At 44.8% G+C, this 71,761-nt stretch overlaps 3 protein-coding genes, 2 long non-coding RNA genes and 1 other non-coding gene across 7 annotated transcripts in view; 3 read left to right on the top strand and 3 right to left on the bottom strand.

The window, feature by feature from the left end:
• Positions 1 to 21,386: 21,386 nt before the first annotated feature.
• LOC132994050 (matrix metalloproteinase-16-like) lies at positions 21,387 to 54,834 on the bottom strand. Of its 2 annotated transcripts, XM_061064140.1 has the most exons (11): positions 54,397 to 54,834; positions 41,360 to 41,508; positions 40,305 to 40,319; positions 39,725 to 39,847; positions 38,536 to 38,840; positions 33,837 to 33,998; positions 33,226 to 33,443; positions 28,916 to 29,054; positions 27,344 to 27,494; positions 25,070 to 25,185; positions 21,387 to 23,384 (listed from the first exon to the last, which is right to left on the bottom strand). In XM_061064140.1, exons 1-11 carry the CDS (start codon positions 54,523 to 54,525, stop codon positions 23,050 to 23,052), a joined length of 1,842 nt encoding a protein of 613 aa, XP_060920123.1. In that variant the 5' UTR covers positions 54,526 to 54,834; the 3' UTR covers positions 21,387 to 23,049. The 2 variants fall into 2 exon arrangements, with proteins under 2 accessions (XP_060920123.1, XP_060920124.1); XM_061064141.1 differs by lacking the exon at positions 40,305 to 40,319.
• LOC132994053 (uncharacterized) lies at positions 40,326 to 40,926 on the top strand. The gene is made up of 3 exons (XR_009676613.1): positions 40,326 to 40,514; positions 40,561 to 40,617; positions 40,822 to 40,926. It is a non-coding gene; the product is annotated as an uncharacterized LOC132994053 (long non-coding RNA).
• Positions 43,860 to 44,894, top strand: LOC132994052 (uncharacterized). Its single transcript, XR_009676612.1, has 4 exons — positions 43,860 to 43,997; positions 44,135 to 44,404; positions 44,590 to 44,686; positions 44,807 to 44,894. It is a non-coding gene; the product is annotated as an uncharacterized LOC132994052 (long non-coding RNA).
• A 12,029-nt stretch (positions 54,835 to 66,863) lies between the features above and the next one.
• Positions 66,864 to 68,819, bottom strand: pomp (proteasome maturation protein). The gene is made up of 6 exons (XM_061064573.1): positions 68,680 to 68,819; positions 68,149 to 68,246; positions 67,965 to 68,025; positions 67,270 to 67,371; positions 67,091 to 67,184; positions 66,864 to 66,999 (listed from the first exon to the last, which is right to left on the bottom strand). Exons 1-6 carry the CDS (start codon positions 68,680 to 68,682, stop codon positions 66,932 to 66,934), a joined length of 426 nt encoding a protein of 141 aa, XP_060920556.1. The 5' UTR covers positions 68,683 to 68,819; the 3' UTR covers positions 66,864 to 66,931.
• Positions 68,820 to 68,971: 152 nt separating this feature from the next.
• Positions 68,972 to 69,043, top strand: trnac-gca (transfer RNA cysteine (anticodon GCA)). The gene has a single exon. It is a non-coding gene; the product is annotated as a tRNA-Cys (tRNA).
• A 2,000-nt stretch (positions 69,044 to 71,043) lies between these two features.
• Positions 71,044 to 71,761, bottom strand: part of LOC132994309 (putative uncharacterized protein DDB_G0287113) — a 1,881-nt gene continuing 1,163 nt past the window's right edge. The window contains exon 2 of the mRNA XM_061064583.1: positions 71,044 to 71,596. Within this exon, the coding sequence (XP_060920566.1) occupies positions 71,086 to 71,596 (511 nt within the window). The 3' untranslated portion in view covers positions 71,044 to 71,085. The remainder of the gene's footprint in view (positions 71,597 to 71,761) is intronic.

Here is a 71,761-nt window from a genome sequence, read left to right as displayed (position 1 = left end):
GTGAGGGTAGGATGGAATATGAGATTGACAGACAGATTGGCTCGGCGTCAGCAGTAATGCAGGTGTTGTGCCGGACCGTTGTGGCGAAGAGGGAGCTGAGCCTGAAGGCAAAGCTCTCGATTTACCGGTCTATCTTTGTTCCAACCCTCACCTATGGTCATGAGCTATGAAAGAATGAGATCGCGGATACAAGCGGCCGAAATGAGCTTCCTCTGGAGGGGGTCTGGGCTCAGCCTTAGAGATAGGGTGAGGAGCTAGGAGTAGAGCCGCTGCTCCATCGCATCGAAAAGAGCCAGTTGAGGTGGTGTGGGCATCTGTTAAAGATGCCTCGTGGACGCCTCCCTTTAGAGGTTTTCCAGGCACGACCAACTGGGAGGAGACCCCAGGGCAGACCCAGAATGTGCGGGAGGGATTATATATCCCGTCTAGCCTGGGAAAGCCTCGGAATCCCCCAGGAGGAGCTGGAAAGTGTTGCTGAGGAGAGGGAAGTCTGGGCTGACTTACTGTGCCTGCTACCACTGCGACCCGACCTCGGATAAGCGGAAGAAAATGGATGGATGGATGGATGGATGTTGAGGAGCTGTCATGACATCCATCTTTCAGACTGTGGTGCAAATAATGATTCAAAAAGATTTGTAAAGATAGAGTCAAAACTAAAGAATGTGAAAACATCTGTCATGAAATAAAAGATCTGTGTCGTTCTAAAGCAGACAAAATAAAGCTTCAGAGTATAAACATTAAGGTTTTACATTCACAGAGGAAATGTGCAAAACATCTTCCCAGAAACCAGACATCACCGGACCCCGAGGACCCCAAGAAGGTCTGTTTCATCCAGACTGTGAACATGACGAGGACTGATGCTTTAAGCAGTCTGCTCGGCCTCCGCTTCATGTTCACGTCTGCAGGATGATTCAAAGCTGCTGCATGAGTCCACAGCCTGATTTACATCCAGCCTGAAGAGGACTCCAGGCCTCACTGGATGGGACTCAGACCCCCGGCTGTCTCTGCTGCAGGAGGAGATGGATGTGTCTGCAGCTCTCCTCCTGACACAGACATGAAGCAGACAAACACAACCTGTGTGGATGTAGCCATTAAACCTCCTGCAGAAGTATGAGACTGTAAATATAACATCCCATCGTCTCCACCCTGTCCTCGTCCACAGCCTGTTTCTAATTTAAATGTGTGTGACTGTGCCTGCAGGGAAAAAATAGCAGGACATAAATATCGGCCTGCAGCTCCTCGTGCAGATGTCAGGCCTGCAGAGAGCCGAGAGGAGACAGGAGTCAGTGAAGAAGAAAGAAGGGAAGTTCCCTCTCATCTGATTCAGGAGGCGGAGGGCGGGTGAGTCATCCTGCAGAGCCACACAGCTGAATGACTTTTTCTCCCCCCTCGCTCTCTGAGGTCAGTCGAGGTAGAGCCTTTCAGGTGAAAACCTGCACAGATTACCCCACAGAGAAACCCCACAGTTTAGTTCAGTTTCCCAGGGCAGGCAGTCGCTTCAGGACGGAGGAGAGACTGGAGGAGGTGACGGCATCAATCTTACCGGAGCATCAACTCCTCCGTCTACGGACACACACACACACACACACACACACACACACACACACACACACACACACACACACTGAACTGTGACTCTACATGAGGCCGTGAGGTCACCTCAGTCTGCAGAGATCATTATAATAATCTAAATAAAACTATGAGTTTAATTACACAGCACAGACTTCATCTCAAAAAGAAGATAACAGAAACCTAGACTGGACAAGAAAACCAGTCTATAAAAACTTGTAACAAAGTCGTCTGTTGATGCTCTCTCCTCCAGTAACAGTCATCATGTTTCATCTGTGTAAACCAGACAAACCTGTCCTGTGGATTTAAAAAGCAGCACAGCTCTTGGCTCTTGTTCTTCACTTTGTCCTTTTTTAATCAAGCCACGTTGCCATGGCGGCACGGGGCACCTCCGGGTTGGAGAAGCTGACTCGTGGAGGAGTACAGCCTTGCTGTGGGTGCTGTTGTGGGGTATGACAGTGTGAAGTCTGCCTTAAGAATGAACAGCACTGTTGTTATTTTTCTGGACAGCACAGATAAAGTAAATCAGCTGGTGGAGAGTGGAGTGGTGGTTAAGGGAACACCTGACATCACCTGAGTAGGTGTCTTTCTAATGTGCCCCCGTTTTAAAAAAACAACATGTTGGTGAAGGAGCTGGCCAGACACGGGCAGTTGGTGTCACCGATTAAAATGATCCCTCTGGGTTGTAAATCACCGAACCTTAAACACGTTGTATCTTTTAGGAGACAAGTGTTCATGATCCTCAAAAAGAACGAGGAGCTGAATTTAGTATTCAGTTTTCGTATTGATGATTTTGTTTATGTTGTTCATGTGTCTTCTGACACTTTAAAATGTTTTGGGTGTGGAGCAGAGGGACACCTGGTCTGCTCGTGCCCGAACAGAGCGGGTGACCGCGGGGCTGCCGCGCCTGCAGCGGAGCCGCCTGTCAGTGAGGATGGACGGCCCGCAGCGCACACTGACACACAGAACACACAGAATCACGCACCAAACACGCAGAACAACATACAGACTGAAACACAAGACAGTGAGAACAAGAATGAAAGTGTTGACAGTGAGTCTGATGACGTTGACTGTAATATCACTGTCAGAGACTCAGAGACCTGAGTGGAGAGCTCACCTGGCTCTGTCAGAGACTCAGAGACCTGAGTGGAGAGCTCACCTGGCTCTGTCAGAGACTCAGAGACCTGAGTGGAGAGCGCTCTATAAAGCACCTCTAACAAAGAGGGGTGGTGATTTGCAGTGGAGGATTCTTCATGGCAGCATTGCTGTGAATAGTTTTGCTAATGCAAAGATTTTTTATGTTCGTATGTTGAGTGCTCGTCTGAAATTAGATTTCAGATTCTTCAGTTTGTCGAACAATTTGAAAGAGTTTGAAGACACTTGGTGCATCAAACGTGTTTTATGTTCTGTTGAGAATGATGATTTGATTTTGTTTTTTTGAAAATGCTTTGAGCAATTAAAAGAAGTTTGAATCTCTCCCTCTCTCTCTCCCTCTCCCTCTCTCTCTCTCTCCTTACTATAAGGATTAACGGAATCACACGCTGGCTGTTTGGTGATTTAAAGAGCCGATGTGTCTCATATTGGACTCAGAGGCTCGTTCAGCTGAAACAGCCTCGCTCTGATCTCGGAGGAGGATTTCTTTTCATTCTGTCCGTCAGAGGAAACAAAGTTCACATCGCTCTGCAGCTCTCGTAGCGCTCAAACAGCTGCTGCTGTCGGGGAAACCCCAGAGAGAGGAGCTCATGGAAACACTCATTCTTTCCTCTGATTTCTCCTCTGCTGTTCTCATGGTTGGATCTCTCTCTCTCTCTTTCTCTCTCTCTCTCTGGTTGGATGTCTGTCATGAGTATTTAAATAAACTATGTGTGTTTGTTACATTTTATACCAATCTTGTGCTGTCACACGTGCTTCTGTAATTTGATGTTGCGTCTCCAGCTGTGCTGACACACAACGCACGCCTCACAGACTCATCTAGTCATCTAGTAGTCACAGATTCTTTAATGAAAGAGTTTTAGTAATCTGCACTTGTCTCCAGTGATGTGACATGTTCTTCTAACATGGTTGTTAAAGTGTGTTTTAGTCGTGGTTATAAACCAGGTTGTTCGGATGTGGGAGGGTTTCTGGCTCTCGTCTGTTTCGCTCTCTCGGCTCCCTCCTACAGTAAACTGGACTGAGATGGGTTCTTTGAGGACACACGGGGACTTTCCTTCTTCTCTCTCCTCACATGTAGAATCTGTTGACAGAGACGTCCTGAGGTCAGTGATGGATGATCTTGTTGTCTTCAGAGGGCTCAGTGATCGGCTGCTGCTGATAACGCTGGAAACGCTTTCAGTAAGATCTCATTGCCCCTGAAATCCCCAGAGACACCACCATGCTGCTGCTGAAAGGGAACCGAGCTGACCCGAAAAGACAGACGACAGGACGGCAGAGTTTCCTGTTATCAGAGGAACAGAGTAATGACTTACTCCTCCTCATCACCTGAGATGTGTCATTAAAGTATAAAGTGAACCCGCCTCTCTGAGGAGAGACCCTGAGCCTCTCTCTCGGCTTTACTCGATTCCTCTTGTGGTTGGACATCTCGCCTCGGCTACTCGCTCGGTGTCCTGATTGTATCTTCAGTGTCACTCGGCGGCTGAGGGTCGTTAAAAGTTAGCTTTGTGTTAGCATGTTTACACTTAACTGTCTCATTCTTCTCCTTATTATTTAGATGTGTTTAAGGAGCTTGTTTTGACTCTTTCTGGATTCTTAGTTTTTCCCTCTCCGATCTCTAGTTGGTGATTTTTGGGATTCCTTTCATGACACTATTATCACAGTTTATTTGGTCTGTAGGCGGCATGAGGCAGAATTTGTCCTAACGATCAAGAAAGACTTAAGACAACACTTTTATAGACTGGCAGTGTCTTCAAAGGTCAGATTCATAGAAACAGGAAGAAACCCTAACCCACTGAAAACCAGGTGGAAGAGGTTCTCTAAAGTTAACTTCAATGTTGTTGATATCACCTGGATTCAGACGGACGATACCTCCTGCACCACACAGAACGGGAATAAATTAAATCATGGACTTCCAAAAACAGATCTCTGGTTTGTCCTTAGCTGAATCCAAGTGACCGATCCTCTCTCCAAAGATGCTCGTCAGTAATCTATGAAATATAAGTCTCAAGTCTCTTTGTTCTCCTCAGTGAGCCATCCAGACTCTGCTTTAGTGTTTGAACAGAGAGGTACGGTGAGGAAGAGGAGCGGGTTCTGAGCCTTTAAAGGAGACGGATCAGGACTGTGTGATCAGCTGGAGGTCTTTAATCAGAGCTTTGCTCAGAGTGGATCTGTTGGTGTTATGCTCCTGATGCTGGAGGAGGAATCAACATCTGGTGACAGAGTGAAGATGAAGGACAGACAATCCTCAAACAGCAGGTTTTAAATCAAAGAGTGTGCTGAGGAGTCTCATTCTCCTTAATATTAGAACACAGTTATAGACTGACTGACCTCGTGGGCCCTCGGTCCTGGCTCAGCTCAGACAGCAGCTCTTCTTTCCCACGCTTCCAAAGTGGAGCAGACGTTCCTGGAATACGACACCGTGGAATATTTAACAGTGCACACACTATCAGAATATTATGTGACATGTCCAGACGGTCATGTCAGTGCACTCGTCTGCTTTTGTTTTATGACGTCGGTCACAGAGACCCTCACTTTGTCCTCATTTTAAAAGGTCACAAACCCTTCATGGTCCCCACTAAGATAGCTGTACAAACACACACACAAAACACGGACGGACTAAGGCGCTCTACTTTTGAACTATACGTTCAAAAGCAATTCAGGGTTAAGTGTCTTGCCCAAGGACACATCGGACACGTTGCCCAACTGGGGATTGAACCCTCGAGCTTCCGGTTGAGAGGCGACCAACTACACTCAGCTGCCCAAAGAACTATACGTTCAAAAGTACAACTCTAACACTTTAGTTTAAAACATTCAAGACTTCAAAGTGGACAGGAAGCAGGAAATTTGAAGTTAGGCATAAACTATCTGTTAACAAAACGAGTCATCCGTCTTTGAACACTGATGCTGGGTGTTTAATGTTTGACACACAATAATAATCAGTCACTGCAGGACGGAGCGTCTGGGAAAAACAGGAAAACATCCTCCAGTTCTCTCAGTCGTCTTCATTCATGTCCCCGAGAAACCCAACACAAGTATGACGTGATTTAAAGGGATGTAACGTACCAGAACACAGTGATAGGAGCAGCTCAGTCTGCACACGCTGTCTCCTTGTGTGCATGTTCCTCTGATGTACATAACAGAGCAGAGTAATGTGATGACAGTAAACAGGCGTCAGATGAAGCTCAGTGTCCTCAGGCAGGTTAACTCTTATTGACTGTGGGTGCTGTGAGACTAAAAGAGCAGCCAGCAGAGATGCTCCTGATGTTTCTCAACATACAGAGGGTCTGGTCCTGATGTTGTCAATCAATCATTATTTGTCTAGCACCAATTCATAACAGTGCTATCTCAAGACACTTTACAAAAGAGCAGGTAAAAGAGCACACTGGTTGTTCATGGATAATTATGTTGTTTAATTTAGTTTCAGTTTTCTGCTCTATGTTTTTAACCATTTTTTCCTTCACTGTCATCACTGATCCCTAATCCTCCATCCATCCCTTTTCTTCCTCTTCTCCAATGTTGGGTCACAGTGGCAACAAGCAAAGTCCAGAGACATCCCTCTCTTCAGTGACATTTTTCAGCTCCTCCTGGGGGATCCCGAGGTGTTCCCATATGATCCCTCCAGCAAACTCGGGGTCTACCCTGGAAACTCATTCAGCCACTTGTATTGCTGATCAGATTCTTCTGGCCACCCAAAGCTCATGACCACAGGTGAGGGTTGGAATGTAGATTGATGATTAACTGAGAGCTTTGCTACAGGCTCAGCTCCCTCTTCACCACGACGGTCCTGCAGAAAGCCCGCATTACTGCTGCCGCTGCACCGATCCGCCTGTCAAACACACAGCCCCCCCTCACTGGTGAACAAGACCCCTCACCTTCTGCCTGGTCTACAAAGCACCTGACCCCCAAGCCCCCTGGCTCCGTCTTTTATCTTCGCGTTGAACCCAACAGTGACCTCTGGTGGACTTCAATGGTAAATGGACTTGAGCTTATATAGCGCTTTTCTAGTCTTCTGACTACTCAAAGTGCTTTTACACTGTAGGTAACACCTACATATTCATACACTGATGGTAGAGATCTCTATGTAGTATCATCCATCAGAACTAACTAATCTCATTCATACACCACCACCGAAGCAGCGGGAGCAATTCAGGGTTAAGTGTCTTGCCCAAGGACACATCGGACATGTTGCCCAGCTGGGGATTGAACCCTCGACCTTCCGGTTGAGAGGCGACCAACTACACTCAGCCGCCCAAAGACACTCGCCTTGGAGCCCCCCCCTTTAAACGACCATGTCACAAACACGCTGAGTCGTCTTCTTTCTGTTGTTCCTCATGTCAGAATGTCTTTCCCCCGTCCCCCGTCTGCCAACAACAAATCTGTAAATCCAGAGACAACAGCATGGTGTGTGTGTGTGTGTGTGTGTGTGTGTGTGTTTCTGTGTGTGTGTGTGTGTGTGTGTGTCTGTGTGTGTGTTTCTGTGTGTGTGTGTGTGTGTATGTGTGTGTCTGTGTGTGTCTGTGTCTGTGTGTGTGTGTGTGTGTGTGTGTGTGTGTGTGTGTGTGTCTGTGTTTCCGTGTGTGTGTGTGTGTGTGTGTGTGTGTGTGTGTGTGTGTGTGTGTTACATATCCTGTAATATGCGTTGTCCTGTCTGTTAATAATCAGCTGTTTGTGTTCATAAACATGAAGCTGATTGATCGTCTGATCGCTGTCTGTGTCCTTCTCTCTGATTGGTTATCTGTTTCCTTTGTTTCTGTCTTCGTGCTCATGAGATCTTTGAGTTCATAGCTTCTCATTGATTGATATACCGGCTCCTGTTGAAGATAATGAGTTATATATTACTTTTATTGATAGTTTGGTGAAGCTGTCTGTGCTGAACCCTCGTCGACCTCATCCATTTCACAGCTTTTATAAACTTTGATTTGCAGAAGAAGGAGAAGAAGGTGTATTCATGCTGAGAATGATGAGAACTGTGAGCTGTAACCTTTAAATATAGACTACAACAAATGGAGTGTAGCGTTAATTCAGGCAGGTCACGGAGTCATGCTCTGTTATCATGCCAGAGTTTCAGTAACAGCTGATCTCACGCAAGCCGCATCAGCTGATAGCCAGCTGATTTGCTTTGAAGCGTCCTATTGGCCAAATAGTACATATGCCGCCTCATTTAAACTGCTCTAGCCTGCCTATTGCTCCCTCTGCAAGCTACATTTACAACCCTCCTCCTCCCCACCTCCTCCTTTTCTGCGGTTCTGACGTCATCAATGCTCATGCTTGTCACTGATGCTCTGTTTGGGTTTGCTGCTTATCTCCCTGCCTTATAGCTTTCCTAGTATGCACGGAAAGGGCAGGAATGTGTGCTGTTCCTGCCTAATGATTTCCACGTAAGTACGTGGAAGGGCAGGGAGATCCCCCACAGAGCCATACCGCCAAATATAAATAATTGCATTAAAGTATCCTTCTTGACAAAGTGGTCCTGACTGAACAACCATTTTATCACCATCAGGGTTCAAACACATACATGTACACACACTAACTCTATATACTCTGTATTGAGAGGGAGCATGTAAAGACTGAATAACAGTAGACCGAGATCTGAACCTTGTGGCATCCCACTGTGAAATACCAATGTGTGATTTTTTTGTACTGTTATCAGATGTAAACATTGTTTTATTAGATTGGTTTGAACCAAAGTTTAATGTCAGATTGATGGATTTTCAGTTTATCAGCAGATTCCTGTTTTTAGGATCTTAGTTTCAGACGAATGTTCATCTAAAGAAATATTTAGTGAACTGTTTCCCATCTTATGTCTCTGCTCTTCTGTCACTCTTTATATTTAATGGTTAATCATGACGCTCACACTCTCTGTGCAGACTTTCTTCTCATTGACACTAACACGAAGGTAAAGTACAGATGACTGATCGTATTTGTCCTTTACAAAGATCACAGCAGGATATCAGTAAAGACAAACAGAGACCTTAAAGAGCTCAGGCTGAGCTTAGACCTCGTCTGACTCTCTTCAGAATCTTCTCTCTCTCTCAGCCTCAGGATTAAAAATCAAATAAAAACTGACCTCTCCGTGTGAGCGGGAACTGAAACCTTCTCAGAACTGCTGTGTTCTAACATCTGATCATATCTGAGCTCCTCTTTATCTTCATGCAAGAGAAACAGGCGTCCAGCTGAGTGAGTGAACGTCGTCCATGTTTGATTATATCAGATCCATCAGGTAATTGGTGCTTCAGTCATCCCGACATGTTCCTGCAGAGACTGCAAACCTTCCTGTCAGCACAGATGGAGGAAGGAGAGACCACGTCAGCAGCTGCAGAAGTCACAAACGTAGAGATATGAGTGTGTGCTGTCGCTGCTGTTTCAGTCATGAATCCCTCCAACAATCTCTTTGTTCACGACAATGTGACACGGTTTGTCCTGATGACATTGGTGCAGAAAGACACACACTCAACTCACACACAACTAAAGGAGAAAAACCATCAGCTGGCAGTGTAGAAATATTTTCTGCTCGTGTTTAGTTTCCACAGGTACATGAGTGAGAAAGGTTTTAGTGAAGATGCTACACAGAGCTCTGCAGCAGCTCCACACCCAGACTCCTGGATGTATTGTGTGTGCTAATCGCAAACATAATCCAAGAAGTCAGAGTAACGGACCTGAGGCAGGACCGTTTACAGACGACTGCACACAGCCAATAACAAACATACACAGGAAACATGAGAGCAGACTGGGGTCCTCACAGGTGATCCATCACCTCAGATCAGCTCGCTCTCTCTGGAAGCTGTGTCTACACCTCAGCCTGCAAACGTCTCTCATTGTCCGTCCGTCTCTGCTGCTCCATCCTCAGCTGACAGTTTGTCCTCCTGCCTAATGAAGAGCAACCTGCACAGCACAAACACCATTCATCAAAATGTAGACATCTGTAGACAGTGTGTGTGTGTGTGTGTGTGTGTGTGTGTCTGTGTGTGTGTTTCTGTGTGTGTGTGTGTGTGTGTGTGTGTCTGTGTGTGTGTTTCTGTGTGTGTGTGTGTGTGTGTGTGTGTGTGTGTGTGTTTCTGTGTGTGTGTGTGTGTGTGTTTCTGTGTGTGTGTGTGTGTGTGTGTCTCTGTGTGTGTGTGTGTGTTTCTGTGTGTGTGTGTGTCTGTGTTTCTGTGTGTGTCTGTGTGTGTGTGTTTCTGTGTGTGTGTGTGTGTGTGTGTGTGTGTTTCTGTGTGTGTGTGTGTGTGTGTGTGTGTGTGTGTGTGTGTGTGTGTGTGTGTCTGTGTGTGTGTGTGTTACATATCCTGTAGTATGCGTTGTCCTGTCTGTTAATAATCAGCTGTTTGTGTTCATAAACATGAAGCTGATTGATCGTCTGATCGCTGTCTGTGTCCTTCTCTCTGATTGGTTACTGAAAAACTCTGACCTGTTTGTGGGTCCGGTCTGACACCCTGAAGATAAAGACTACAAATACACAACACCCTGAGATAAAGACTACAAATACAACACCCTGAAGATAAAGACTACAAATACACAACACCCTGAAGAGAAAGACTACAACTACACAACACCCTGAAGATAAAAACTACAAATACACAACACCCTGAAGAGAAAGACTACAAATACACAACACCCTGAACATAAAGAATACAAACACACAACACCCTGAAGATAAAGACTACAAATCCACAACACCCTGAAGAGAAAGACTACAAATACACAACACCCTAAAGATAACGACTACAAATACACAACACCCTGAAGATAAAGACTACAAATACACAACACCCTGAAGAGAAAGACTACAAATACAACACCCTGAAGATAAAGACTACAAATACACAACACCCTGAAGATAAAGACTACAAATACACAACACCCTGAAGAGAAAGACTACAAATACACAACACCCTGAAGAGAAAGACTACAACTACACAACACCCTGAAGATAAAGACTACAAATACACAACACCCTGAAGAGAAAGACTACAAATACAACACCCTGAACATAAAGAATACAAACACACAACACCCTGAAGATAAAGACTACAAATACACAACACCCTGAAGAGAAAGACTACAAATACACAACACCCTGAAGATAAAGACTACAAATACACAACACCCTGAAGAGAAAGACTACAAATACACAACACCCTGAAGAGAAAGACTACAAATACACAACACCCTGAAGAGAAAGAATACAAACACACAACACCCTGAAGATAAAGACTACAAATACACAACACCCTGAAGATAAAGACTACAAATACACAACACCCTGAAGAGAAAGACTACAACTACACAACACCCTGAAGATAAAGACTACAAATACACAACACCCTGAAGAGAAAGACTACAAATACAACACCCTGAAGAGAAAGACTACAAATACACAACACCCTGAAGATAAAGACTACAAATACACAACACCCTGAAGAGAAAGACTACAACTACACAACATCCTGAAGAGAAAGACTACAAATACACAACACCCTGAACATAAAGACTACAAATACACAACACCCTGAAGATAAAGACTACAAATACACAACACCCTGAAGAGAAAGACTACAACTACACAACACCCTGAAGATAAAAACTACAAATACACAACACCCTGAAGAGAAAGACTACAAATACAACACCCTGAAGAGAAAGACTACAAATACACAACACCCTGAAGATAAAGACTACAAATACACAACACCCTGAAGAGAAAGACTACAAATACAACACCCTGAAGATAAAGACTACAAATACAACACCCTGAAGAGAAAGACTACAAATACACAACACCCTGAAGATAAAAACTACAAATACACAACACCCTGAAGATAAAGACTACAAATACACAACACCCTGAAGAGAAAGACTACAAATACACAACACCCTGAAGAGAAAGACTACAAATACAACACCCTGAAGATAAAGACTACAAATACACAACACCCTGAAGAGAAAGACTACAACTACACAACACCCTGAACATAAAGACTACAAATACACAACACCCTGAAGATAAAGACTACAAATACACAACACCCTGAACATAAAGACTACAAATACACAACACCCTGAAGAGAAAGACTACAAATACAACACCCTGAAGAGAAAGACTACAAATACACAACACCCTGAAGATAAAGACTACAAATACACAACACCCTGAAGATAAAGACTACAACTACACAACACCCTGAAGATAAAAACTACAAATACACAACACCCTGAAGAGAAAGACTACAAATACACAACACCCTGAACATAAAGAATACAAACACACAACACCCTGAAGATAAAGACTACAAATACACAACACCCTGAAGAGAAAGACTACAAATACACAACACCCTAAAGATAACGACTACAAATACACAACACCCTGAAGAGAAAGACTACAAATACAACACCCTGAAGAGAAAGACTACAAATACACAACACCCTGAAGAGAAAGACTACAAATACACAACACCCTGAAGAGAAAGACTACAAATACAACACCCTGAAGATAAAGACTACAAATACACAACACCCTGAAGAGAAAGACTACAACTACACAACACCCTGAACATAAAGACTACAAATACACAACACCCTGAAGATAAAGACTACAAATACACAACACCCTGAACATCTCCTCGTGTTGCCTTTGTTTACTGTCTGAGGAACATTTGGAGCTGAGAGACGACGTCTTAGAGCGGATGTTGAGCTGCACTCGGATGCAGATCTCTGTTCATGGAGATGAAAAAAGAGCGGCATCATCAGACGACTGGTGGGTTCATATAGGATTGCATTGTTGATGCCTTCTTCCTCTTTTGTTAACCACACAGACAGGTTTCTCTCTGAAACAAAGTGGATGATATCACTCAGACTGCAGACCCAGAAACATCTCGGCGGCTCTGAGTCTCTCAGACTGGAGATGAACTCCTCTAACATCAGGTGGCTCGAGGTGAACAGGTCGCAGTGAGGACATGATGCTCTGAGCGCCGGCAGATACCTGTCCGATCTCTGCTCCGTTTGCTCATCCTCTCTCTCTCTCTCTCTCTCTCTCTCTCTAGTGTCCTCGGGGGAAGGAATCTAAATAAAAGCAGATGCTAACAAACGGTTTCTGCATCGATCATCCAAACCAACACACACAGCTGTGAGGGGCGAGACGTCCTGCAGGAAGGAGCAGTGAGGTTCTGCACTGACTGCACAGTGTCATGGCCAGTGAAGGAGAAAGGTCATGTGTTTGGAGTGTGAGGGTGTGCCGGAGGTAACGAGGTTAATGAATGTGAAAGTCATTTGAACAGCAAAGAGGAAACAGGAAGTAAAAAGCATTGTAGCAAAAAAGCAAGAATCTCAGAGAGGAAGCTGCAAGGGAGGCGAAAAAGCAGAGCTCCAAACATTAGGACACAGCTTTCTGACCTGTTTCCATGATCAGACTGATCCCAGAGCAGCTTACTTACTGTCAGCATCATGATGTACACAAAAGGAGCTCAGCTGATGAATCATGAAATACTTAAACAGGACAGAGATCCTGGTATCACACAGAGCTGTCCAGAGGCAGGTCTGAATGTCAGCGTCTGTAGAGTTTGTTGAATGCTCATAGAAACAGTTCATAAAGAATCCCATCACAGCAGGGTGAGATGGAGAGATGATGACCTGCAGACTGTGATGGATGTTTCCTCTATGCAGAGAATCACAGCCCTTTAAACCTCATCAGAGACACAGTGACTCTAACGACCTTAACACTGGGGGCTCTGCAGTCAGAGTCAGAGGTTAATAACTCATACAGGTGATGACGATCTGAAGAACAAGAAGAGGAGGAGAGGTCAAGGACTGGACCATTGTCTGAGAGCCGCTGTTTCTGCTGATTTCAGGACAGGAAGATATTAAAGCTGGTGAAACTTGGATCTCTGAGCTGACTAAGTGAGTGAGAGTGAGACTGTAGGTTGGTTCCCTAACCCTAACCCTTCTGTTACCATCCTCAGAAACTTGAAGCTGATTCTTTGGTGCGGCATTTACCACTTATTTTAATGCATCAAATTCAAGGCTTTTGTGTGGAAATAAATAACAGTATTATAAGGATGCACAACTACCATTGGACACAGAAAACTAGTTTGGAGACAACCTGCTGATCCGAGAACAAACAGAAGTGAAGATTGAATTCAAGTTCAAATGTGATCTGTGTGAGACAGGCTGCTTCCACTTCATTTACATGGCTAAACTTTGCTGAAGGTTTGCAAAGTGTTGCCAACGTTAGCGGAGGAAGCACCTCCAGCCGTCTGTCCTCCCTGCAGGTCAGATGTGGTTACTCGTACTCGTGGGCAATAACCTAAGACCTCCTTCAAACAAATTTATCTCCAATTTGTTGATCAAAAATACTTACAAACCTGCTGCTCTGATGCAACAATGGCAACTTTCCCCACAGAAAGCAAACACTTCTAATAGAACCAAGGAAAAAGGTCTCGCTCTCTCCCTCTTTCTCTCTCATCAGTGTACACCCCCCCTCCATCCTGTGTGATACGTCCTGTGTTCATGAGCGTGACACTCGTTCTCTCGATGGTCTTTTGTCGTCCCGAGGCTCTGTCACTTCATTCTGCTGTCAAACTCAGAGTTTGTCCGTCCTCTGTGTTGTGTTTCTTCCTCGGCTCGTCTCTGTGTCTTAATGATGGTTCTGAGGACAGATAGAGATATGAGACATTGCAGCACGCACACACAGAGACACAGAGACACAGGGGGAGCGTGCTCATACAGCCTTCAGTTTGATGTCACTTCTGTAACACAGAGCAGCAAATCACGCCGTTGAAACTTCTACTTCACTTAGGAGCTGCAGCAGGTAAACAGACTGTAACGTCTGCAGCAGGTAAACAGACTGTAACGTCTGCAGCGGGTAAACAGACTGTAACGTCTGCAGCGGGTAAACAGACTGTAACGTCTGCAGCAGGTAAACAGACTGTAACGTCTGCTGCAGGTAAACAGACTGTAACATCTGCTGCAGATAAACAGACTGTAACGTCTGCAGATAAACAGACTGTAACGTCTGCAGCGGGTAAACAGACTGTAACGTCTGCTGCAGATAAACAGACTGTAACGTCTGCAGCAGATAAACAGACTGTAACGTCTGCAGGTAAACAGACTGTAACGTCTGCAGCAGATAAACAGACTGTAACGTCTGCAGGTAAACAGACTGTAACATCTGCTGCAGATAAACAGACTGTAACGTCTGCAGATAAACAGACTGTAACGTCTGCAGCAGATAAACAGACTGTAACGTCTGCTGCAGATAAACAGACTGTAACGTCTGCAGATAAACAGACTGTAACATCTGCAGCAGGTAAACAGACTGTAACGTTTGCAGCAGGTAAACAGTCTCACTGATGACCAGTCAGGTTTCTGGAGATCTTTACCTGAACAGTCATCAACTCGATGTGACGCCCCTTGCTGACCTCAAGTCTCTACAGCAGTTTAAAGAGCCCATATTCTGCCCTTTTTGGAGTTCGTATATTTCATGTACTTACTTTTGTACGTTCGCAATAGCTAAAGTCCGAAAAAAGTGTCTGTTTTCATGTACTGCTCCTCCTTGCTCCCTCTACCCTCTGAGTCTGTCAGCTACGCTCTGCTGAGCCCCCACTGTTAGACCCCACGTGGACCAAGTCTGCTCTGATTGGTCTGCCGATCAGCTCTGTCGTTATTGGTCAGTTGCTCAGTGTCTCGGAAATTTCAACATGAGCTGCAGAGCTTGCCACAACGAGCCAACGGGCTTAGATCAGTGATCTCACACTGACAATGACGTCGGACTGACCAATTTTTATCGAGGGGGGCTAGAACCGAGCGTTACATGCAGCTAATGCTGCAGCTAACAGGAGGACGTAGGAGAAGCTGCGTTTCCGCAGACTTTGAATTTTTGCACATAGATGTGCCTGAACATGCACAGGACACATGGAAAACACACTAAAGAGCAGATAAAACCAGAAAAAGCATAATATGGGACCTTTAATATGAGATATCTGTCTGTTGAACAGATTAACAGCTTTACTTTCACAAAGAATGTCTCTTTAATATGTGCGAAAGATTTTTTCAATCAATGATAATGAAGTTGTATTTGAAGTGATACTAATGAACCCTCTGGTTTCTCTTTAATTTGACAGATTAAATGATTAACATTTGAATGATGTCAACAGGACAGGCTGCACTGAGGGGAAACATTGAAGTGAATCGGTACATTCGTCCTCCTCTCACTCCAGTTGTTTCCTCCGATAGTGATGATGGTTTTCTGTATTTCTCTCATAAATCTGTTTGTCGCTCTGTGATGGGGCATCGAGCAGACTAAATGTGCTGCTTTCAGCCTGAGAGGAGTTTGTTCCAGAACATTACACCGCTGTCTGCAGGAATCCTCCATCCTGAGAGGAACGCTGCTTTCTGCAGGGAGACAGAAATATATCCCAGAATGCACGGCTTCAATCTGCACGGCTATTTGACACTTCTCTTTTAGATGTAGCTGAGCTCAGGAGTGAGTTATATATCCTTGTGCAGCTTACAGAAAACTCAGTTCTGAAAAGGTTTAGGGAGTTTAAAGGCGTCAGGTGGAAGCTCTGGCCCTCGATCTTCAAACTGAACAAACTGTAATCAACACGTGTCAGAGATCATTTCACCTCCTGAATGTGCTGTTTGGTCCCTGATGATGGTGTCTGTGTGTGTTCTGATTCATTTAAAGCCTCTCTGTAGATCCCTCCAGTCGTCCCTCTCCTCCACCCTCACGGAGCTCTGACTGCTCAGTGATGGAGCTGCACCTGGGGACAGACGGGCGGCTAAACGAGGAGCAGCTGCTGTTACAAAAACACTCGATGATGTTCAGCTCAGACTCGTCCTGCACGGTCGCCTGAAAACCAATTCTACTGAAATGTGTTTTTGTAATGGAAGACATCTGGCTGTACGAGCGCCTGCTGATGAGCCTCTTGAGACGATCTGACACACGGAGCCACAGAGAGGAGAGAGGGAGGAAAACAAAGGAGAGGACTGGCTGCCTGATGGAGGCTGAATGAGCGCTGGAAGAGAGACATCATGGAGGAGAGGTAGGAGGTCTCCATCTTCAGTAGGAGGTCTCCATCCTCAGGAGGAGGTCTCAATGCTCAGGAGGAGGTCTCAATCCTCAGGAGGAGGTCTCAATGCTCAGGAGGAGGTGTCCACCCTCAGGAGGAGGTCTCAATGCTCAGGAGGTGGTCTGCATCCTCAGTAGGAGGTCTCAATGCTCAGGAGGAGGTCTCAATGCTCAGGAGGAGGTCTGCATCTTCAGTAGGAGGTCTCAATGCTCAGGAGGAGGTCTCAATGCTCAGGAGGAGGTCTGCATCTTCAGTAGGAGGTCTCAATGCTCAGGAGGAGGTCTGCATCTTCAGTAGGAGGTCTCCATCCTCAGGAGGAGGTCTCAATGCTCAGGAGGAGGTCTCCACCCTCATGAGGAGGTCTGCATCTTCAGTAGGAGGTCTCAATCCTCAGGAGGAGGTCTCCACCCTCAGGAGGAGGTCTGCATCTTCAGTAGGAGGTCTCAATGCTCAGGAGGAGGTCTCCACCCTCAGGAGGAGGTCTACATCTTCAGTATGAAGTCTCAATCCTCAGTAGGTGGTCTCAATCCTCAGGAGGAGGTCTACATCTTCAGTAGGAAGTCTCAATCATCAGTAGGAGGTCTCAATCCTCAGGAGGAGGTCTACATCTTCAGTAGGAAGTCTCAATCCTCAGGAGGAGGTCTCAATCCTCAGGAGGAGGTCTACATCTTCAGTAGGAAGTCTCAATCCTCAGTAGGAGGTCTCAATCCTCAGGAGGAGGTCTGCATCTTCAGGAGGAGGTCTCCGTCCTACGTAGGAGGTCGGCACCCTGAGGACGTCTTCATCCCTAAGAAGAGGTCTCACGGCTCATAGCTTCACATTCAGCTTCTGGAAGACTCAAAGTATAGGAGGAAGACCTTCATTCACTAAAGTGTTTTTTCATCCCTGGAATATTTCAAACAAAGCTGGAGGAGAAATGAATGATCCCTTCACTCCTGCAGCTTTCAGGAACAACGTCATTCCACAAACCTGGTGCTGCTCTCCTAGATCATGTTCATATGCACAGTCTGTAAATCCAGATCATGAGCACACAGATCATCTCTCTGAGCTGGTGTTCAATAACTGCTTTTATACATTACAGTTAAATGACCCTGTATCTGCCCAAGAGATCAATACACCTCGCTCTGTACCATCGACTTTCACTCTGACTCATTACAGGCTGAAGGTAATCAGGCCTCTGCAGTGCACCCCCTTGAGTACAAATGACTCCCCCCCTCCCCCCATGCTGGTGTAATGTCAGTAAATCTGCCGCCTCATACTCCGTGTTAACTTCTCCTGTTACACCTTAATGACCAGAGAGTCTAGAGCCCCTTTCACACACATCAGACTCCTGAATACATCCTGACATTCAGGGAGGAGGTGCAGACCCTAACCAGGATCACACGCAGCTACATGATGTTAAAAAGTGTCATAACATCGGACTCCTTTCAGAAGAACATGAGATCAAGGCACTCTGCTCATCTTTATAACATGATTATGATCAGATTCATTATATATGAAATATCATATATTATATATGACATATGATATTCATGGCTCCTCTTTACATATATAAATAACACAACTTCAGAAGGTCAACACTTTTTTATTTTTTATATTCTTGCTTTAAATTACACATATATTTTTATCCCTGCACGGATTATGTACATTTCTTGTATAAATCTATTTTTAATTGCACAGTTTAAGTTTGATTCATCTAGGGGTATTCTTTAAATCTTTTTTGGGGGTTAATATATACAGTTGTGCTCACAAGTTTACATACCCTGGCAGAATTTGTGATTTTTTTTGGTCATTTTTCAGAGAATATGAATGATAGTACAAAAACTTTTCTTTCACTCATGGTTAGTGGTTGGGTGAAGCCATTTATTATCAAACAATTGTGTTTGCTCTTTTTAAATCATAATGACAACAGAAACTACCCAAATGACCCTGATCAAAAATTTACATACCCTGGAGGTTTTGGCCAGATAACATACACAGAAGTTGACACACATGGGTCTAAATGGTTACTGAAGGTAACCTGCCTCACCTGTGATCTGTTTGCTTGTAATCAGTGTGTGTGTATAAAAAGTCAGTGAGTTTCTGGGCTCCTGACAGACCCCTGCATGTTTCATCCAGTGCTGCACTGACGTTGCTGGATTCCGAGCCATGGGGAAAGCAAAAGAATTATCAAAGGATCTGTGTGAGAAGGTAGTTGAACTTTATAAAACAGGAAAAGGATATAAAAAGATATCCAAGGATTTGAGAATGTCAATTAGCAGTGTTCAAACTCTAATTAGGAAGTGGAAAATTAGGGATTCTGTTGAAACCAAGCCACGGTCAGGTAGACCAACAAAAATTTCAGCCACAACTGCCAGAAAAATTGTTCAGGATGCAAAGAAAAACCTACAAATAACTTCAGCTGACATACAGGACTCTCTGAAAAAAAGTGGTGTGGCTGTTTCAAGATGCACAATAAGGAGGCACTTGAAGAAAAATGGGCTGCATGGTTGAGTCGCCAGAAGAAAGCCATTACTACGCCAATGCCACAAAGCAGCCCGCTTACAATACGCCAAATAGCACAGAGACAAGCCTCAAAACTTCTGGAACAAAGTTATTTGGAGTGATGAGATCAAAATGGAACTTTTTGGCCACAACCATAAACGCTACATTTGGTGAGTCAACAAGGCCTATGATGAAAAGTACACCATTCCTACTGTGAAACACGGAGGTGGATCCTGATGTTTTGGGGATGTGTGAGCTACAAAGGCACAGGGAACTTGGTCAAAATTGATGGCAAGATGAATGCAGCATGTTATCAGAAAATACTGGAGGAAAATTTGCACTCATCAGCCCGGAAGCTGAGCATGGGGCGTACTTGGACGTTCCAACATGACAATGATCCAAAACACAAGGCCAAGTCGACATGTCATTGGCTACAGCAGAAAAAAGTGAAGGTTCTGGAGTGGCCATCTCAGTCTCCTGACCTCAATATCATTGAGCCACTTTGGGGAGATCTCAAACGTGCAGTTCATGCAAGACAGCCCAAGAATTTACAGGAACTGGAGGCTTTTTGCCAAGAAGAATGGGCAGCTTTACCATCTGAGAAAATGAAGTGCCTCACCCACAACGACCACAAAAGACTTCAAGCTGTAATTGATGTCAAAGGGGGCAATACACGGTATTAAGAACTAGGGTATGTAAACTTTTGATCAGGGTCATTTGGGTAGTTTCTGTTGTTATTATGATTTAAAAAGAGCAAACACAATTGTTTGATAATAAATGGCTTCACCCAATCACTAACCATGAGTGAAAGAAAAAATTTTGTTTCATTCACGACTGTATGTATGGGAGGGGGGTCGGTTTTGCAGTTTAATTTGTAACAAATGTTTCATGTCATGTACGTCTTGTAACCTGTAACCCCCCCACACACACCTGATGTGTTGATACCGACAGTCTGACGCTCAGGATCACTGAACGTGTTTGAATTGAAGGACAGAGACGCAGACTTTCTCTCAGTCCGCCTTCCTTCTCAGCTGATCCTCGTCTCCAATTAAACCAGCAGACGAACAAAAGCTAAGCCAGCCCTTCAACTTTCTTTAATGAGTTCTGACGCAGAGCAGCGATCAGCAGAGATAACACTGAGAAATACGAAGCTTTTAATGAGACGCTGCACAGAACTCATCTCATAAAGTGTCTCTCTCTCTGTCTGTCTGTCACAGGTGTCTGTCTGTCTGTCAGTCTGTCTCTCACAGGTGTCTGTCTGTCTGTCTCTCACAGGTGTCTGTCTGACTCTCACAGGTGTCTGTCTGACTCTCACAGGGGTTGTGAACCAATCACAGAGAAGCTGCATCTCTTCAGATGAGAACCGTAGATAATGTCTGAGAAACAGGAGAATCGACGAGGAGCAGGAGATGGAGGAAGTTCCAAAGCTTGATTCTTCATCCAGCTGCAGACAGATATCGACTGTCCCACCACAAACAGGACAGACTTTTCCTCCAAAGCTCCAAACACATCAGTTATAGTTAGAACTCCCTGAGAGATGGTCAGGAAGGGGGCGGAGCCTCTTGCTGATGACCAATCAAAGTGATTAAAGGAGCTAATTTTACCTGCTCTCTGTGGATCATTACCTCCTGTCAGTGTGAGAGCAGAGAGTTCTCTAATGACAGTCCTGCAGAGACACAGAGACGAGGACATGGAGGACAGAGACATGGAGAAGGACAGAGCGAGGCAAAAGGGACAGAGGAGGACAGACAAGGACAGAGGAGGACAAAAAAGGACAGGGGAAGCTGAAGTTAGGAGGACAGAGAAGGACAGAGGAGGACAGATGAGGGCAAAAAGGACAGGGGAAGCTGAAGTTAGGAGGGTAGGGGAGGACAGACAAGGACAGAGGAGGACAGAGGAGAAGGACAGAGGAGGATAGACGAGGACAGACGAGGACAAAGGACAGACAAGGACAGAGGACAGAGGAAGACAGAGAAGGACAGAGGAGGACAGAGGAAGACAGAGAAGGACAGAGGAGGACAGAGAAGGACAAAGGAGGACAGAGGAGCTGCGTCATAATCACAGGTGGAAAGCTCTCACACTGAACACCAACAATGAAGAAGAAACTGACACAGCTTTAAATCTAATCCTCATTTTATTCATTCTGTCAGGACACAATGACCTGTCATCCAAAACCCTCACACACAAGTCATGTGAGACAGCAATCTTTCTTTGGACCAAAAATGGGAAAATATTAATAAAAAACAGTATGTTGTCATGGAAACAGACACATTCAGAGACAGATGTTTTTTCTTTAGAGGCAGATTAAATCTGACAGATTTGAACATGTACCACCTGAACCTTTAAAGTTTCTCTGCACCTGCAGGTAAGAATAAGGGGGGCCAGTGGGTGGAGTTTGGTTAGCTGGGGGTGGGGGGGTTAGTAAAAATGTATTAAAACAAATGCAAACAGTACTTTTTCAGAGAAATCTTCAGAGCCAGGCGGAGCAGAAGCATCTACGTTCAGAAAATGCTTACATGCACGTTGACACAGGCACTGATCTGGACTCCACTGTGTGGGTCATCAGTCAGGACACAGAGAGCATTCTGGGAACTGTAGGCTCTTTTTAAAACAAGGCAGTCAACAGGTCTCCTGTAACAGTTAATTCACAGATAAAAAAAAAAACACTCAGAGTGAAGGATTATGGGCCGCGGACAGAAAATAAAAACAGGACTCAGACTGATCACACACACACACACACACACACACACACACACACACACACACACACACACACACACACACACACCTGTCTGTATGGGCTGACCAGACACTCAGCAAGCCAGTGCTGAGGATTCTGGGAAATGTAGGACAATCCAGAAAAAAACATCACAAGAAGTTCATCGCTAGCTTCTTTTATAAACAAACAAACAGAGCAGTAAAGAAACAGAAACACCTCGGAGCACATGAAGTAAGATGTAGAATTAAGGCGAGTTACAATATTGCAAAATCTTTTGGCCCCGTGTCTCACACAGACCACTAAAACAGTCAGAGCTCCTCCTCCAACAGTTAGATCTATGCTTTTCAGTGGTCAATGGCCTCGCCTCTTGAGGTGACAGAGCCCCACCTTTTTTACGGACAAAGCTCCTCCTCCAACGGCCAGAGCCCCGCCTTTTTTACGGACAAAGATACTCCTCCAACGTCCAGAGCTCCGCCTCAAATGGTCAGAACTCCGCCCCTCTAACAGGAGTCGGTGGGGAAATCAAAGTAGAAATCAAAGCGGTCCTCTTTGGAGAGTTTTATTTGGTTTGTTTTTGTGTGTGCGTGTAATTGTGTGTGTGTGTTATCATGTGTGTCTGTTATTGTGTGTGTGTATGTGTTATCATGTGTGTCAGTGTGTATGTATGTGTTATCGTGTGTGTGTTATTGTGTGTCAGTGTGTGTGTTATTGTGTGTGTGTGTGTTAAAGGGATCAGTGAGGAGCTCCTCTATCAAACGTTTTGGTTGGTCCTGTTTATCCTCCATTGTGGGGGGGGGGGGGGGGGGGTGTCATAAAATATAAAACTGCTGATTTGTCAACAACCTGATATGACTGATGAGGATGCTGTGCCCTGTGGGGGAGAGGGCCCCCCATAAGGTCCCATCCTGATTAAGAGCAGAGTCAAAGGGTGGGGGGGGTAAAGTAGTCCAGTTTAAGTCATACAAACCCCCCCCCCCGTTAATGGATGGGGTTGGGCACAGGCTGAGGCACCACCTGCAGGAGGAGGTGGGTCTGTGCAGAGCCCCCCCAACCCCCCTCTCAGACCCACTCCTGCATGGAGCGTTTGCAGTAGAGTATGTGTCGTGGCGTGCCCTTCCTCTTGAACTGCACCACGGTGTAGATTAGCACCAGCAGACACAGAGACAGAACGCACGGGATCACGATGGCCACCGCCTTCACCGTACCCGCCTCGTCCTCCAGCTCAATCACCACGTCCGACGTGCCATCGTCTGTCGGGGGCCGGCCCGGGTCGATGGGGATCAGGTCGCAGCCCATGAAGTCTTTGAGGATGGAGCGGGGGTAACCAGGCTCCACCCTCAGGAGATTGTTGTTAAACTTCCAGTACTCCCCGCCCTTATAGAAGTACGTGAACCCTGGGGGGGGGGGGGGGGGGGGGGGTAAAGAGTTAACTTTATCTATCTGAGAGCACAGGTTCTATCTAAGGAATAAAACTGACACATTTTCCTTTTTTGAAGCTAAAGATCTAGGCTGACAGATTTTTTTTTCTTTTTTTCTTCTTTCTTTTTAACAAATTTGACCTATAGCCAGGTGAATTTTATGCCTATATAGATTAACAGGTGCAGCAGGTGTTCTATACAAAACTTTAAATGATAGTATGAAAAGTAAATTAAGTTAGGGGGGTCGGGGGGGATTCTCCCCCAGAGGAAAAATCTAGCAATTCATGAGATCATGATAAATGAGGACCTTACTAAATAAGAAGCCTACTCTGTTCTTAACCATAAGCAGCCTAAAGTAACAACACAGACATACCCTCAAACAAGTTACAAAGTAAAAATTTACCTTTACAGAATATTATTTATTATTTATTTATTTATTTTTTTTTTAATTCAGCACCAAAACGACATTAAAAAACGTAAAAAAGACAAGACTGTGAACATGATTTTCGTCCGAAGTCAAAGAACTACACATCCCACAATCCATTGCGAATTATATCGTGTCTTCTTAAGAGTAACTTTGGTCGTTGTTATAGTTTTTATACTGTTAATAAAAGTGTTGTACTATCTTGTAGTTTGTGTTGTGGAAAACATAAACTACACTCACGGCGGCATGACAAGGTTATTAGGCTAGTACATTTCCTGTTAGCTAACTAACTAGCTCGCGGGAACTTATCTGTTCGCATACGGCGCCGAGGGGCGGGAAACATTGTCATGGTAACAGCAGGCTTAACCAATCAGAAACACTCGATCTGAACACCCGAGCACATCTGGTACCTACAGCGGCAGCGGAGCACTTGGCGACTGTCTGCTCTGCCTGCACGTAATAATACTTTAACAGTATACTCTGTCATGTTGCGGATTGTTATTTCCCTGGTATTTATTTCTTTGGTCTGATGAATAAATTGAGCACCGGAGCCTAAAAATAAAAAGTCCGGACATGACGGGCAGTGCACGCTGATGTTCACTACCACAATAAAAGCCTCCTACACAGAGCGGACTTCACGTAGCAGATAAAAGTACTGACAGGATTCAGATAAATGCCTGACATTAAAGACAGCATTTTGCACATTTGTCATTAACCCACATTCTGCTCAACTTTTTTTGGTCTGACTGACACTGACAAAAAATATCAAAATTTTCAAATTGACGGAAATCCGTCGTAGCGTCGGATTAATCCCTGCACAGACATACACACAGACACACAGACACACACAGATTCTCTCTCTCCCCATTGGCTGATTCCTGTCAGGTGTGTTTGTGCTGGTATTGGCAGTGAGCTGTAGGAAAAATCAGAGCAGGTGTTGCTGAACACTCCGACCATCTGTGACAGGTTAGGCTGCCAGACCTGAGGAGGGCGGGGCCACTGGAGAGGCCAGGTGGAACAGGAAGAGAGGGGGTGATAACAGAGGGGGAGGGGTATGTGTCTGTGTGTGACATGAATCTCTGCTCATGTGTGATGGTTTATTTGGCACACTGTGTCAAGTGGCACACTCATAACATGACCCACATGATCACTCAAAGAGGGTGTGTGTGTGTGTGTGTGTGTGTGTGTGTGTGTGTGTGTGTGTGTGTGTGTGAGTGGGGATCTGGACACAGCATACCGTTAGCTTTGTCCACGAAAGCGCCCTGCGGTGAGTCGGGCACGCCTCTCCACACGGAGATGGGTTTGGGGTAGCCGGGGTCCATGGTGCTCATCTCCTCGTTATAACGCCAGTACCTGCGCAGGTAACAGTGATGAGAGGAGGTCACAGAGGAGGCGTAACCAGGTGATAAAAACCTTCTCCGCATTCATCAGTTGAATGATCCGGGATTCATACGGAGACTCTGACCTGCAGATCCATGTCACAGCTAATGCTTCATTTAGAAATGTCACAGAACCAGTTCACCTTTAATGTCCATTTAACCCCCACCACCTCATTCAGACATTTTCATTGGCTGGAAAGTTGAAAGGTTAAAAGGTGTAGCCGTTATCAGCAGCCATGTTTTACAACCTCTCTTCCGGCGGGACTCAGGACTGTGGATTAACATGTTGGTTACTTTTTACCAAGAAACAAAGGAACTGATCAATGATTTAAGTCTCCCTCTCAGACAGGCTCTGGAGGACAGGATATTATAAACTTTTACAACACCTGGAATAAACAACCAAGCGGAAACAGAACACTCTGCTATCTACGAATTGACCCCAAAGACATGAACTGTGACCGAAACCATGAATACGTAACCTTCATAATTATACATTTAGACGTGTTATAAAGCATACTATTTGATATTAGCTATAGAAGGTGTTATTATATCTACTTTATTAATATGTCTTATTAAGAATGCTGACTGTATAACATGGTTTTGTTCACCTACAGGCTGGGATTAACTGAGGATGTTCCCAGATGGTATGATTTTCATCTCAACATGAATCTGATAGAAATGTTTGTCTAAATATATGACGTGAACCTACATCAACGTGGATCTGATAGAAATAATATCAAAATGAATGTATGGTGACGTATATATGTTTAGATTCTTATTCTTAATCGTATTGAGTAAACTTGGTTTAGTTTAAACAATTGTCCTCCGGTCAAAATGGGAGTCACCCGTGGGCGGCCCCCACTCTTCTCCTGCAAACCCCCCTCCTCTCATCCAGCTGATAAGAGTTCACACTGAGCTCAGATCTCCAGTTTTAGTTTTAGTTTTAGTTTTGGTTGAAGTTTAGAGCTTCAGCTCTTGCTCGCTTCTCTTCGGACTTCGGTCCGAATCACTTCTTTTAAGTTTGTGCCGTAGAGACGAGTCTCTGCCAAACTTTCATTTTCACGCACAATTTTTGGAACATCAATTCTTTCTGGCTCAAACAAGGTTTTTGAACTTTCTTTAAAGTCTTTGCTCTTCAATTTTGAACGCCAATTCCTTAGTTTGGATTCATCGAGATGGCCATCCGGTTAATCTGAATTGGAAATCGACGTATCAAAAGACTATTTTTTCCTTTTTTTTTTTCCTGTTGGATTCTTTTGGAGCTTCTGAGACGACGGCTGAACCGATGTACAATCTCCATCCCAGCTGCACACTCCGACCAAGTTGTTAAGGTATCTAATCTGGCCCGTGGACCTCTCTGGACATGTAAAGAACCACTTGCCAGAGACTGCGGGGAACGCGGCACCAGCCGGCGGAGTTCAATTGAACACATCTCTGCTGGTGGCAAGGGGTGTTGGAAGATTAAGTCCTGAGTCGTGTCTATTCAGAGCCCTCCTTTAAATCCAAATAGAATCCCAAAATTCCTTTATCAACCTTTTCTTTTTGACCATTTTCTGATTAAGTCATTCAAACAATACCGCGTCTTATCTCATTACTAAATATATAATGTCACCATACATTATAATTGCATCATCCTGATCATAATAATCATATTCTTTATCTGTTTCATCTATACATTATTGTTTACCCTTTTTATATTAAATTTTACACATAAAATTCAGGACTTTGTCTGTGTGTTTTCTTGTTTAACATTTCTAGAGCTTACTTTTTTCAAGATATGAAACTGACTGATTAATTAATTAACTTATACCATTAAAGTTATTTTCTTCCTTTAACAGGAAGTGGTGCCCCCTTCTAAATCCGAGGTTAAATAAAGAAATAACATCTTAATAATTTAATTACGCTACAAAGGTCAGTGTTAATGGCATCTGAACCTTTTCGACCAAAATCAGAAATATGGAAGAACCAATCAGAAACTGTTTTACCAAACTCCATTAAAAAAATTACCATTGTCTCCGAGTGTGTGTGTGTGTGTGTGTGTGTGTCTCACAGACAGAGCTGACACATCACGAGCACAGACTTTTAATAAATCTGGTCCTATAAAAAAATCTCTGTAGGATCCTTGGACTCACCTGTCCCCTTTAAAGAAGTAGGTCTTGGACACGTCCTCCCACCACAGGGCCGTCTCGATGCTCTGAGCCGGCATGCCGGGTCCAAACTGAGAGATGTCCTTTGGGTACCCCGACAGCAGCACGGTGTCTTTAAACACCCAGAACTGTTTCCCTGCACATCAGAGGAGGAGGATCAATGAGGAGGAGGAGGAAGAGGAGGAGGATCAATGAGGAGGAAGAGGAGGAGGGGGAGGAAGAGGAAGAGGAGGAGGAGGAGGAAGAGGAGGAGGATCCATGAGGAGGAGGAGGAAGAGGAGGAGGATCAATGAGGAGGAAGAGGAGGAGGGGGAGGAAGAGGAAGAGGAGGAGGAGGAGGAAGAGGAGGAGGATCCATGAGGAGGAGGAGGAAGAGGAGGATTAATGAGGAGGAGGAGGAAGAGGAGGAGGAGGAAGAGGATCAATGAGGAGGAAGAGTAGGAGGAGGATGAGGAGGATCAATGAGGAGGAGGAGGAGGATCAATGAGGATGAGGAGGAGGAGGAGAGAGGAGAGAGGAGGAGGAAGAGGAGGAGGATCAATGAGGAGGAGGAGGAAGAGGAGGAGGATCAATGAGGAGGAAGAGGAGGAGGAGAGAGGAGAGAGGAGGAGGAGGAGGGGGAGGAGGAGGATCAATGAGGAGGAGGAGGAAGAGGAGGAGGATCAGTGAGGAGGAGGAGAGAAGAGGAGGAGGAGGAGGAGGAGGAGGAGGGGGGGAGGCTCAATGAGGAGGAGGAGGAAGATGAGGAGGAGGAGGAGGAGGAAGAGGAAGAAGAGGAGGAAGAAGAGGAGGATCAATGAGAAGGAGGAGGAAGAGGAGGGGAGGAGGAGGAGGAGGAGGAAGAGGAGGGGAGGAGGAGGAGGATCAATGAGGATGAGGAGGATCAATGAGGAGGAGGAGGAGGAGGAGGAGGAGGAGGAGGAGGAAGAGGAAGAGGAAGAGGAAGAGGAGGGGAGGAGGAGGAGTAAGAGGAGGAGTAAGAGGAGGAGGAGTCTCCTTCCTCATAGACAACAACAACCTATCTGCACCTATCAAGACATCTGCACGCTCTGGGTTAAACACAACATCTTTTACACGTGGAGTCTGTGTTCTCAGGTGACACATTGACCTCAGGAAGGGTTTGTCCTCATCACAAAGAGGATGAAGGGTGGAGCAGGAGGAAGAGGGTGGAGGGGCAGAGAACAAAGAGGAGGAGGAGTAGGAGAGAGAGGAGGAGTCTTCTGGCTGGCTGTGAGCGGCCTCTCTCTGGAGAGGAAATTCCTGTCATTTCATTTACCCAGGCTCTACCCAGGGTCACACTTCCTCTGACACACACAGACTGCACACACACACAGACTGCACACACAAACACACACACACACACACACACACACACACACACACACACACACACACACACACACACACACACACACACACACACACACACACACACACACACACACACACACACACACACACACACACACACACACACACACACACACACACACACAGACCCTTTATATCACATATATATGATGGAGGTTGGGAGGAGGGGGGAGAACACGAGCTCACCTTTGAAGAAGACAAATTTTCCCTCGCTGTTCTCGTAGGCGGCGTCGATCTTCGGGGGCAGACCTCTCCAGAACACGTTTATGAGCATCGGGTACCCTGGCATCACGGAGTTATCTCTCACCCTCCAGAACCAGTGATCCTTAGAAAGAGACGGGACAGGAGAACGTGAGAGAACTCCTCTCCTCCTCCTCTCCCCCTCCTCTCCCCTCCCTCCTCTCCTCCTCTCGTCTCCTCCTCCTCTCCCCTCCCCTCCTCCTCCTCTCCCCTCCTCCCTCCCCTCCTCTCCTCTTCCTCCTCTCCCCTTCTCTCCTCTCCCCTCCCCTTCTCTCCTCTTCCTCCTCTCCCCTTCTCTCCTCCTCCTCCTCTCCCCTCCCTTCCTCTCCCCTCCTCTCCTCCCCTCTCCTCCTCCTCCTCCTCTCCTCTCCTCTCCTCTCCCCTCCTCTCCCCTCCTCCCCTCTCCTCCTCCTCCTCTCCTCTCCTCTCCTCTCCCCTCCCCTCCCCTCCTCCCCTCTCCTCCTCCTCCTCTTCTCTCCTCTCCTCTCCTCTCCCTGTAGATTTTTCTGTTCCAGGGTTCTCCTTTGGACAAGGCTCTGCTCAGTAAATGAAAACAGACCAAACAGTGAAATCTGACCGTTTTCAATCCGTCTGACTTTAAGAAAAGAAAAAGTTCTTGGTCCACTCCCTCTCTGAAAATAAAGCTTTGAGCAGACTGAACTCAAACAAAACTTCAGCTGTAATCACAGAAACTTACAGAACAATCACAACAAGTGTCGACTGAGCAGGAGTTCAAACTATCGTATGTTTAAACTGACAATAAAGAAATAATACACGTTAACAAAGAGGCGCAGAGTTTCCACAGAGGGAGGAAAAAACTCTTTATAGAGGCATACAGTATACCCCCAGAGCACAGCCATGAGAAGAGACGATAAAAGACCAAAATCCAGAAGAACCAGTCAATGAGTCAAAACCAGACAACAGGGGTTCAGAACAACTAAGGCTGCATTCACACCTGAGCTGTGTAGTCCGTTTAAATCAAACTCTGGTCTCCTTATCCAATAGTTTGTTTGGTTTGGGGAGGTGTGAACGCGACGTGATAGAGGTCAGATGTCAGAGGTGATGGAGGTCAAACATCAAAGGGAATGGAGGTCAGAGGTGATGGAGGTCGCGGTGATGGAGATCAGAGGTCAGAGGTGATGGAGGTCAGACATCAAAGGGGATGGAGGTCAGAGGTAACAGAGGTCAGACGTCAGAGGTGATGGAGGTCAGATGTAGGGGTGATGGAGGTCATACGTCAAAGGGAATGGAGGTCAGATGTCAGAGGTGATGGAGGTCAGATGTCAGAGGTGATGGAGGTCAGACGTCAGAGGTGATGGAGGTCAGACGTCAAAGGGAATGGAGGTCAGATGTCAGAGGTGATGGAGGTCAGATGTAGGGGTGATGGAGGTCAGATGTCAGAGGTGATGGAGGTCAGACGTCAGAGGTGATGGAGGTCAGACGTCAGAGGTGATGGAGGTCAGATGTCAGAGGTGATGGAGGTCAGAGGTGATGGAGGTCAGATGTCAGAGGTGATGGAGGTTAGACGTCAGAGGTGATGGAGGTCAGACGTCAGAGGTGATGGAGGTCAGATGTCAGAGGTGATGGAGGTCAGAAGTGATGGAGGTCAGATGTCAGAGGTGATGGAGGTCAGACGTCAGAGGTGATGGAGGTTAGACGTCAGAGGTGATGGAGGTCAGACGTCAGAGGTGATGGAGGTCAGATGTCAGAGGTGATGGAGGTCAGACGTCAGAGGTGATGGAGGTCAGATGTCAGAGGTGATGGAGGTCAGAGGTGATGGAGGTCAGATGTCAGAGGTGATGGAGGTCAGATGTCAGAGGTGATGGAGGCAGATGTCAGAGGTGATGGAGGTCAGATGTCAGAGGTGATGGAGGCAGATGTCAGAGGTGATGGAGGCAGATGTCAGAGGTGATGGAGGTCAGATGTCAGAGGTGATGGAGGTCAGACGTCAGAGGTGATGGTGGTCAGAGGTGATGGAGGTCAGTGAACTGGGTACAGGGAACGCTCTGTCTGAGATAAACACTGATCTATGAATCTACATTATGAGAGTCTGTGTGTTCTCAGTTGAACTCTGACCTGTGATCACAGAGTGAACATGAACACACTGTCAGAGACCTCCACCTGACCCTGAAGGATCCTGACCAGGTTTTTAAAAAGCATCTCATACATCAGAGTACACAGCCTCTGTGTAACTACACACTGCTGACCTCTGACCTCCTGTATATGTGAATGAACATAAAGGAGAACAGCTCCTGTTTCACAGTTTTACCTGAGTGTGACTTTGCTGTACACTGAGCTGTTGTTTTAAGTCATTAAGGTGAAACGTGAGGATGAATCTGAGGTTTAAAGTTTCAAACAGGTTCTGAACGAGAATGGAGGTGGGACGAGGATGTCTACAGATCACACGGAGCTCAATGACGAGACGTCAGGGTTCAATCTTCAGGGAAGATTACAGGTGACCATTACAATATCCAACGTGAGACTATCACAACTTTATCACACCAATAGAAAGATTTATATGTATATATATATATATATATATATATATATATATATATATATATATATATATGATATATTCTGTCTTTATCACTATGATTTATTCTGTCCTTTAGAGACCAACAGGTTCGCCTCTCGTGAATCTGAACGGAGCTAAAACGCTGACAGATGTTTGCTCTTGGTGTTGTTCAAGTCTGATACGTAATAAGAACATGCTGTCTGATTCCCAGTCACAGAGAAATATGTGTTATAGTATAAACCCTCCCTCTGTGAACCCCCTCCTCTCTCTCTCTCTCTCTCTCTCTAGACCACCTGTGGGCCTCAGGGCTGCTCAAATCTCACTTAATGACTTGGCATTGACTCGACTCCAGTCTCCCAAAACAATCAGGAGAAGACAGAGAGAAGCCAAACTGAGAGGAGGAAAAACTGATGTGCAGCAGGAAGCACACAAAGAGAAAAACTCTCCACAAACTGACCTGAAACAGACACACTGCAAGTCTTTGTTTTAACTTGCATTCAGGCGAATGTGGAGAGCCAGCAGTCAGTCTAACATACGATACAGTCTTTATGATACAATTTATTGTCCCCTTGGGGATAATTGTCTTGGGCTCAAAGTGCTGCCAAACATTCAACTGCTTCAACTAGAATCAATAAATGAAAAAAAACAATAGAAAAACACATCCACGTGTACATAGCAATGCAAAACAAGACAACATATGTTGCACATTACCCATAAAACAACTCAGACAGGCAGAAAGCAGCAGCACGTGAGTCGGGGTCAGGCTAACATGGTGAGCTAAACATGTAGAGCTAACATAGAGAGCCAACAGTAAGGCTAACATGAAGACCCAGCAATCAGGCTAACATGTAGACTCAGCAGCCAGGCTAACATGAAGATCTAACATGGAGACCCAGCAGTCAGGCTAACATAAAGAACTAACAGGAAGAACCAGCAGTCAGGCTAACATGAAGATCTAACATGGAGACCCAGCAGTCAGGCTAACATGAAGATCTAACATGGAGACCCAGTAGTGTCTTGTTTTTGTCATCTTTCTGAATATAAATCCTCACGTATGCATTTGTGCAATTTAGACAGTGTGCAGGAGGTTGTCTGCAACTTTCAAGAATAACAAAAATAAATTACCAAATATATGATGTGTAAGGGATCTGTGAATCCCTGCTGGATTCACAGTCCACTTATTTAACGGTGAATACATTCTATTTATATCGAAAAACACAGAAACGCTCTCTCTCTCTCTCTCTCACTGTGAGAGGATAACACGTGGAGAGAGAAAACCCTGCTCTGACTCAAACATCATTTAGTACAGATCTCTGGCTGACAGTCCCTCAGTGACCTGACTCAGCTCCTCCTACACTCCACAGCTCTTTAACTGGGGACACTGTAACACAGCTTCATTGTAACAGAGGGACAGACTTCACTGTAACACAGCTTCATTGTAACAGAGGGACAGACTTCACTGTAACACAGCTTCACTGTAACAGAGGGACAGACTTCACTGTAACACAGCTTCATTGTAACAGAGGGACAGACTTCACTGTAACACAGCTTCACTGTAACAGAGGGACAGACTTCACTTTAACACGAACCACAAAGATCATTGGTATGACATGAAAGTGAGACGTTCTCACAGCACCTACACACTGAACAAGGAGCATATAAATACCATAGTATGTTTATATACTGTATACATTTATATACATGTCTAAAGGTATAAAGTTTGTTAACACAGACTCACCTTGAAGACGAACATCTCCCTCCTCAGGATGGCAAGCGTGTTGAAGCCACCCTCACAGATGTTGGGTTTGGCGTTGGGGTGGGACGGTCTGTCTCCTGGGGGCAGCCGGGGGGGTCTCGTCTGTCTGTCTGGTTTACGGGGGTCTGAGGGGGGGAGGGAGCGAGGAGGAGGGGCTGTGGGCAGAGGTTTGGTGGGTTGTGGGAGTTTATCAGGAGGACCTGCAGGAGAACACAGAAGTGAACGTGGTTAATACTGAAACCTGATGTCACCATGATCTCCATCTCCATCATGGTGACATCACTGAGGGATAGCTCTGATATCATCACTGAGGGAGAGCTCTGACACACAGACACTGAACGAACATGTGGAGGAGGAAGAGGAGAGAAGAGGAGGAGGAGGAGAAGGAAGAGGAAGAGGAGGAAGAGGAGAGAAGAGGAGAGAAGAGGAGGAGGAGGAGGAGGAAGAGGAGAGAGGAAGAGGAGGAGGGTTAGGGTAAGCAAGTTCAACAGGTGAGTTCTGATCATTTCCTCAGGTCTGTTACCCTCAGAGAGACAAGTCCAGGCCATACTAGCAGCCACACACACAGACACACACACGCACACACAGCTCACCATAGATCTTCTGGATCCCCAGCAGATCGTCCATGGGCAGTCTGAAGTTCTCCGTGTCCATGTACTGATAGAACGGAGCCATGATGGCTGTTGGGTCGTTCGAGTGTTCCAGTCCCAGAGCGTGTCCAAGCTCGTGGACCGCCACCAGGAACAGGTCGTTACCTGCAGACAGTTAGAGAGAGAGAGAGGTGTGTCAGGGCGAATGAAACGAGTCTGTCTGTCTGTCTGTCTGTGTGTGTGTGTGTGTGTGTGTGTGTGTGTGTGTGTGTGTGTGTGTGTGTGTGTGTGTGTGTGTGTGTGTGTGTGTGTGTGTGTGTGTGTGTGTGTGTGTGTGTCTGTCTGTCTGTCTCTCTAAGGTCAGTGTTGTTGTTTGGGTAGTTTATTGTCTGATGTTTGTCTCTCTGTGGTAAACCAGGACGTCCTTCTGGACCTGCGGCCACAAACACTGTGCCAGTTTGTACGCTCGACTGATGATCAGCTGGAAGATATACAGAGACAGTATGAGGAGGAGAATGAGGGGGAGGAGGAGATGATGCAGAAAGTCAAGAATGAGAGAAAGAAAGAGAGGTAACATGAGGGGAAAGTTTACACCTGGTAAGGAGGAGGAGGGAGACGAGGTGAGAGGAAACAGATTGGGAGGGAGAAACAGAGGAGGAGGAGGTGAAGATTGAAGATGAGGAAAGATGGGAGGGGGAGAAACAGTAGAGAAATAAAGCGTGAGGTTACGTAAGGAGAGAGGTTGTTGAGTAGTGAAAGAGAGAAACAGGATGATGAAGAGACGAGGGAACAATACAACTCAGACTGCAGGCCGTATACACTAAGCAGCAGACGTCTGCAGGCCGTAAACACTCAACTGCTACTGACGTCTGCAGGCCGTACACGCTAAGCAGCAGACGTCTGCAGGCCGTACACGCTAAGCAGCAGATGTCTGCAGGCCGTACACGCTAAGCAGCAGACGTCTGCAGGCCGTACACGCTAAGCAGCAGACGTCTGCAGGCCGTACACGCTAAGCAGCAGAAGTCTACAGGCCGTACACGCTGAACTGCTGCTAACGTCTGCAGGCCGTACACGCTAAGCAGCAGACGTCTGCAGGCCGTACACGCTGAACTGCAGCAGAAGTCTGCAGGCTGTACACACTAAGCAGCAGACGTCTGCAGGCCGTACACGCTGAACTGCAGCAGAGGTCTGCAGGCCGTACACACTAAGCAGCAGACGTCTGCAGGCCGTACACGCTAAGCAGCAGACGTGTGCAGGCCGTAAATGCTGAACTGCTGCTGGCGTCTGCAGGCCATACACGCTGAGCAGCAGACGTGTGCAGGCCGTACATGCTAAGCAGCAGACACGCTAAGCAGAAGACGTCTACAGGCTGTGCACGGTGAACTGCAGACGTCTGCAAGCCATACACGCTAAGCAGCAGACGTCTGCAGGCCGTAAATTCTGAACTGCAGACGTCTGCAGGCCGTAAATGCTGAACTGCAGACGTCTGCAGGCCGTACACGCTAAGCAGCAGACGTCTGCAAGCCGTACACGCTAAGCAGCAGACATGCTAAGCAGAAGACGTCTGCAGGCCGTGCACGCTGAACTGCAGACGTCTGCAGGCTGCTTTAACAGCCCTCACATTTTTATAATCCCTCTCTATGTTTTATGAAGGATCAATGTCTGTCTGTCAACAATATGTCAACGTGAACAAAATAAAGTCTGAAAAGTGGACAACAAACATCTGACTGCACAGAGGCACACATTGTTTAAGTGACCCACGCTCTGTAGGAACACAGCTCTCACTGTTAGCTGTTAGCTCGTTTTTGTTTTCCACTCTGAGTCTGAGCCAACATGAATCACTCCGTTGTTCTCCATGCTTCAGCTCTGTGAGAGTAGGAGCTGAACCTGAACCTCTCACAGAAACACTGGTGAGCAGTGAGGAAATACTTAAGAGGTGTGAACTGTTAGGATAACATTCCTGAAATATCTGTCAAAGTGTTTGTGAAGTCTTTGTCTCAGGTGACCTTCAAAACATGAGCGATGACTACAGAACGTCTTCTAAGCACGCTGCCCGTGTGTAGATTTATACTGAAGAGGAACTTTGACTGTTTTCATGATGTTTAAAGCACATCTCATTATTTCAGAGCTAATTCTGCCTCTAAAACATGGTTCTCTGAATGAAAGCGTCTCATTAGATATTAATTTCAAATCTTCAAATTAAAGAGAGAGCAGGGTTTTTACTTCAGCACTTATGGACCTCCATAACAGACAGAAATTGATATAAAAATACAGCAAAACAATCTTCCATTATAAAACAAACATTAAATTCAAACATGTTCATAATCCTCCAGACGACTTTGTGTTTTCATTAACGCCTCTGAAGACAGGTGAGGCCACGCCTCCACCAGAACAATCTTTTAAAAACATCTGTAAAGAGCTCTGTGTTCAGACAACGTTTTATTAACAAACTGTACACATGGATCCACAGAAACAAACACTCTGTAGTACACAAGCCGCACCAGTAGTTGGCGCTGTGTCTTTGTAATGAAACAAAACGCCCATGCTCACATCCTCTTTCCTCTACAGAGCGGCGAGGTGTAAACACATGACTAACACATGAACGTGTGGACGGACGATGACGTGGTTGTTACTCCGTGTGACCTTAAACTACAAAGAGAGAACATTTAGAGGAAACGTCGACTGAGAGACATGACAGACGACATTCACACAAACAGAACTCAGGAGTCGGCCATTGTTGTTGTAGTCCATCTACTCACTCACAGGTAGGAACGGAGGCGTACTGAGCATACTGAGTGCGTAAAGTCTGTTTTCAGAGTAGGAGGCATTTGTCCAGTTTACTGGGCGAGGTAGATGCTTGGATGACTCTCTGCTCTGTTAGTCAGGATCTGTTGATCTGTGTTTGATTGTGTCTGTCTGTAACGTTGATCAAATGAGCGGCGGACTCTGTTCTTCAACAGGTTCTCAACCTCAGTCACATTCTTATTGGTCAAATAAACTTCAAATAAGATCAATCAATTAGCATTGTTAGCCTCAGTGCTAAAGTCCACACCCACACACACACACACACACACACACACACACACAGAATCGCTAACCTTACTTAAGAACAGAGAGATGATCTAGTTTTTACACACACACTCTTCAGTGAACACACACTCATGATCTGTTTACTCTGTGAGCTGAGGATTATGGGTAAGAGGTAATGAGACCATCTGACTGACTGGTGGGAGGCCAGAGTCCCCCCAGGTGCACTGTGTGTGTGTGTGTGTGTGTGTGTTCTTTAGAGTGTGTGTGTGTGCGCGCTTTAGAGTGTGTGTGTGTGTGTGTGTGTGTGTGTGTATGTGTGTGTGTGTATGCTTCAGAGTGTGTGTGTGGGCGGAAGAGAATGCTGCGCCCACGTGGAGGTGGATGCTGCTGTCAGCTGGCGGTGGTTTATTTGTGGAGTCAGCCTGGTGAGCAGAACAACGCTGATACCTCAGTGCTCCCTCTCTTTCTCTCTCTATTTGTCCCCCTCATTCTGACTCTGACTCTCTGACTCTCTCATTCTGACTCTCTGATTCTGACTCTCTGATTCTCTGACTCTGATTCTGACTCTCTGATTCTGACTCTCTGACTCTCTGGTTCTGAGTCTCTGACTCTCTGATTCTGACTCTCTGATTCTCTGACTCTGATTCTGACTCTCTGATTCTGATTCTCTGACTCTGACTCTCTGACTCTCTGATTCTGACTCTCTGATTCTGATTCTCTCATTCTGACTCTGGTTCTGATTCTCTGACTCTCTGATTCTGACTCTCTGATTCTGATTCTCTGATTCTGACTCTCTGATTCTGACTCTCTGATTCTGACTCTCTGATTCTGATTCTCTGACTCTCAGATTCTGATTCTCTGACTCTCAGGTTCTGATTCTCTGACTCTCTGATTCTGACTCTCTGATTCTCTGATTCTGACTCTCTGATTCTGACTCTCTGATTCTGACTCTCTGATTCTCTGATTCTGACTCTCTGATTCTGACTCTCTGATTCTGACTCTCTGATTCTGATTCTCTGACTCTCAGATTCTGATTCTCTGACTCTCAGGTTCTGATTCTCTGACTCTCTGATTCTGACTCTCTGATTCTGACTCTCTGATTCTGATTCTCTCATTCAGACTCTCTCATTCTGACTCTCTGATTCTGACTCTCTGATTCTGATTCTCTGACTCTCAGGTTCTGATTCTCTGACTCTCTGATTCTGACTCTCTGATTCTCTGATTCTGACTCTCTGATTCTGACTCTCAGATTCTGATTCTCTGACTCTCAGATTCTGATTCTCTGACTCTCAGGTTCTGATTCTCTGACTCTCTGATTCTTACTCTCTGATTCTCTGATTCTGACTCTCTGATTCTGACTCTCTGATTCTGATTCTCGGACTCTCTGATTCTGATTCTCTCATTCTGGCTCTCTGATTCTGACTCTCTGATTCTGATTCTCTGACTCTCTGATTCTGATTCTCTCATTCTGACTCTCTGATTCTGACTCTCTGATTCTGATTCTCTCATTCTGACTCTCTGGTTCTGATTCTGACTATCTGATTCTGACTCTCACTACAACACACTTGTTGTACTTTGTGATACAATGTCTTTATGATGGCGTGCGCTGCAGTCAGAACAATAAACACGTTTAAATTATTCTCATATAAAAAAGAAAAGAAGCGCTGCTCACCGTCGTGGTTCGGGTTTCCGAGTGTCCACGGCTCGTCTGAGTCAAAGTGTGTGTCTCCTCCAATCCCTGGTCCTGGGAAGTAGGCGTGGGCCAGGAAGCCTCCCTCGCCATCAAACGGCGAGCTGTCACCATGGAAACCTGAGGCGAAGATGATGGTTATGTCCACGTCTTTTTTTGTCCTCTCCAGCTCGCTGTACGGCAACGCCTCGAAACGCAGCGGTGTCACATTCTGCCAAACATCAAATGCTCGTCTGATGGCGTCGTGTGTCTCCTCCGCCCCGACTTTAGGGGTCACATTTTTTATGCTGCAGAGAGACAGAGGGGGAGGAGTCAGATGTTATTTATGCTGCAGAGAGACATAGGGGGAGGAGTCAGATGTTATTTATGTTGCAGAGAGACAGAGGGGGAGGAGTCAGATGTTATGTGCAGAAAGACATAGTGGGAGGAGTCAGATGTTATTTATGCTGCAGAGAGACAGAGGGGGAGGAGTCAGATGTTATTTATGACAGAGGGGGAGGAGTCAGATGTTATTTATGCTGCAGAGAGACAGAGGGGGAGGAGTCAGATGTTATTTATGCTGCAGAGAGACAGAGGGGACAATCTGACTCGTCTGGTGTCTTTAGCTGCAGCAGACAGTCAGGTGTTTGAGCAGATTCAGACCTGATGTGAGCTCATAAACAGAGAGTGAAGACGACGAGGAGTTCATTCAGGTAGAAATGATTCTAAACACTTTCATGAACATTCATAAAATATGAATGCTATTTTTGAACGACATTTTTACATGAATGAGCCAAGATGTGAAGAAAAGACCCAAACAGATCCAACACACACAAACACACACCTCTCTCCTCCTCTTTCCTACTCTTTCCTCCTCATCTCTCCTCCTCCTTCCTCTCAGCTTCTCCTCTCTCCTCCTCCCTCCTCTATCTCGTCTCTCCTCCTCCTCCCTCCTCCTCTTTCCTCCCCGTCTCTCCTCTATCTCCCCTCTCCTCCTCCTTCCTCCTCGTCTCTCCTCCTCCCTTCTCTCAGCTCCTCCTCTCTCCTACTCCACCTCCTCTCTCCTCCTCTTTCCTCCTCCTCTCTCTTCCTACTCTCTCCTCCTCCTCTTGTACAGACATTGTGATTGTTATTGTGCGGATAAAAAAGACCAACATGTCAGTAATGTTTTTATGATATAATAATGACTCACCTGTATGTGATGTGTTTGTGCTGCCACCTCTGTCCAGTCAGAGCGTACCGTCGTTTCCTCACGCTGAACCTCGACGATCCTCCTATCAGGTCAGGGACTCCACACCTGGGCCTCTTCATCCACCTGAGGGGCGGAGCCAAGGAGGACACAGGTGAGCTTGTATTAGCAGCATTCATAAAGTGATGAAGAACAATGAATGTGTAGTCTTCATGGACAGAGTTCTCTGCTCACAGATTGGTCGACTCATTAACGAGTGTGTCTGATTGGTTAATGAGGACAGAGCGTTTTATAAACTGTTGAAGAAGAACTTTCTCTCTTCAGCCCTGAGGGCGAGCGAGGATGTTCATCATTGTTAAACGTGGAAGCTGACTGTGTTCCTGAGGAGCCGAACGCTGAGATCATTATAATTTACTACAGACAGATTCATAATGAGAGTCAAGAGGACTGCTGCTCTGGTCTCAGGTACCTGACTTAAAGAGTACAGACTTTGTGACACCTGAACGCTCTACAGGTAGGGTTCCTAGGGTATGTGTCTCCTAGTGTAAAACCAAAGTCATTCACAGACAGACAGCTGCCTTACCTTATCGTGTTGTCACTGCATCACAGCGCAGCAGAGGGGACAGAGAGACAGACAGGTGTTAGTGACACCTGTGATCATCACACAGACAGCAGAGACATCAGGCTGTGTGTAGATCTGAGGTGTCAGTGTGACAGGTAACAGGTAAGAGAGAAAACAGGTAACAAGAAATAGAGAGAACAGGTACAGGTAACAGAGAGAGAACAGGTACAGGTAACAGAGAGAACAGGTACAGGTAACAGAGAGAGAACAGGTACAGAGTACCTCTACAGAGTTACCTGTAGAAGTGTGTTATGACTCTGTGTTACCTGTAGAGGTGTGTTATGACTATGTTACCTGTACAGGTGTGTTATGACTCTGTGTTACCTGTCCAGGTGTGTTATGACTCTGTGTTACCTGTAGAGGTGTGTTATGACTATGTTACCTGTAGAGGTGTACTGTGACTCTGTGTTACCTGTAGAGTTGTGTTATGACTCTGTGTTACCTGTACAGGTGTGTTATGACTATGTTACCTGTAGAGGTGTATTGTGACTCTGTGTTACCTGTAGAGGTGTGTTATGACTCAGTGTTACCTGTAGAGGTGTGTTATGACTATGTTACCTGTAGAGGTGTATTGTGACTCTGTGTTACCTGTACAGGTGTGTTATGACTCTGTGTCACCTGTACAGGTGTGTTATGACTCTGTTACCTGTAGAGGTGTATTGTGACTCTGTGTTACCTGTAGAGGTTTAATGTGACTGTGTGTTACCTGTAGAGGTGTGTTATGACTCTGTGTTACCTGTACAGGTGTATTGTGACTCTGTTACTCTGTGTTACCTGTACAGGTGTATTGTGACTCTGTTACTCTGTGTTACCTGTACAGGTGTGTCATGACTCTGTGTTACCTGTACAGGTGTGTTATGACTCTGTGTTACCTGTACAGGTGTGTTATGACGCTGTGTTACCTGTACAGGTGTATTGTGACTCTGTGTTACCTGTACAGGTGTGTTATGACTCTGTGTTACCTGTACAGGTGTATTGTGACTCTGTGTTACCTGTACAGGTGTGTTGTGACTCACTCTATTGTGTTCCTGTTCAGGTGCCCTGTCACATTGAGGCCGTAGCGGCGCTGCATGGCAGCGATAGCAGACTGCATGACCTGAGCAGAACGCAGCACAGACATCCGAGGGTCTGCTGAAGGCAGGTAACCGTACCTCTGCAGCCACGCCTGGAGGGACATAGGAAGGGAGGAGGAGGCAACATGTGAGATAATACAGGTGAGAGGGGATAATGTCTGGAAAAAAAGGTAATACACAAAGAGACATGTTTACAGTTGAGATGCAGCGGTCAGATCCTGACTGACTCAAATAGCTAGCTCAGGTATCTGTGCATGAGGAATTGATCTATGCAGTTTAGTTCTATGTCATTGTGTGTTTACATCACGCACCTGCGCAAGTAACCATCAGCAGAGTGCTAGTAGGCCTGGAGGAACCAATGTAGCATGGAGGGGGCTAACAACAAAGGGCTAAGCAGTTTGGAATTATTTTTAAACCAACAACTTCCTGTAATATCTGCAATGCTCATGTTTACAAACAAAGTAGTTAACTTTGTCCGCTGCATTGCAAAGACACAAGAAACTTCCCAGTTATGGTTTGAAGAGACCAAACACTTTCGACCAGGTACAGAGCTCAACCTGGACGTCTACAAAAACATACAATGACATTTATCAGCAGAGTGTTAAAGTCCCTGTAAAGTAAAATCAGCAATACCTCTTGAAGCACGCTAAATATATTGCAAGAAGATAGCTTTAAACATGTGCAAAGACTGAGAACTATGTTTGAATGATTTCCGATTTTTGACCGTTATTACGGTTTTCTCAAGTTTCAGTTCTAGGCTTTAATAGGCGGAGCTAAATCGGGGCCTATCTACGTAGATCGGCCCTTCATCTCAACGTTCCATGCTAAAAACAATGAGCGCTGTAGCATCTTCTAGCTAGCTATGCCCTCGGCAGCAAGTGTATCTTCCCTGGATGTCAGGGACAGCTCGGTCTGCTTGTTCAAATTCCCCAAGGATGAAGAGATGAAGAACAGGTGGATTAACTTTGTGAAGAGGTACCACGATGGAGAGCTGGTGTTCACTAATATCACCCGCCTCTGCAGTGCCCATGTTTTTTGTTTAACCGCCTTTGGCTGTTTAGTGGGGCCGAAACGTCTGTCTCCCCCCCGACCGTCACCTGCCCGCCTCAGAGACACCTGGCTCCTTCACAGACAGTGGATGCCTGCATGTCAGTGTAAGTTGCCCTTTTTTGCTGTATGTTAATAGTTAATCTATATCAAAGTTTTTGTTGGCAAGTGAAATAATATAACGTGATTATATTGTTTAGTCTAGCATGATTTTCATATCTAATGTGGTCAAGTTTATGATTATTAGGTGAAGGGATGCCTCCCATTTCTTGGTTGGGAGAGAGAGGGAATATGTGGTGTAAGATTAAAGTTAGCATCCAGCTCCGATCAAATATGATAGAGAACTTTTATCTGTGTGTAAGATAATAATAATAATCGGTCATATCAACGGGTAACGTTATTTTGGAGGAAGATAAATGACCGCGCTGCAACAGCCAGGGTTTTTCTAAATCTCCCCTAGTAGCACGGCTATTGTTGATGTTGTAAATGATGCCTTCTGTGTCTAAAACTTGAAACGGCGCGTCTGTGACCGCCACCACACCAGTGTCTGGCTGCCTTTACGCACGTCCCTGACCGCCTTTACGCGGTTCTCTGACCGAGTACTGCACGTTATTTTACTGCAGTTTAGAGATTATTATACGTGTCAGTATTATCAGTAACAGTATATTTCATTAGCAAGCAAATTAAACTATTATCCGTTTTCACATAGTCTCCTCCAACAGCAAGAGAGACTGGGTGCCAGTGAGACAACACACAGAAAGTCACCAGAGAGGTGGGATGTCAGACAGACCTCTCTGTGGGCAAGAGGACAGGGGCCACACAATTGTCTTGGAGAACACTAGGCAACAGAAAAACTACAGGTATGTTGAGATATAAAAGGTCTTATTTGTTCTTTGTGAATGACGTTAAGGCAAAGTTTCTAGATATGCACTATATGTACATCAAAGAAAACACTGCTTAAATGATATTCATTAAAGATTTGAATAAGTACAACACATAGGAAGAAATTATCTGTAATATTCATCATGTTGAGTCTGTCACAGTTATTTTATGAGCACCATGCTGATGTTTCTGCTGTGGTAAAAACCTAAAAAAATTGTGACTGAATAAATACAGTATTTTACACATTTTACTGACATACAGTTTACTAATGTTTTCATGCAAGAGAGAAGACCATACGGGCTGTACAAAATCTTGCAGCACTGATGGTCAAAGTGCAGCTAAAAATGTTAAGATTTATTTTCTAACTTCATAGCTGCAACTCTGTATACAGTGCACAGAAACAATTGTATTGTTATTTGCACATGTATTCTCCAGGTAGCCAACAGGAGCGTTGCTGTGGGAAGCACAGCATCCTGAGTTCTTCTGCTCTTCTCATCTACTCCACTCAAGTGGAAAAACTGCACCACCTGACAGCCCACCTACAAAACGCCCTCTCTTAGAGTTTCCGGTACAACAGTTCCATCTTTGCAGATCCTGATGACACCACCTACCTCCCCAGTATTTCTGAACTTGTTGACACCATCACTGAACAGTTAGTTCACTTTGTTTGTTAGATATTTGTAGATATTGAAAAAAAGAACTAATGGGTTAATTTATTCCTCGTCATTTTTTTATTTGCCTGTCATGACTGAAATTTCTCTGTCATGTAATTGAAGTATGAACAGACAGAGCACCAGCCAAGGCAGTGCAGGACATGCTGAAGTACTTAGTGTAGGAGGACTGCCTCCTGGAGCTTTTTAAAATCTGCCCCACCTGCTCCAGACTCTGTGAAGTTGACACGTTTGTTAAAGGAACATTCCTCTCTGTAACCCAGAAGTGCCTCTACACGAGTGTCTCTTACTCAAGACTCCACAGCCCTGATAACACCTGCTGAGAGTGAGAGGAGGGGAGAGGACACCAACTAGAGAACCCAGAACTATGAGGACGGGAGGAAGCCAAGTTAGTAACATACATGTTTGGGAATGGATTTGTACAGAAAGAGAGGGAATGGAGGAATGTATTCAAAGTTTATTAAATAAATGAAATGACTTTATATAAAACACATGTCCAAACATAACAATACATTAACTTGGAAATCATTTAAATTGGAGGCCTAAAACCGGTGTACTCTTCCTCTTCATCAGGGTACTCCTGGTGGATACGGACAACAACGCAGGAAGGTATCACTACCCGGTTGTGCTTTCCCAGGTATCCCCAGCACCAGGAAACGAAGGATGCCAGGTAGCGAGCACGCCTATAATGACAAACGTAAAAAAGTAATGTGATTATATATTCATCAAGATTTATTTTGGGTTAAGTGGTCTTATAGTCTTGTTTTCTAATTTTCTCTGTCTTATACAGCACATCATGATCCCTAGAAGATGAAAGATAGATCAACCTGCAACGTGCCTGAAATCTATTTGGCTGTATGGATTGGCCTGGACATCTGTTTTTTTTGGTTTGCTTTAAGTTACATTAATTATCCACAACCATACATTTTTAGTTTTGACTAATAATCCAGTTGTTGTGAAGCGTTGTCACAAAATGTTAAAGTCATATGATTTTAATACATGATGTGTGGATATTTTCAGGTTTAAGTTAAAGCCTCAGCATCAGCTGGACTTCATTTTTAACATGAGTGGAGTTGCTCAGGATGATGAGATGTCATACTGGGGGGGGGCACTTTTTTCTGATTTATTTGGCCTTGGTGGATGACTGCTCTCTACTGAATATATTCTCTAGTAATTTTTGGATGTTCACCAACTTGTGTTTGTACTGTCTAGAACTTTTGTGAATGTAAAACATTATTTTTGATTATTTACATTTGTCTGTAGGCACCACATGAGTGTAGGCTTTTTATTTATAGCTCAGAGACACTTTACATTCTAATTGTTTGGCTGTGCATTGATCCTGACAATACCAAAACTGAGTTAAACTAACACTAAACCAACTCTGTATTTCCTAAAACTCTCAGCTTATTTTTAAGAAATGCATTCAATTTGACTAACATAACTGTTATTTTGATATTCCTAAATAAAACTGTTTACACAGCTCTCTCCTTCATCTCCAGCGGTCCATGGTCTGTCTGATAAATGTTCAGAGCATTCTGCAGGGAGTAGGGGTTCAGGCAGACAGGCTCAAGGCCTGGATGAAGAGTCATGCAGTGTGGCTCCTCTGGAAGCTCCAGACATTTATTCTGAACCTGTTGGAGTATGTGTTAGAAGGTGTTTCAGTTCTGACGATCCAGTATTCATCTTGTGTTTTCATACTTTGAAAGATCATGTTGTATAGGGAAACTATATATATATATATATATATACACATATATATATATATATAAATATATATATAAAGTGTCTTTACATACGGCGTTAAGCTGCTTGCAGCACACACTTCCCACCTCTGTGGGTATCATCCTGCACTCTCCACAGGTGCACCTGTTCAAATATGGTTAAATTAACAGTGACTAAGATATCGGAAATATTATGTGTTAAACTACATTTATCTCAATACTACTGAGTATATCCGGTTGCATAGCTTGTGTGTTGTAATTATGAAAATCAGCGGTTCACACATCAAGCATGAGGACCTGCAGGTATGTAGATAAAACTGACAATAGACCTTTTTTTTTTATTAGCTAGGTGATATTGATAACGGTGGGGTTATTTTACCTTTATTGTGTAAATAAAAAAACAGGTACAACAGAAGGCTGTAAATGGAACACTAGTTTTCCCTTATTATTGATCACAAAAATGTTAAACTTGACCAAATAGTAATAAAAATCAAAGGCAATTATAGTGTGAGGATGGCTGCCTGGTTAATAAATAAATGCAAAGCAAAAAGTGGTAAAGTTACATATTTTTTTATCGTGGTTAGCTAAACTTATTTCATGATAAACCAAAATGATAGAGAAAAAAAATTACCATTCTGTGACAGACAGGTCTGATAGAGGAGCTGAGGCCTCCATAGTCAGGTCATTTACATTTTTGACAGTTGAGAAGGGAATGTCTCTCCGCGAGTGGGCGTGGCTTCGGCGCATGCCATGGACACGCCCACATCATCCCAGAGAAGAGAGAACAGCTACATTTTTATGATTTTGAAGCTTAATTTTATAAACTTATATGTTTTTTTCATTGCTGAAATTTTTTTTTTTTGGTTTACAGGAACTTTAACTCTTCACCATGTAAAAGCAGTCTCTCTATACCTCTAATAAACAAAGAATCAAAGCTGATAAAATACAGTTTGTTTGAACTTCTTTAATCTGCTGACAGTTTGTAAGACCTTGAATGAGCTCTCCATCCTCTGTGTCCTTTGACAAGCAGTCCATCATCACTGTCTCTGGACCACTTCAATCATTCACATCCATAATAGCATCCCTGTCCCCCAACCTACTCTCTAACATCCACACCCTCAAATCAGATCCACAGCATCCCTGTCCCCCAACCTACTCTCCTTCATCCACACCCTCAAATCAGATCCACAGCATCCCTGTCCCCCAACCTACTCTCTAACATCCACACCTTCAAATCAGATCCACAGCATCCCTGTCCCCCAACCTACTCTCTAAGATCCACACCCTCAAATCAGATCCACAGCATCCCTGTCCCCCAACCTACTCTCTAAGATCCACACCCTCAAATCAGATCCACAGTATCCCTGTCCCCCAACCTACTCTCCTTCATCCACACCCTCAAATCAGATCCACAGCATCCCTGTCCCCCAACCTACTCTCCTTCATCCACACCCTCAAATCAGATCCACAGCATCCCTGTCCCCCAACCTACTCTCCTTCATCCACACCCTCAAATCAGATCCACAGCATCCCTGTCCCCCAACCTACTCTCTAACATCCACACCTTCAAATCAGATCCACAGCATCCCTGTCCCCCAACCTACTCTCTAAGATCCACACCCTCAAATCAGATCCACAGCATCCCTGTCCCCCAACCTACTCTCTAAGATCCACACCCTCAAATCAGATCCACAGTATCCCTGTCCCCCAACCTACTCTCCTTCATCCACACCCTCAAATCAGATCCACAGCATCCCTGTCCCCCAACCTACTCTCCTTCATCCACACCCTCAAATCAGATCCACAGCATCCCTGTCCCCCAACCTACTCTCCTTCATCCACACCCTCAAATCAGATCCACAGCATCCCTGTCCCCCAACCTACTCTCCTTCATCCACACCCTCAAATCAGATCCACAGCATCCCTGTCCCCCAACCTACTCTCCTTCATCCACACCCTCAGATCAGATCCACAGCATCCCTGTCCCCCAACCTACTCTCCTTCATCCACACCCTCAAATCAGATCCACAGCATCCCTGTCCGCCAACCTACTCTCCTTCATCCACACCCTCAGATCAGATCCACAGCATCCCTGTCCCCAACCTACAATCCTTCATCCACATCCTCAGATCAGATCCACAGCATCCCTGTCCCCCAACCTACTCTCCTTCATCCACACCCTCAGATCAGATCCACAGCATCCCTGTCCCCAACCTACAATCCTTCATCCGCACCCTCAGATCAGATCCACAGCATCCCTGTCCCCAACCTACAATCCTTCATCCGCACCCTCAGATCAGATCCACAGCATCCCTGTCCCCAACCTACAATCCTTCATCCGCACCCTCAGATCAGATCCACAGCATCCCTGTCCCCAACCTACAATCCTTCATCCGCACCCTCAGATCAGATCCACAGCATCCCTTTCCCCCAACCTACAATCCTTCATCCGCACCCTCAGATCAGATCCACAGCATCCCTTTCCCCCATCCTACAATCCTTCATCCACACCCTCAAATCAGATCCACAGCATCCCTGTCCCCCAACCTACTCTCCTTCATCCACACCCTCAGATCAGATCCACAGCATCCCTGTCCCCAACCTACAATCCTTCATCCACACCCTCAGATCAGATCCACAGCATCCCTGTCCCCAACCTACAATCCTTCATCCGCACCCTCAGATCAGATCCACAGCATCCCTGTCCCCAACCTACAATCCTTCATCCGCACCCTCAGATCAGATCCACAGCATCCCTGTCCCCAACCTACAATCCTTCATCCGCACCCTCAAATCAGATCCACAGCATCCCTTTCCCCCAACCTACAATCCTTCATCCGCACCCTCAGATCAGATCCACAGCATCCCTTTCCCCCAACCTACAATCCTTCATCCACACCCTCAGATCAGATCCACAGCATCCCTGTCCCCCAACCTACTCTCCTTCACCCACATCGTCAGATCAGATCCACAGCATCTGTATCCTCAGACAAGCTGTCCCACATTTCTGTCCCCCTCTCAAATATTCACACCCTCTGTACACTTGTCGTCTGTGTCCTTATTCCACACCTTCATTTTCCATGACGTCACACCAAATCAACAATCCATGTCTCTGGACCACTACGGCCACATTGTAGAACCACATCTCCAGCATCCTCAGACGACCTCTCTGTGTCCTCAGACCACCTCTCTGTGTCCTCAGACCACCTCTTAGTGTCCTTAAACTCTCCATGTCTTTAGACGACCCCTCTATTGCCTCAGACCACCTCTTTCTCTCTCCATAATAATAATAATGATAACTTTATTTATATAGCACCTTTTAAAAACACAGGTTTACAAAGTGATTTGACAAACATCAAAAACAAGAACAAAGCAAACTAAACACATAAGAACATAAACAACAGCAAGAACATAACAAATGCAAAATACTAAAAATAATTAAATACAATTCAACAGAAAAGAACCCAAAGTTCACGATACCCAACAGACATAACCCGACCATCACAAGAACCATCATAAGAACCCAGGCAAAACAAGAACCCAACAACACGAGCTGAGACCAAGAGGACCAAAGATTTAAAAAGATGTAAGAAACTAAAAGAGCTAAAAGCAAATAAAAAGATAACAGCAATAAGAAGGTAAGAGAAGTAAAAGAAATAGAAACAAGTGGTTAAAGGATAAAAAAAAACTATAATATTAATAAAAATAAAAAGTAAATATAAAACATAAATAGACAAAGTAGGTAAGATAAGAAATTACCAAGTTAAAACATAAGAGGAGCTAAGATAAGAGCATAAATATGAGATAAGAGCATAAATAAAAGGACAGTAAGAAGTAAAAGAAGATAAAAATAGTAAAACGAGTAAGAAAAGACATTAAGAAGACGACATCACATAAAAGCAAGTCTATAAAAGTACGTTTTAAGAAGGGATTTAAAAGAATTGAGGGAATCTGCAAGTCTTATCTCCTCAGGTAGGTCGTTCCAAAGTCGAGGGGCCCTGACTGAAAAGGCCCGGTCCCCACCTGAGGATCTAAGACTGCGGGCTCATATGGTGTCAGTAGCTCTGTTAGCTTGGAGCCAACCCCGTCCGTGCTTTAAAAGTAAAGTAATGAGTAAAATCTTAAAATCGATTCTAAAACTTACAGGAAGCCAATGTAATGAAGCTAAAATTGGAGTGATGTGATGTCGTCTGTTACAACCAGTAAGAAGCCTAGCTACTGCATTTTGGACTAGCTGGAGGCGAGACAGTGACTTATTTGTGATTCCGGAAAAGAGGGAGTTACAGTAGTCAAGTCGGGAGAAAATGATGGGGGTGGAGGATCTTTTCAAGGTCTGGTTGGGTTAGTATTGTTTTAATTTTGGAGATGGTGCGTAGATGGAAGAAGTATGATTGGACAACTGTTTTAATGTGGGATTCAAAGGTGAGATTGCCATCAAATGTTAGTCCTAGATTTCTGGCGGAGGAAGGTATATCTGTGTGTCATCTGCATAGCAGTGAAAGGAGACTTTGTGGCATTCAATTATTTGGCCAAAAGGCAGCATATAAATGGAGAATAAAATGGGACCTAAAGCGGAACCTTGCGGTACACCACAGGTAATGTTAGAGGTAGAGGAGGAGTAGTTACCGATGGTGACCGCAAAGGGTCTTTTTAAAAGATATGTACTCAGACCACCTCTACATGTCCTCAGACCAACCCTCTGTTTCCTCAGACCACCTCTCCATGTCCTCAGACCACCACTCTGTGAGCTCAGACTACCTCTCCATGTCCTCAGACCACCTCTCCATGTCCTCAGACCACCTTTCTGTTTCCTCAGACCACCTCTCCATGTCCTCAGACCACCTCTCTTTTTTCTCAGACCACTTTTGCCAGTCCTCAGACATGGACGTGTCCTTAGACCACCTCTCTGTGTCCTCAGACCACCACTCTGTGAGCTCAGACTACCTCTCCATGTCCTCAGACCACCTCTATTTTTTCTCAGACCACCTCTCCATGTCTTCAGACCACCCCTCTGTTTTCTCAGACCACCTTTGCCTGTCCTCAGACATGGATGTGTCCTTAGACCACCTCTCTGTGTCCTCAGACCACCACTCTGTGAGCTAGGACCACCTCTTCATGTCCTTAGAACACCTCTCAGCCATCTACCTGCAGAACTACCTTTCCACAGCCCTCTCAGGTGCTTCCTGAGAAGCAGACGGTGGTTTAATTGGTTGCAGCCTCCTTCAAAAGGCCAGCCTGTAGGACGGTGAATCACTCACTATTATTGACGAGAGGAGGCTGTTGCCATGGCAACGCTTACATGACATGCTGATGTTGCTTTTTGAGGCTGAACAGCTGATGGGGTCACCTCAGGTTACATGAGCATCACTGTACATGAGAGCTTAAGTCAAAAGAGACGATACAATTTAACTGCTATAATTACCATAAAGTCTAAAATGTATATATATTTAGAATGATTGATTTTATATAATATTTTCTTATTACTGCTAATAAAACACACATGAGTCTGGTTCTGATCCAGGTTTCTGTCTATTCATCATGAGTCTGGTTCTGATCCAGGTTTCTGTCTGTTCAACATGATTCTGGTTCTGTTCCAGGTTTCTGTCTGTTCAACATGAGTCTGGTTCTGCTCCAGGTTTCTGTCTGTTCATCATGAGTCTGGTTCTGCTCCAGGTTTCTGTCTGTTCAACATGAGTCTGGTTCTGATCCAGGTTTCTGTCTGTTCAACATGAGTCTGGTTCTGTTCCAGGTTTCTGTCTGTTCATCATGAGTCTGGTTCTGTTCCAGGTTTCTGTCTGTTCAACATGAGTCTGGTTCTGCTCCAGGTTTCTGTCTGTTCAACATGAGTCTGGTTCTGATCCAGGTTTCTGTCTGTTCTGTCTGACATAAAAAAGCCCCCATGTTGAGTCGTCCCTAGTGGATAGTTCCTCTTCAAAAAGTCCCCAGAACGGGGGCAGAGCCCTAATGATGCGTTCTCCTTCTACAATCGAGCTGACACCACCAGAGTCCTTAATGGCTGCAAGCAGCTGTATGTAACAAACCTTCTGAGAGGTGAGAGACTGAAAGGACGCTAACCATGCTTCATCAAAAACAGTCTGCAAATCACTCCTCTGACTTCCTGTTTCCCTTTCCAAGGAGGAAAACAGACCATCACCACCTGCTGGTCTGGAGAGTTATCTCGCCTCTCTAAAACCCTTTTCACACATACGGAAATCTCCTGAAAAACTCAGGAGGGACCAGACCCCTAGTATTTTTTCCGCAGAAAGTCCGATTGAGCTGATGTCTGAACATGGCAGCATATTCTCCCGAGATTTCACATCGAGCCAATAGAAAGAGAATGACATTTATATACAGTGACTGTCTTAAGTGTCTGCACGTGACAACTACGATCTCCTACGGTCAACTACGAAAGTTTGAACCTTGAATAAAGTGAGAGCCCTAACACACACACACACACACACACGTCTCTGAGTGTCACAGCTTGATGTCAGTGTGTGTGTGTGTGTGTGTGTGTGTGTGTGTGTGTGTGTGTCTGTCATGTAGTTGAAGTGTTGTTGTTTGTGTAGGATCGGATGACACTGACACAGAAACCCTGCTGCCTCAGAAATCTGCTCTCTGAACACACCGCCAACTGACGTCAGGACCACTGTGTGTGTGTGTGTGTGTGTGTGTATTCCATGTGATTACTTAATGGAGAGAAAAACAACAAAAAAACGAGTGGACACACACTGCTCTGGTCTCTGGGAACAAGGACTCATTAGGATCAGAGGGGTTCTCACACATGTGAGATCAGAGTGTTTGTTATCAGATTACCTGTCCAGGTAGAGCTGACCTTTAATAGGAGGATGACCTGAGGTCACAATCTGTCCAATAATGTGAGACACACTCTGACATCGCCTGCTGACACAGGTACGTCTGTACACCAGCTGACATAGCTTCCATCATCTGATTGGCTGATGAGACAGGACATGATGACTGATCAATGAGTGTAACTATGGCGACGCTCATCACCCTGTGATGCTGTGGTTGTTGTTCTTTTTTGTTTGTTGTCATTGTATTGTTGCTGTTGTGTTTGTTGCTGTTGTGTTTGTAGTTGTGTTATTTGTTTTTGTTGTTGTCGTTTTTGTGTTTGTTGTCATGTTTGTTGCTGTGTTGTTTGCTGTTGTGTTTGTTGTTGTTGTTGTGTTTGTTGCTGTTGTCGTGTTTGTTGTTGTGTTGTTGTTTTTGTTGTCATGGTTGTTGCTGTGGTGTTTGTTGCTGTTGTGTTGTTTGTTGTTGTCGTCGTGTTGTTGTTGTTGTGTTGTTTGTTGTTCTCTGCGACCACAAAGTATTCTATGTATTTACAGTTGTTGATTTTAAAGGAGCAGTATGTAACTCTGACCCCTAGTGTTTAAAATGGGTACTGCAGTCCAAATTTAAAACATTGTAGAGAGCTGTCTCAAGAACTGCCGTCAATGTTGTGCTTTGCCTCTGGTCACTTCCTGTCAGCACCTGTGTGTCCAATCAGACTCAAAGCTGATCGTTTGCTCTTACTGACATTGTTCCTTTTTTCTAGATCCTTGCTTGTGTTGTAATTACTCTCTGATGTACGTCTGCTAAGTGAATTGTAGAATTGTAGATAGTGATGACCTGCTAGACCTGCTGTCTCCCGAGGGGTGTCCAAAATGGCAGTGTGGGGGGTGCCTTAAAACCGCCTACCTTCTCTGGTCCAAACAAATCGAGAGCATTCAGGAACCTAATCATGGTGAATCATTAACTCCTAAGCACACACACTAAATAGGACATATCATCCACCTTTTCAAACAGCCCCATGTGGTCTAAATGAAACATCTGTGCTGTGCTTTGGTCAAAATATAACATGAATCAAGCACCAGAGGAGGTTTGAGACCCTGTATAAACCAGCTCTCTCAGAACGCTCCGTTTTGGTGTGTTAAATGGAATGAGCCCCCCATGAGATTTTACCTTAAAGACATCGCTCCTCTGTAGGGAGAATAAAAATGGCGGACTTTTTTTTTTTTTTTTAACCAGAATCCCACTGTGACATCACAAGGAGAGCACATTTGAAACAGAGCATTTTTCTCTGTGTTGTAAGACTTATGCAGACCACAAACAAAGGACTGGATGAGTTTATTTCACATTTTGTGGGTCGTTAGACACTCAGGTTACCTCAATATATGTTCAAAAACACTGAAGAAAAGGATTTTTCAGAATATGTCCCCTTTAATAAATGTGAATATAACCGACCCCTTTTTTACAGACTTAATAAAACCATAATCCTTCTAGGATCCCGACGAGCCTCGAACTAAAGCTTCAGAGTTTACAAACACACACACAGTTTCATTTTCTCTTCATCAACATTCAGAGTCTTTTGTTTCTCATTCTGAGCCCACAGCTCCAAACTTAACTCCAGAAATCACATTAAATGTTCCAACTAAACCACAAGATGACCGTGTTTCTTTAAACACTGAGGAGGAGGAGGATGGAGCTGCAGCTGCGCTCACAAAGACTCTGTTGTTATGAACACAGTCTGACCCGGGTTAAACCCGGGTTAAACCCTGGTAACGCGGTAACAACCCACAACAGATCATTATAAAGCCGCTGTGAGCAGACTCCGCTCGGTCTCCTCCGGTTCAGACCGTCGTCGTGCTCCGGTTCTTACCTCCACACTGAACGGTTGCTCCTCTCCGTTAACGGAACATAAGATCCAGAGGAGCAGCTGCAGACAGGCGGTCCGAAGCAAGCAGCTGTCCGGGGCCGAGCCTCCTCTACGGGGCCACAACACCACCATCCTGACCCCCCCTCCGCGGCCCCCGCTCACTGATTCAGTCTCCACCGACTAACGGACACCGGACAGATCCTACACGGTGTCCATGGCGCTGTGAGGAGTCTCTCTGAGGAGGAGGAGGAGGAGGAGGAGCGGCTCGTCGGCCTAAGGAGGAGTCGATCCCCGGGAAGAAAGTGTCCGTTAACGGCGCTCAGCAGCCTCCCGGTCCGCGTGTCGGTCCTCCGGTACTCCGGCCGTTAGTCACATCCAGCTCGAGTTCTGCAGCGCGCGGCATAGCTGCCCGTTTTCTATCGTGTTTCCCACTAAGTGCGCATGTGCGGACTGGCTAGAGCGCCCCCGTCCTTCTTTATGCAAACTGACCAATAAGAGCAGAGACAGACAGGGAGGGGGCGGGGCATGTCCCTTAAAAAACTGAGTGTTTTTATTTGATTTGAATATACTATAAAATAATCAATAAACAATAATAAACTAAGAAACAACAAACTGACCAATAGGAGCAGAGACAGACAGAGAGGGGGCGGGGCTTGCTCTTTATTTGAATATTCTATCAAATGAAATAAATATAATGTATAAATAGCCTCACATAAACATTAATCTTTGACCTACAAACAGACTGAGGGAGAGCGAGTCATAAGTCATCATGTTGATCTTTAAACACTTATTATATGATATATTATATTTGTATATTTATATGTCAGAGGTGACAGCCTGAGTCTCTAAACACTCTTTAGATCACACCGTGTCCTCATATTGACTTTAACCTTCTTTATATTTATACTATCATATTATTTTCATATTATTTATGATGATAGAAATCTGCGTCACTGAAGCTCTGTTTGTTTTCTACTTACGTGATTCTTTGTTGTCCAGCAGAGGGCGACAACGAGCTCGGTGTTTGTTGTATTACCCAGAAATCTCCGTTTCCTGTAGATGATGGGAATGATGACACACACACACACACACACACACACACACACCCGCAGTATAAACTGATTCTAAGATTTTAAACTGATAAATCAGCTGAACACACAGATTAATCACAATTATCTTCATAAAAACAGAGAGAGAGAGAGAGAAAGGAGAGGGAGAGAGAGAGAAAGAGAAAAGAGAGGGAGAGAGAGAGAGAGAGGGTGAGAGAGAGAGGGAGAGAGAGATAGAGGGTGAGAGAGAGGGAGAGGGAGAGAGAGGGAGAAAGTCAGCTGATCGATAACTAAAAGACTTCATGTGAGAAATATATTTAAAAGTATTTATAAACCAAATGACATGAATGTGTTTCTTCACTTTCTGTAGCTCACACTCACCTGTAGCTCACACTCACCTGTAGGTCACACTCACCTGTAGGTCACACTCACCTGTAGCTCACACTCACCTGTAGCTCACACTCACCTGCAGATCACACTCACCTGTAGCTCACACTCACCTGCAGATCACACTCACCTGCAGATCACACTCACCTACAGGTCACGCTCACCTGCAGATCACACTCACCTGTAGCTCACACTCACCTGTAGCTCACACTCACCTGCAGATCACACTCACCTGCAGATCACGCTCACCTGTAGCTCACACTCACCTGTAGCTCACACTCACCTGCAGATCACACTCACCTGTAGCTCACACTCACCTGCAGATCACACTGACTTGCAGCTCACACTCACCTGTAGCTCACACTTACCTGTAGTTCACACTCAACTGCAACTGACACTCACCTGTAGCTCACACTTACCTGTAGCTCACACTCAACTGCAACTGACACTCACCTGTAGCTCACACTCACCTGCAACTCAAACTCATCTGTAGCTCACACTGACCTGTAGCTCACACTCATCTGTAGCTCACACTCATCTGTAGGTCACACTCACCTGTAGCTCACACTCACCTGTAGCTCACACTCACCTGTAGCTCACACTCACCTGTAGCTCACACTCATCTGTAGGTCACACTCATCTGTAGGTCACATTCATCTGTAGGTCACACTCACCTGTAGCTCACACTCACCTGTAGCTCACACTCATCTGTAGGTCACACTCATCTGTAGGTCACACTCACCTGTAGCTCACACTCACCTGTAGCTCACACTCACCTGTAGCTCACACTCATCTGTAGGTCACATTCATCTGTAGGTCACACTCACCTGTAGCTCACACTCACCTGTAGCTCACACTCATCTGTAGGTCACACTCATCTGTAGGTCACACTCACCTGTAGCTCACACTCACCTGTAGCTCACACTCATCTGTAGGTCACACTCACCTGTAGCTCACACTCATCTGTAGCTCACACTCACCTGTAGGTCACACTCACCTGTAGCTCACACTCATCTGTAGTTCACACTCACCTGTAGGTCACACTCATCTGTAGCTCACACTCACCTGTAGGTCACACTGACCTGTAGCTCAGACTCACCTGTATGTGACTTAATGCTGCACTTAAGCATATCATCAACTCCTCTGTCAACGGGTGTGTTCCCCATTGCATTTAAGCAAGCTCCCTCTGCTCAAAAAATCCAACTTAATGATGATGGTCTCCATATTATTGATGATGATGATGATGGTAATGACGATGGTTTTTGTTTGATAACGACGACATATAAGATGGTTTCTATACTGATTAGAGCTCTCAAGAACTGCCCTCAATGTTGTGCTTTGCCTCTGGTCACTTCCTGTCAGCACCTGTGTGTCCAATCAGACTCACTTACTGACATTGTTCCCTTTTTTCTAGATCCTTTCTTGTGTTGTATTTAATCTCTGATGTATGTCGCTTTGGATAAAAGCGTCTGCTAAGTGAATTGTAGAATTGTAGGTCACACTCACCTGCAGCTCAGACTCACCTGTAGGTTACACTCACCTGCAGCTCAGACTCACCTGTAGGTTACACTCACCTGCAGCTCAGACTCACCTGTAGGTTACACTCACCTGCAGCTCAGAGTTACCTGCAGCTCAGTCTCACCTGTAACCTTAGTGACAGCTAAACATGACAGTTTGTTCTTTGCATGTCAACTGATTCCTAAATAAACAGAATCAGAGTCAGCAGGTAGGACTCACCTGTAGCTCAGACCTGTCTCCATCATGTGTCTTAAAAAATAAAAACAAATCAAAACAATTCTGTCAGAGTGCAGAAAATAAAGATTAATTCATTAATCACAATCGCTTATTATAAAGAGAATCTGTTTAAAGAAACAGATGGTCCTCAAAGAAACACACACACACACACACACACACACACACACACACAATGACATCACAGGAAGTCCACCTTCTGCTCTGACCCTGACTCATCAGGCATAGCGGAGGTGAGTGTGGATGTGTGTGTGTGTGTGTGTATGTGTTGAGGGGGGGGGGGGCCTGATCAGATGACCCTCATCGTCTCGTCTCTCTCTCCTTCTTTTCCTCCTGAAATAAACAGCATATCTCTTTTAGTTCTTTACATTTCTGCAGGAGTCACAGTGTACACACCTGTCATCTGTTCCTCCAAACATGCTCCTCCTCCTCTACACTCAACACCTGAAAGAGCTGCAGGCTGTTCCCTGGACACGCCCCCAGCCTGCTGAAGCCAAACTGCTCTCTGAGATATCAATCAATCAATCAATCAATCAATCAATTTTTATTTGTATAGTGTCAACTCATAACAAGTGTTATCTCGAGACACTTTACAAAAAGCAGGTAAAAAGACCTTACTCATTGTTATGTTACAAAAAGCAGGTAAAAGACCTTACTCATTGCTATGTTACAAAGATCCTATCCATCATGAGCACTTTAGCAAAGCAGCAAAAGTTACAGTGGTAAGAAAAAACTGCCTTATTAAAAGGCAGAAATCTTCGGCCGGATCCCCGGCTCATGACGAAACAGTCTTCACAGGCCTAGACTGCGCCGGGCTTGGAAAGGGATAGGGGGAGAGATGGGATAAGATGCAGGAAGAAGGATAGGGAGCAAGGGGGTGGGGGGAGGCAAGCCGTCCATCAACAATCCGGTGGGGAGGGGGTTGTTCTGGCAGGCCGTCAACCGACGATCTTGAAGAGCCTAGGAGAGCTCAAGAGCTCCCAGGAAAGTAGGTGGTTAGTGACTGAGATTTATAGATAGATACATGCAGTAATATGATGTACTGTATATGCACAGAGAGAGAGAGAGAGAGAGAGAGAGAGAGAGAGAGAGGAGCTCAGGGTGCCAGTTCCCCCAGTAGTCTAAGCCTATAGCAGCATAACTAAGAGCTGGTCTACGCCAGCACCAGCCCTAACTATAAGATTTATCAAAAAGGAAAGTTTTAAGTCTATTCTTAAAAATACAGACTGTGTCTGCCTCCCGGACCCCGGCTGGAAGGCGGTTCCAGAGGAGAGGAGCCTGATAACTGAAGGCTTTACCCCCCATAGTACACTTGGAGACTGTAGGTACCACCAGCAGGCCTGCACTCCGGGACCGCAACGCTCTCGAGGGACAGTACGGCTCTAGTAGCTCCTTCAGATGGGGCGGCTGTGGCTCAATTGATAGAGTCGTCATCTCTCAACTGGAAGGTCAAGGGTTCAATCCCCAGCTGGCCAAATGTCCAATGTGTCCTTGGGCAAGACACTCAACCCCAAATTGGTCCCGCTGCTTCAGTGGTGGTGTATGAATGGGATTAGGTACCTCTGATGGATGATACTACACAGCAATCATCACTACCATCAGTGTGTGAAAGGGTGGGTAAGACTAGGAAAGTAACAAATACATGAACTAGTTTTTCTGCATCACTTTGCAACAGGATATTCCTGATCTTAGATATATTACGAAGGTGAAAATAGGCTGTTCTTGAAATTTGCCTGATGTGAGAGCTAAAAGACATATCTTGATCAAAAAGAACTCCTAGATTCCTAACAGTGGTGCTAGATGCCAGGCTGATGTCATTAAGGACAGTCACATCACTAGAAAAAGTCTCTCTGAGGTTCTTAGGGCCTAGCACAATAACTTCAGTCTTGTCTGAGTTAAGTAGCAAGAAATTTCTGGTCATCTCGAGACACTTTACAAAAAGCAGGTAAAAGACCTTACTCTTTTTCTTTTAACATTACAAAACTGATATAGATTAATTTATTTAATCAACAATCTGGTGGGAACATCCTGCGCCCCATGTATATAGGCAAATGTTGATCTTCTGTAGGGCGTTGGCAGCAGATCTTCTGTAGGGCGTTGGCAGCAGATCTTCTATTGGGAGTTGGCAGCAGATTTCTGTGCTCAGGGTGTAGCTGGTGGTGTATAATGTACTTATCTTCTGTAAGATGTATTAAAGGCTTATTGCGGTCAGACACTGGAGCGCTTTAACTCTGTAAGCTTTCCACCGTCTTTATTCTAAAAACTGAATCAAGAGCCAGGCCTGTTTGGCTGCCAGCTCTCTGCTCCATTATTCTGATTGGTTTGAACCTGTGATCAATATTTACGGCTGGCAGTAAACAAACGATGGAGGGATAAGCATTTCTGGTCTTTGCTCTGCAGATGATTGGGTTAAAGAGGCTGCAGCACAAACACAGAGTGATTACTGGCTATCCATGTGTCTGCAGAAACACAGGGTGATAAAAACTGTGAACCTTCTTCTTTATAAAGACAAACATCTGATCATACCTACAGCTGAGTGTCTCCGTCCTGTAGGGGGACGACAAATGAGAGGTCAGAGGGAACAGAAGGAAGACGGCGACATGATGAAGACAGCGAAAAAAGTATTAAGATGGATGTATGTGTGTGTGTGTGTGTGTGTGTGTGTGTGTGTGTGTGTGTGTGTGTGTGTGTGTGTGTGTGTGTGTGTGTGTGTCATTAAAACAGGATGAAGTAAATGAGGGAACAGCAGGGATATATGTTACTGTAGATCAAGGTAATTCATAAAAAAAGTTTTTTTCACAGATGATATGAACACACGTGTTGAGATTCTGTTGATCACTGAGCGACAGTTTCAGAAACAACAGACACACAGATTACAGAGAACACAGATCTCATTGTGTAATGGGCTTAAAGAGACCTGACCTGGAATCATCTGCTGCAGGTTGATGCTCTTTATTTCTCTGATGCAAAACGTCACACTGAACAAGCTGAGCTAATAAACACTTCCTGTCCTCCTCTGCATCTTTAAAAGATGAAGAAACAAACAAGTGAAAAACGCTTTTCATGTTAAAGGACAAGATGATCCTCTGACTTACATCAATTATAATTTTTATGAAAAAATATCTGTTCCCAGTTTCTGTCTGTTCAACATGAGTCTGGTTCTGATCCAGGGTTCTGGTTCTGTTTGATTGGGCTTAATGACCTGAAACGACTCTGTAGTTGTGGGTGTTTTGTTGACATTGTTCAGGTGATACAGGTGTCACGGTGATGTCCTGTTTGCTGGTGTGCGAGGGCAGCACGCTGAGGGTAGCGGATGCTAACAGACTTAACAGACTGATTTGTAAGGTCAGTGAGGTTTTGGGGGCAGGGCTGGACTCTGACGGAGTCTGAGAGGAAGATGCTTTCCAAGCTGCAGGTTATCTTAGATTATGTATCTTCATGACATGCTCGTCACACACATTGAGTGAAAGATTTATTACCCCATGATGCACTTCAGAACATCACATGTGGTCATACGTACCTGTGGCCATCAGGCTGTAGCTCCTCCCCCTGAGAATCTAACTCTCTGTCTCAAGTTTCTTCATTAACTTAAACTGTGCAATACAGAAACAAAACTGGACAATTCTGTCTGAGCCTGATGTCCACCCTGATCTCTCTACTCTCTGCTCATTTCTTATTTCAACTGGAACAACTTTCACAGTGATGTCACAATGATGCAAGAGTGATGTCACATGGATCTCGCAGTGATGTCAAAGGGTGTGCCCTGAAGAGACACAGATAGCACTCATCAAATGTTTCAAAGAATTGATTCAGTCCATTAGTAATCTCCATTTGGTTCTGTCATCATTTGATCTGATTGGACAGAAACAGGAAGTGAGAGAAAACGTTTTTATATGTTTACAATGATGACACATAACCAAACAAACAAATAAATAGATACATAAATAAATAACTGATTAAATAAATGGATAGGCAGACACAGATGAAGAGCTGCTGAGGGTTGTTGTTTGGGATGCAGTGATCTCTCTGCAGTATAAAGAGCTGCTGCAGCGTCCGGCTCAGATTCATTATCTTGAGTGTTTCTGCTGCACACACAGAGCACAGAGGCCCAGGTGCATGATGGGAAAGACTGCGGAAACAGGACGTTGGTTAATGAAGATGAGTCTGATTCAGACTGCTGACGTCTGTCCCCGTTTTAATTTCGTTAACGTTTTTTACACATTATTCACCGAGGAGGAGTCACTGTCATTATCACTGTTCAATTATTCTGCATGATTATCCTCCATGATGTCTGAATTATACAAATACTACCTGGACCTGTAGGATCAGTGTACCTGTAGGATCAGTGTACCTGTAGATGTTCTTGGTGATGAAGAGCAGCAGGAAGCAGCTGATTAATCAGATTTCTGTCTGACTAATTTAAACCTTCTGATGAAACTGTTCATGTTAAATTAGACAAAGTAAGATTAACTCCGTCTGTGTGGCTCTGAAATCATTATTTAAATAGAGGGAGAAAGGTTTTATAATAATGCAGACATTTGTTATATTTTCTGTTGTTAATTTAAAGTAGTGATTTCAGTCAGGACTTTAACTCTAGATTAAAAATGTATTAAATGAATCCACACTCGTTTGTTTTGATTTGGAGGCGGACGTGAAGTGACAATTTACGTTTAATTTCGCACTGCATTGTGGGTGGTAAAACACAATTCATTTCCTGAAAGCACGCATCCGATCCATACTGCATGAAACCCGGAAGTTAGTATCCATACTGAAATGTTCAGTATACTGAGGTGGACCCAAAAAATGACCACTGAATGACCACGAAAGTTCAGTATACTGAAACTCCCTACTGAATAGTACGTACTGCATACTGAACTGTGGCTCATCGGATGCAGCCTGTGTGTCCTCAGACACCCCCCTCCTCCGACATGAAAACACCACAGAAGAAGAACGAGTCGCACGAGGTCTCATGAGCTGTAATCTGGCTGACCTGAGATAAGTTTGAGTTCATACTCTGTTTTTTTAAAGATCCGGAAGCATTTAAGTGGTGGCCATAATAAGAGCCGTTTGAATTATCTAAAAGTAAAGGAAAGGTGGGTCAATGCTTCCTTTATAACCTCCTTTAGGATACACTGGACCAACCTTTACCAAAGGAGATGAGATATGACGCCCCACAATTCCACACACAACATTTAAAGCGACTTGAGTATCTTTTGTTACTCGGAGCCTGGTAGCCTATATGGCTTTTATTTCAATTCCTTGTGGTAATTAGGATTATTTCACCGGTAAGAAGGCACAGGGGAAAGTTTTTTAGATGCATTTTTTGTAGGTAAAGTGGATAGTGAAGGGCGTCCTGATCCCCAAACTTCCTCCAGCATTCAGCACTGATGTTATGACACTCATGTTCATTTTCCAGACAAATTGTTTCCAATATTTTGATTGTGTTGGAGATTATCTTTAATGCTTCTTCACAGCGGTCTTCTGAAATCGTTATTGTCATTGCTGTTTCCCAGTTAAACCAGTTACACCAGTTTAAGTGGGTCACAGTCTTAGTGTAGCAGCTTATAGAGTCATGCTGCCCTCTGGTGGCTGGAGGTGAACAATGCTCTGACTATAGTGTTTGATAGGCACGCACGCACACAGACACACGCACGCACGCACACAGACACACGCGCGCGCACACAGACACATGCGCGCGCGCACACGCACACACACACACACACACACACACACACGACCTAACCTAAGGTGCTGCCTCGCCTTCTTGTCATGGTCTCTCATCTACACACTAATGCCTCTTTATGGTTTCTCAATAATATCGTGTTGTTGATCAGCTGGTCAACAGGAGGGTCTTCTTTTGAAGAGTTTCTTTTCCCTGTAACACCCGGGGAATATGCCGAAGGGTTTGGACCCTCTGGATTCTGTTTGCTTTTTAAATTTCAATTTAGGATTGAACAGTTTCCTCAGTTATCTCCATAAACACAGCAAAGGGAGAGTCTGTTTGTCTTCTCTTAGTAACAGGTCTATAAGAACAATGTTCCAGAAAGACCTAACAACATTATGTCATCTCCTGTTGGAAGAGATTTGTGGATGATGAGCATGGAAGAAGGTCTGGCTGATACCGAATCGATATTTGATCACTAATAAAATTAAGGAAATATCTTTTAGACTCAACCTGCTAAAGATTAGATTTTTTTAAAAATTAAGATATAGATGTAAACTGTAACTTTTGTAATGAATTTCCTGCTGTATGTTTCATGGAGCCCCCCCCCCCCCCCCCCCCCCCCCCCCCAACGTAAACAGTTTATTTTTTCTTCTTAAAACAAATGTCACCTGTCTACTTTAATTATTGAACTTTTTTCTATATTGTCTTAGTATAGGCTTCATAGATAAATTGTAAATGCATTATTTTGGAATAAAGTTTTTAAAAAAAAATCAAGAAAATAAAAAAAAAACCTTTTCAATTTCTGCCACGAGCACCGAGTCACGTGGTCCCGTTTTCCCAGCTGCTCATTGGTTGAAGTTCTCCCGTGTGACGTCTGTTCCCTGCATGCTCCTCGGCTCTGTATTTCTTTATGAGATAGATTCACGGGGGCGTTTCACGGATGTTGAGGTTTGTGTTAAATGAATATAAAATGTTAATGTTTAATGAGCTCCACAGCTCGTGTTTGATACACAGACTGTAAACATTAAAGTGTAAAGATAAAAGTTTGAGTCAGACCGTGCGTGAAAACATCCCCTCTCCTCTCCGGTATAAATAACATCTCGGTGTCGTGTAATTGTCGGTTGGTCCGATGGCGGTGAGATTTCAATTGATTGCTACAGTGAGTTACAGAACCTCTACGTTTCTTCTCTCCCCTCCCTCACCGCCGACCTCGACCAGCCTTTTGATTGGTTCCTCTTTGCTCACCTGATTTATTTGTAATTAAACACGGTCCCGCTGTTTCCTGAGGACGAACTCTGGATCCTTGTACCCCACAGGGAGATTTCTAATCAAACTGTATTATTTACCTGAACGACTTGTTTATTTCTTCGGTTTCATCATGTGTGGAAAAGGAGTTTATAGATCTGATGAGTTCATTCTTTAACTTCCTGTTTTTGTGTTCATAAAGGTTATCTAAACATTTCTCTCTGTAACAGTCGACCTGTGAATTATCATACCATTTAATTATGTACACAAATATATTTCTTTATCAGTCTGAACACGACACTCAAACGCTCATAGATTTAAAGATGTTAAAGTCCTCGTGTGAGCGCGTCAAACATCTCCTGTCTTTAAAAGCAAGACTATAAACTGAACCCGACACGAGCAGACGACTCATCGCCTGATCCATAAATGACGACGGACGTCAAGTTCATTCAAAGAGTGACATCACACACAGGCAGCGCTGAACGCTCAGCTCAGGTTTGAGGCAGGTATGAGAATATGTTGTACAGTAAGAACGCTTTCACTAATTCTAATTATATATATTTTTTAAATTAACAAAATGCAAAGTGAGGTAAAAGATCTAAATCAACATTTAGAGTGACCATCCTTCGCCTTCAAACAGCATCTTTAATGTACACTAGTCCAAACGGGTGCTTGATCATCACTGTCATATGAACAGTCGTGTAGGAGACACCGGGTGAGAAACAGCTCAAGTCTCAGTTTCATGTCCCAGGACACCATGAAGACTGAGCTCAGGGTAACTCCCCCGTCAGCGAGGTCTCTCCCAGGCCTCAGAGCAGCTCACGCTCTGTCCAAGAAGCACAAAGAAACAGGACAAAACCTTACCCTTACCCAAACCCTGGACCTGGGTACACCCTCCTACTGTCCAGTAACTCAAACCCTGGACCCAGGTACACCCTCCTACTGTCCAGAGAAGTCTGGTCACGAGGCCAAGTGACTCAACTCTGCACAGAAACAGGAACGGGTGCACAAAAGTGGCAGCAGGTGCTCCGGACTGAGAAGCAGAAGGCAGTTTGTTTGCTGCAGGGCTGGAGAGCGTTACCATGACGAGTGTCTGCAGGAAACAGAGAAGCACGCTGCAGATGGAGTTGGTCAAGATGAATGGTGTGCTCAAGGTTAATACAAGCAGATACTTATCCATCATGCAGTACCATCAGGGATGCGTCTGATTGGTCAGTGACCCCAGGCATACAGCCAGGCTCAATAAGAATGGTCTTCAGCTTTAAGAGGAACAAGGGCCGTATCCGAATTGCCAAGTACCTACTCAATCTTTCAGTAGGCAGTACGTACTGTCAGTGCTGTATACTGTTTAGTACCTACTATTCAGTAGGCACACACAGTAGGCAGATATTTGTCCCTACTTCTTCTGATTCATTCAGTAAGGAAGTGACGTCATTTATGTTTCCCAAACCGGCTGCATCCACCCGTTTTTTTTCTTCTTTGTTTTTTGTTTAGCTTTATTCAAGAAGAGTAATGCGCATATACAGTCAGGTAAACAAAAAACAGATCACAATGTAAATAAAGTAAAAGATTAAATAACTAAATAACATACAGTACATAAAGAACAAATGAAAGACAGTAATATACAGAATATAAAATAAACCAATAAAGACACATTTAAATAGTGGGAGAAAGGTTTTATAATAATGCAGACATTTGTTTTATTTTCTGTTGTTAATTTAAAGTAGTGATTTCAGTCAGGACTTTAACTCTAGATTAAAAATGTATTAAATGAATCCACGCTCGCTTGTTTTGATTTGGAGGCGGACGTGACGGTTTACGTTTAATTTCGTACAGCATTGTGGGAGTTAGTATACAATTCATTTCCTGAAAGCACGCATCCGATCCATACTGCATGAAACCCGGAAGTTAGTATCCATACTGAAATGTTCAGTACACTGAGGTGGACCCAAAAAATGCATACTGAATGACCACGAGAGTTCAGTATACTGAAACTCCATACTGAAAAGTACGTACTGCATACTGAACTGTGACAATTCGGGAAGGGGCAAAGGAGTCCTGATCTCAACATTATCGAGTGTGTCTGGGATTACAGGAAGAGACAGGAGGCTTGTGAGCCGGTCTACATCCTCAGAAGATCTCAGGTTAGTTCTCCAACATGTTTGGAAAACTGTGCAAGTGTACCAAGAAGAACTGAAGCACGGTCACACCAAGTGTTGATTTGATTTCTTCAGTTCATTCACTTTGCAGTTTGTTAATTTATACAAATAAAAATACCAACACTTCTATAATTCTACAGCGTTTTTTCACACCTGCCTTAAACGTTTGAACACACACATCCCCCCCCGCACAGACCACAGACTGAACACCTGAACGTGTCTTTCCTTTTATTAAACAGACGTGTAATTAAAGTGTGTGTGTGTGTGCGCGCGCCCTGGTTTCACAGCAGGCCCAGTTTGTACTCCACCATCATGTGAGGCTCTCCCATCATCTCGCTCTGAGCCGGATCTGTGGGAGGAGCAGACAGAGAGGGGGCGGAGTCAGATAACATTTACAGGTTAATGATGGTCAGTTAAGAGGGGAGGGTGGAGCTTCTCACCGCTCAGGATGTCCTCAAAACCAATGACATCATCACTTCCTCTGAGAGTGTCGAGAGCAAGGTGAGAGCTCTGTAGGAAGGGCAGCCGCTGGATCTGTGTAAGGGGGGGTTAATTTAAACAGGTGAGACAGCGGAGGTGAAACAGGTAATCAGTTTGTATCAGAAAGACCTGACCTCACCTGTCGGGCTGCTCTGTACTCCATCTGAAGTTTGAGCGGAGCGTGGAGACCCTGAATGTTTCTGAGAGTCGACAAGTTCATCTTGTCCTGGTTCAGATGGAACTACACACACACACAGAAATATTAAGCATAAATTCTACAACATTAAAGAGTGGAAGTCGATCACTCCCAACTTTTATATTTGATTTCTTTTCTGATTCAGCATCAGCTCTTTTTAATCTGATCCTGATGAGAACGACAGTCTGACAGAATGGGAGGAGTCAGTCTGAAACACGTTTTACATTCATCTTGATCATTAATGATCGTACGGTTTGAAAATGTTCTGCATCCTGTTTTCAATAATACTGAGACATCCTTAGTGTTTATAAAATACAGAGTTCACTATCAGAGTATCAGTTTGTTTCTCGGCGGTGGAAACACTCGACTACAGGTCAGAGTCCTGGGTTCAGCTCTGAGGTCAGCTGTTAGCATGGAGTCAAAGTAACTGCTGTTAATGTTCCCTGTCACTCGTATATTATTAAACATGACTTCATGATAATCAGGGTCTGTGAAGTTGAAGCCTCGGGTGTAAGACCTGTGACAGTCTGAAGGTGTATTAGACACACCTAAGATAAGCTGACTTAGACTCTACCAGGTGTTTTAAAGCTATGAGCAGAGGGTCTGCAGCTTTGTTCAGCACAGCTCAGGTTACTCACGCTTTTCTCAGACAGCTCCAGAGGGTGACTCGGGAGGAGTTCATTCTTCACGCTGCTGAAACTGAAACAAGGAGAACGACACGCTGAACACACAGACCTACTACAGCTGCAGAAATCTAATGTTTCATACAGACAACATACAGAGAATCATTTATATAAATAAACATGTAAATGTTTAACTCACCCTCCTCTCAGGGAGTCCTGCACACCGTACGCTCCCTGCGGACACAAACCGGCCACAGGTACACTGTCCTTAAGGTGGGCGGAAACACCTCTGCTGTTCTGTCAGAATAAAACATAAATAACATTATAAGTATATTTCTTTATTTATCACGTTATTTACATGATGATATTTAGCCTGGAGCTAAAACCACACAGGTAAACCTATGATACAGGTAAACGGCCCTTTAGGTGGGAGGAAAGACCTCTACTTTGATATATTTATATCACGGTATAAACATATTTACAACTTTATAAACATGAAAATATTTAACCTGAAGCTCCTGATGCTCACGGCACACAGCTAAGCTAAGCTAAGCGCTAACTAGCATTAGCTTCAGTGACTCGTCACTTTTAAAGATATCAGAGGATAAACGGGCAGAACAAAGACTCAACTGTGGTTTAAATAAAGCTGGGTACATCCACACACAACAAATGGATGATAACATATGTTAGAACTGTTCATTAAATTAAGATTTAAAAGATTTAAACCCACCATCTTGATGCGCTTCTTCCACTTTCTGTTACAAACTGCTCAATATCCGGTTGGGTCGCATTTCATGACGACACATCCGGTGTAGCCACAGTCTTCTTCGTGGGTTGCAGGCATGGGTTACCAACCGCTGTACATTTCGATCAATTCGTAAATCCGTGTTCGGTGCGTTTACTCTGTATTAAACAGAAAAACACATTCACACTGTAAAACAACCGAATATTAGCCGAATAACGAGGTGAACTGAGCTACCGATTAGACTTTATATTATAATTTAATCGTTCGTCGGTGTATCGGGGGTATAGCTCAGTGGTAGAGCATTTGACTGCAGATCAAGAGGTCCCCGGTTCAAATCCGGGTGCCCCCTCTTTTCCTCCCAACAATATACTCTATACACACTTTTATTTTTATGTAATAACGGGTTATGTTACTTTAATTCATACTGTTTATTGAAATGTAAGGGTTTATCATTAAGTTTTGTTACAGACATATAAAACAGCTGAAGATCTAAAGAACCTGACCCACATATAACCTCCGACTGCAGCAACCTGAACATGTCGAATAAGACTGAACATATTAATAATACTTCTTCAATACAAACAAAAACAATATTCATTAATGTGTGTGTCTGTGAAATATTAACAGTCAGCAAACCTTAAGAAAAATAATAAAGCGACATCAGTATGTGTGTGTGTGTGTATGTAAAAGGTTTAACTTGTGTTAAGGTCCATCGTTGGAGGAAGCAGCATTTGACCACAGAATTTATTTGTTTGTCCAATTCGAAGGTAGAATCAAGTGTCACACCAAGATGCAGCGGGTTTAAAATAAGAAGACAGTGAGTTTTTTACAGGTTAAGCTGGTGGAGTCAGGGGGGCCGAACAGAACGACCTCAGCTTTTTGTTCTGTTTTTAAAGATTTGTGCCATCCAGTCTTTGATTTCTTTGAGACGAGTAGTGTTTGCAGGGAGCGTGGGTTAAAAACAGTGGAAGGATAAACCGTGCTTCCTTATGAGGGCACCCAGCAGCAGCAGGGAAAACTGAGCCCTGAGGAAACCCACAGGTGACGGCGGCCCAGGGGGACACGATATCTCCTATAAGCATACTTTTAAACTTCTGTTTCAAAAGTATGATTTAAGCATATTTAGAGCTTGCCCTGTATCCCAACCCAGTCCTTAAGCCTGAGTAGTTAACAACTTGTGTTAGAAGGGCTGTGTCAGCGCTGTGATGTTCCTGAAACCAGGTTGGAGTTCTTCAAAAATCTGATTATTCAAATTAAAAATGGATTCATTTGTTGGTAGATGACTCTGGATAATGGGGAGTCTGGAGATGGGCCTAAAGTTTGATCAGATATTAGGATCTAGGTTCTTTGAGGGTAGTGTGTGTGTGTGTGCATGTGTGTGCCCGTGTGTGTGTGTGTTGACAGTTCAGCTAATAAAAACGACCCTCTGTAACTGAATCACTGATTTATTTCTTTATTTTTTATTTGTTTCGATCGATAACTAAAAAATAATCATGAAAATAAAGTTTCTACAGAAACATAATTCTGACTTCTTTCATAAATTATTGATTGAACTTTTTTGTCAGATGAGGTCTGAAATTTGTCTCGCATCACAGCGGCTCCATTTGTAACATAAAAATTAAGACAAGATACACAAACATCTGACAACATTAAAACACCAAACAAACTTTCAGAGGCCTTGAACGTGCTTCACTCTGGGATTCAGTGCCACATTCAAGTTTAGAATTGACTGAGGAACAAAAGAGCGTTTCAGTCTGACTGTATTACAGCAAAACATGGGACCCTGTATCTCCAATGGTAACAGTGCATATCATGACTTGGTTACATGCTAACATGCTAACTCTACCATATCAGCAACAAACATTGTTATAGTTAATCTGAAATGTGAGGAACATCTGAGAGGAGAGGAGAGGAGGAGGGGGAGAGGAGAGGAGAGGAGAGGAGGAGGAGGAGGAGAGGAGAGGAGAGGAGAGGAGGAGGGGGAGAGGAGAGGAGAGGAGGAGGAGGAGGAGAGGAGAGGAGAGGAGAGGAGAGGAGGAGGGGGAGAGGAGAGGAGAGGAGAGGAGAGGAGGAGGGGGAGAGGAGAGGAGAGGAGAGGAGAGGAGGAGGGGGAGAGGAGAGGAGGAGGAGGAGAGGAGGAGGAGGAGAGGAGAGGAGAGGAGGAGGGGGAGAGGAGAGGATAGGAGAGGAGAGGAGAGGGGGAGAGGAGAGGAGAGGAGAGGAGGAGGAGGAGGAGGAGAGGAGAGGATAGGAGAGGAGGAGGGGGAGAGGAGAGGAGAGGAGAGGAGAGGAGAGGAGAGGAGAGGAGGAGAGGAGGAGGAGACGAGAGGAGAGGATAGGAGAGGAGAGGAGAGGAGAGGAGAGGAGGAGGAGGAGAGGAGATGCAGTGTGTTAGTGTGTGTCAGTGGGTGTGTCCACAGCAGCAGCTTCCACGTGTCTCCTCCAGGCCTGCTGGATGATGCTGGCTGCAGCCTGCAGCTCCTCCTCCTGCAGCTCCTTCTTCTGCAGCTTCTCCTCCTGCAGCTGCTCCTCCTCCTGCAGCTGCTCCTCCTGCAGCTCCTCCTCCTCCTCCTGCAGCTCCTCCTCCTCCTCCTCCAGCTCCTCCTTCTGATGCTCTGCCTCATCTGTGTCCTCCTCTTTATCGTCTAACTCCTCCTGCTGGTGCTGGTTCACCTCCTCCTTGTGGAGCACCACCTTCTGGACATCTTCCTCAAAAGGCTTCTCCTGCTGAGGTTCCTCCTGAAAGTCCTCCTCTTGATCCACCGCCTCCTGCTGGACCGCCTCCTGCTGGACCGCCTCCTGCTGGAGATCTTCCTTGTGGAGCTCCTCCCTCTGTGGCTCCCCCTGCTGGCTCTCGTGGGGAGTAACCTCCTCCTGCTGCATCTCCTGCTGGCTGCTGGAGCTAGGAAAGAGGAGGAGCAGACAAATATATTTCAACCATTCTTGAGAATTTGGACGAATCATGTCCCAGACAAACAAGCTTAAAAAGATCACGTACAACTTTGTTTGATGTTTGCTTTGATATCAAGTAGACGTGTTTTGGGGGAGCTCCACCTGAACGTCGCAT

Source organism: Labrus mixtus, chromosome 19, assembly GCF_963584025.1.
Source record: "Labrus mixtus chromosome 19, fLabMix1.1, whole genome shotgun sequence".
Lineage (NCBI taxonomy): Eukaryota > Metazoa > Chordata > Actinopteri > Labriformes > Labridae > Labrus > Labrus mixtus.
Note: the sequence above shows the minus strand (reverse complement) of the source record. Positions and strands in the feature narration are given on the sequence as shown.

What these genes read in the sequence shown, in the direction of transcription:
- pomp (XM_061064573.1), bottom strand. An exon ending in CAGGACTCCCTGAGAGGAGG is followed by an intron (nt 68,026 to 68,148) that starts GTGAGTTAAACA and finishes TCCTTGTTTCAG; the next exon opens with TTTCAGCAGCGTGAAGAATG. An exon ending in TTTTGAGGACATCCTGAGCG is followed by an intron (nt 67,000 to 67,090) that starts GTGAGAAGCTCC and finishes CTCCTCCCACAG; the next exon opens with ATCCGGCTCAGAGCGAGATG.
- LOC132994050 (XM_061064140.1), bottom strand. Translation starts at nt 54,525, where the DNA reads ATGGTGGTGTTGTGGCCCCGTAGAGGAGGCTCGGCCCCGGACAGCTGC. An exon ending in CACAAACACATCACATACAG is followed by an intron (nt 38,841 to 39,724) that starts GTGAGTCATTAT and finishes GTCTCTCTGCAG; the next exon opens with CATAAAAAATGTGACCCCTA. An exon ending in CGGAAACCCGAACCACGACG is followed by an intron (nt 33,999 to 38,535) that starts GTGAGCAGCGCT and finishes AACTGTCTGCAG; the next exon opens with GTAACGACCTGTTCCTGGTG.